Source organism: Hibiscus syriacus, unplaced genomic scaffold (assembly GCF_006381635.1).
Source record: "Hibiscus syriacus cultivar Baekdansim isolate YM2019G1 unplaced genomic scaffold, ASM638163v2 tig00110831_pilon, whole genome shotgun sequence".
Classification (NCBI taxonomy): Eukaryota; Viridiplantae; Streptophyta; class Magnoliopsida; order Malvales; family Malvaceae; genus Hibiscus; species Hibiscus syriacus.
The window spans coordinates 4,725,860-4,788,664 of NW_024062882.1; the positions used below are offsets into that span (position 1 = coordinate 4,725,860).

The 62,805-nt window shown below is 35.5% G+C and overlaps 2 protein-coding genes, 3 non-coding genes and 3 pseudogenes across 5 annotated transcripts; 5 read left to right on the forward strand and 3 right to left on the reverse strand.

Annotated features, from left to right (window-relative positions):
• The first annotated feature begins 2,224 nt into the window (after nt 1-2,224).
• On the forward strand, nt 2,225-3,459 carry LOC120142863 (fatty acid amide hydrolase-like). The gene is made up of 4 exons (XM_039157345.1): nt 2,225-2,288; nt 2,541-2,602; nt 3,198-3,291; nt 3,387-3,459. The coding sequence occupies exons 1-4, from the start codon at nt 2,225-2,227 to the stop codon at nt 3,449-3,451; spliced, it is 285 nt and encodes a 94-aa protein (XP_039013276.1). The 3' UTR covers nt 3,452-3,459.
• A 4,049-nt stretch (nt 3,460-7,508) lies between these two features.
• LOC120142864 lies at nt 7,509-14,137 on the forward strand (annotated as a pseudogene).
• A 4,998-nt stretch (nt 14,138-19,135) lies between these two features.
• Nucleotides 19,136-19,331, reverse strand: LOC120142935. The gene has a single exon (XR_005517898.1). It is a non-coding gene; the product is annotated as a U2 spliceosomal RNA (small nuclear RNA).
• A 4,368-nt stretch (nt 19,332-23,699) lies between these two features.
• Nucleotides 23,700-26,598, forward strand: LOC120142865 (annotated as a pseudogene).
• Nucleotides 26,599-34,839: 8,241 nt separating this feature from the next.
• Nucleotides 34,840-37,700, forward strand: LOC120142866 (annotated as a pseudogene).
• A 5,009-nt stretch (nt 37,701-42,709) lies between these two features.
• Nucleotides 42,710-42,905, reverse strand: LOC120142930. Its single transcript, XR_005517893.1, has one exon. It is a non-coding gene; the product is annotated as a U2 spliceosomal RNA (small nuclear RNA).
• Nucleotides 42,906-43,821: 916 nt separating this feature from the next.
• Nucleotides 43,822-43,894, reverse strand: TRNAE-CUC. The gene has a single exon. It is a non-coding gene; the product is annotated as a tRNA-Glu (tRNA).
• A 4,621-nt stretch (nt 43,895-48,515) lies between these two features.
• On the forward strand, nt 48,516-50,689 carry LOC120142756 (thioredoxin-like protein YLS8). The gene is made up of 2 exons (XM_039157266.1): nt 48,516-48,744; nt 50,189-50,689. The coding sequence occupies exons 1-2, from the start codon at nt 48,625-48,627 to the stop codon at nt 50,495-50,497; spliced, it is 429 nt and encodes a 142-aa protein (XP_039013197.1). The 5' UTR covers nt 48,516-48,624; the 3' UTR covers nt 50,498-50,689.
• Nucleotides 50,690-62,805: the final 12,116 nt, after the last annotated feature.

Sequence of the window (62,805 nt, forward strand, 5' to 3'; positions counted from 1 at the left end):
TATACCTTAATGACAAACGAACGATGACACACGCTAATTTATGACTTGCAAAAAATGTGTCATAAAAAATGTCATGTGTCTTAAAATCTGAATGATTTATGAATTACAATACTGTGTGTCATATTTAGTCATAATCAAAAAATTTACAAAACATAGTACACTTTTTAATTGTGTCGTCTCTTCCACCGCGCCGCCGTCTCTCCCTCCACCTCGTCCTCACAATGATCCACTATCTTATTCACTAATACCGGTACGATTTATTTTCTTTGGTTTTCTGTTTAGTTGCATTTTCAACTTTAAACATACGAATCGACCTTCTTCTTGTTGTTGTTGTTTATTTTGTAAGTTTCCTCTTGTTTGGCTATATATTGTTACTCAGTTTAAAATACGAGTCTATTATCAAGAAAATTTAATGGTGATTTTCATGTTTGGTTTTGCAGATGTTGCAGAAAACTGAGATTCCAAAAAAACCCATGTTTAAACCTGAATTCCCTCCTCAAGGTTTATTCCATTACCTTTTTTCATTGTTTTGGTATCTGTTTCATTGTAATTTTAGAAGAAACTTCTATTCTTTGATGATAAGTGTACCAGGTTTCAATGTCTAAGCTATGGACATTAATTTGACATGATGAGTAATTTGGAAATAGTAATTGGACAGTAACAAAATCTGAACTTGGGAGCTCCAAGATTTCCATTGACATGCTTTAATGGTAACTTGTTGGTTTATTTTGATAACTCTAAGAATGAGAAATGATGAACCAAAAAGAAACATACCAATTGACTTTCATACATATCACTATTTGTGAACTTTCACAGCTAGTTGATTGTTTGTATGATATCAAACAGTTGATTGTTTGTATGATATCAAACAGAAGCAGAACCTTCTGTAGTCATTGTGGATAAAGAAAGAAAACCTATAGACCGAGTTGGATCTGCCTTAAAATGTCTCCCCCATTATGATCCTGCTAGTTGAGTGGGGATTCGCTTACATAATTCCGGTATTGGATGATTCGTGATTATAATTATAGATCGAAACTTGTGACACCTTCTAAGTCACTATTAAATGCTAAAGAATTATTTTTGTTCTAAATCAATTATAATGAAAATTCTCTCTTTTTGGTTTCTTTTATTTTCTCAGTTACCAAACACTAATTTATCATCTAGCTAAGTATTCTTACATTTGGTTTATAGGTAGCGGAACAAATCATCTCAGTAATTGAGGGGTGTAACTATCATAAGCCCCCAACACCATTGTTGATCTCATTTAAGGCCGAGGATATAAGAAAGTAAGTTGTAGCTTCAACATGTTTGAAGAAGGTATTTTGGTTGTAAAGCTTTCTCATCCACATATTACGGTTACCATAAGATTCCCCATCTATAGTAGAATTAGAAAGTCAATAAATTAAAATAAAAAAAATTATGTGAGTCATGCAATAAATCCATTGTCAATTTTGGATGGAATTTTCATGGCAATCAAGGATGATATAGATTGCACTTCTTATCCAACTTAGGGTAAATAAGCTCAGCAATTATTTTCTAAAAGAATGTTTCCTATTGTTTTTCCCTTTTTAGTGTCAGGAAAGACAGACTAGAATATATATATTTTATGACAGGTGAGTTCGGTCTGTTGAGAAGTATGGGGTTAGTGTCTCAAGATTGCGGAGCTGTGGTGTGATTCTTATTGGAAAGGCCAGCATGCATGAATTTGGCTTGGGTACAACCGGAAACAATCCAAATTATGGGTAAATTTGTAGTTCTTCATATGTATAAAAGACACATTGTTCAATATGATACTTCAGTAATGTTTTATGAGTGGTTTGTATGTATCTTTTATGGCTAGTATAATTAAACACCAAATTTCTAAAACTTATCTCATATATACATGTGTGTGTGTGTGTTTAACTTGTAAATGTATTGGGGTATAGAACAACCAGAAACCCTCATGCACACGAAAGATATACATGTGGATCCTCATCTGCTCATGCAACAATTGTAGCTTCTGGACTATGTTCTACCCTAGGAACAGATGGTTGAGGTTGTAAAATTTATTACCTTTTCAAGTATTGTTTATGTCATTTACAATATAATAACATTTATTGCACTAATCTTTGCACTAAGTTCCATTTAATTTCTTCTGTAACCTTTGCACTAAGTTACACTTAATTTCTTTCAGTAATCTTTGCACTAAATTACTATTTCTTCTTTGTTTTGGGGGGCACAAAACATGACAGCACCAAAAATACCACCTAGTGCTCTGGAAAAAGGAGAGTCAGACATGCAGGTTATAGGTTTTTCATGCATGTTGCTTCAACTCTTCATTTTTCTTGAAATAACCATATCCAACTCCCATACATGCATATCCATACAAGGGTATGGGGAGATGATTCTCCAAACACTAAAAATCTTAAAACTTGCTTTGGACACATACTCATACTTGACACTCGCACCCTATTTGGAGTAACATAACTTGACATCATCATACAGAGTGACATATGAGCTTACTCTTTTTATCTTTTATACTGCGGTTCACTTTTTTATAGGTTACCTTATGCGGTTCATTATTGCTGGTAATCTTCTTGGTCTTCTTGCCCTTACTGTCGTTGTAAGTGACATGCATTTCTTTCCTCTTTGATTATATATTAAATTAACAATTGGTAAGAGAAAGGGGTCAAAAAACGAATTTAATAATTTTATTATGGAGCAGACCAATTTGGTATACTTACAGGAACATCTGTTTTTCATATAGCTTTTGCTGCTAAGAATTCGAACTTCTCACTTGAACTACTTATTTTAGTCAATGATCCAAGAAACCTTGGAGTGGTTTCCTTTGCTATCCTTGAGCAAAGGAATGCTTGAGAAAGTCTTGGCCTCTTGGATTTGAAAATTTAGTGTCCGAGCATAGCCTTCTTACTTAAGGTCCCAAATTTAATCGTACATTTTGTTAGATTTGATTATGGCTTGCTACATAGTAGGGAGCAAGACAAGTTGTTGAGTTAAATTCAAACTACCCCTGGTAACTCTATAGCTTGGGTTTCTTTTTCCAAACTAATTAAACTTAATGTTCTCTCTGGACCTGGAAACATAAATCGGCTAAAAGGGTAGAGTTGATCCTGTTCTACCGTAAAGAATACCCAAAACTGTTGTAATGAAACTATCAGAACTTGTGGCTCATTTTCTTCTTCTTATGCTTATTCCAGGTTGGTTATAACAAACAAGGACTTCCCATAGGTTTACAACTAATAGGTCGTCCATGGGGTGAAGCTACAATTCTACGTTTGGCTTCTGCAATCGAGCTATAAACAAGTTTATGTTCCTTGAAAGAGAATGTTCTGAACTCTGTATTCGAGGTTGCATAACTAGTTATAAATCAAATGTCTTATGTTTCCAGGAACTTTGTATCAAATCCAGGAAGACACCTGCTTCATTCTATGACATCTCAAAGGCCAAGTAACAGCCTTCATGGACTATGTATATTGCAGATCCTTATGTTGTCTCTTCAGAATCACCAATAACGATGCGTCTCTAACATCGTTATCTATTTGATGTATGAATAAGCTATGTCTGCTATTCTGGCAAACCATGCCTTTGTTTTTGTTATTTTTATGCAATAACCTGTGATATTGCAGATATATTCACTTTGATTTCCATAATATCAGCGGACATGTTCATTTTGAGCGCCTTTCCTTTCTCTATGATCAAATTGCAAATTTTCTTGATAAAAAATATTGACTTGATAATTGAACTTATTTGCAATGTACAATTTGATGATCGTTCCTAGTGCACTTTTATTTGACAAACTTTATTATGCCATGATATTTTGTATCGACATATGATTACAATATTTTTGATAACTTAATGTGAATATATTGTATGCAAATGGATTGCTTATATATAATATGATGTATATTTAGTATTATGAGGCATTAAATGCGATTTAGTTTGATTATTTGTCAATCTAAAATATATATATATATATAATTTACGAAATACAATCACGACACACGAATGTGTGTCATCTTCATTTATGACGGGGGATTCAATGACATGCAATATAAGTCATAAATATGACACAAATGTGTGTCATCATTTATGACGGGGGCTTCAATGACGCGCAATGATCGTCATAAATGTGCATCATAATGAGCATCATAAATGTGTGTCATAAATGCGTCATAGATTTATGACGCACAATTGCACGTCATCTGAGATTTATGTCGGTGGCTTCAATAACACGAATTTGGGTGACATCTGCACTCATAGATGCGCATTGCGCGTCATTAAAGGGGTTTTTTCTAGTAGTGTATCCATAACGCATCATCATCTTAATATCATAAATCTTGAAACTAAGAATTTTACTAAATTTTCAACATATTCTAATTTCATTTCTAACACTTTATACTTCTTAATCTAACCAATAACAAGTCAAAATTTAATCTCAAAACCCATTTACTAACTCCATTTCACAATTTCACTAAAAAACCTCTTATATTAAATTCTTCATAACTTCATCATCTTTTGGTTTTAAGAAATCTTAAGCTTTCCTTGAGCTTAAGATTTACCTAAAGAATCTAAACCAAGCTTAATTTCAATAAATAATCAACTTATATGAAACTCACCTTGTTAAATGGGGTTTACGACTGAAGGAGGAAGAAAGATGAAGAGTTCTCTGAAAATCTTTTCATCTTCTCCTTGGCTCCACGTGTTTATAAAATATATATGGTAAATTTTTAATTCATTTACTTGCAAAATGACCATTTTGCTTCCATTCACCCTTCTTTACTATTAAGTCCTACACAAATATATTCCACTTAAGTCCCTAAACTTTTTAATTTATCTAATTTAGTCACTAAATTGTAAAATTTTACAATTTGGTCACTGACCCGGTGTTTGGGATGTTACAAATGATGTCTAATGATCCTAAATAACTTACTAAAGCATTTGAATAAGTTTAGAAACCAACCCATGTCATTTAGGGTGATTTTTGAGAGATTCCCAAGCTTAAACAAGTCATTCCCAGAAAAAAGACCGATCCCTCGACCAAAGGGATCGATCCCAAAGTTTCTAACCATAAAGGATCGATCCTTCAAGAGAAAGGATTGATCTGTTTTCAAAAAGATCGATCCCTTAGAGAAAATGATCGACCCATCGATATAAAGGATCGATCCCTTCTCTGTTTGCTCGATGAAGAGGATGGATTTGTATTCAAAGGTCCTAAGTGTTGTTGAATGTTCTTTTGACCCATTTAAGGTTTGTAAGATCGTCAGTGAGGGATATAAATAACCCAATACCTAAAAACACTCGTAGGAGTAGGTTACACCGGGTGTATCCATATTAAGCGTAATACACTAGAGTATTTTCAATCGAGAACTTATACAAATGGTTGGGATTGAGGATCAGTACATGAGATAACCGATGAGCAGTAAGATAAACATGTCAAAGTCAATATCGACGAATAGCGTGGTGGTTAGAGATTATCAATGAACCGAAAATGGATAAGTCGTTCCACTACTTCAAGGGGTATTGGGAGAATTATGATAAGAGCGTTAGGAGTGTTGTTACTTAGTTACGAGCCCGATTCAGGTATCGGGCTAACTAGTGGATCAGTCAGTGTACTGCAAATATCATAATCACCGGGAAAGTGTGAAATGCTTAGATACCTCTCTGGAGGTAGAAATGAGTAAAATACCATAAAATAAATAATACCCCTCCAATAACATCCTAGCGAGAGGATGAGCGGGATAGTCTCAGGTGGAGAGGATATGACCTCAGCTGACTTTGATAAGTTCAGTAGAGAATGATCGAGCTACTTCGCCTGGTGCCGTGTGAAATCAGTTGACGTGTGTTAAGGCTTAGCTCTAGATGAAAGCCTATAATAACAATGAGATATAATAATATTAATTGTGTGATAACCATAAAAGCCTTATGAGGTAAGATTCCATAAGACTTATTCCCTTGTGTGTCGTTCGGGAAACGATGAGGACCTTAGTAACTTTAGCAGTAGGAAGATCGTAATGTGTGCATAGGATATCCGAATATATCCAAGTCAGTGCAAGATGCACTTTAGTCGCTAGTTGAACGTGGTTTTGATGCTATGTGACCCAAACACATTCCGAGTACTCAGAGGAGTAGACTAGCCAGGCAAGGTGTCGATGCTATGTGACCCGGACATAGCCTAAGGTATTAGGAGGTGCAGATGCTATGTGACCCGGACCTCGCCTGAGATACTTGGAAGGTATCGATGCTATGTGACCCGGACCTCGCCTAAGATACTTGGGAGATGTTGATGTTGTGTGACCCAGGTCTACCCAAGGTACATTTATTAAGCAAACAGAGGTGTGAGTTTCGTGATGCTATGTGACCCCGGGCTACACCACGATTCTTACTTATTGTGAGTGATAGTATAGACGTCTCTGCGATATTGGGTATCGTCATTGTGTTTGGCATGTTGATGCATATAGGATGATAATGAGGTTAGACTTAGTACTTGTATACTCATGGCGAGGCCCTTAGCGAAGACTAAGGGAAGTATGAGGCGTAGATTCGAGAGATAGAATGGAAGACCTTACGTAGGTAGCACTAATTGGAATCATGCTTGTACCTACTACTTAGTATCTGTCTTAAGCATGCTTATGTGTATGAAATTCATATGCTTCTCTAGATTAGCGATTATACTGCTTTATAAGCTCAGCCTTCGGATTTTCCGTTGGCAGGTCCGTAGCTTGACTCTCCATGGCTCTCCCTTTGCTTATTCTTTTATCGGTCGTCATCGGAGAGGAATCGGTAATGGTCACCATTCCACCATTTTGGGGTTCTATGAACTATCCATGGACCTCTAGTTTTTACTATTTTTAACTTGTTCCATGCACACAAGACATGATGAGTGTAAGAGTGTTTCGGAGAAGAAATGTGATACAAAAATCAGGATTAAATTACGGTTGTGGTCGTATTTTAGTTTATATGTGTGATTATAACAGATGATATTATAGTTGTTGAGAGTATAGTGATTCGCGATCATACAACAACGATTTAGGTAATACCGTTATCGTTATATAATTGTTGTATATTATGATAGTATATCACAATTTAATATCTTGACGAAAATGATAGATGGTTATTGGCAAAACAGGTTGTTATCTCTTCTATTTGATTTGCTCATTGGCTGATGTACTTTTTGCTATTCAGGGTGTTATCTCTTCTATTCTGATTTGTTCTGATTGAGATTGATATTAAACTTCAAATATTTAATTATGTATTTAATTTAGTCACAACCTTTGGTTTGAATATGAGATTTTTTGGGTTAATTACATATTTAGTACTTGTTATGTTGTTTATATTTTGTAGTCCTTTCATATTTCAAGAACACTTGTCGTAGAATGGGCGTAAAATGTACAATTTGTTGGAAGTAGCACGATTGAAGACGAAATTCGAGCGAAAAGCGAACTTGAGATAAATTGAGTATGTTTTGATAAAAAAACAATAATTAAATCATTATTTTATTAATAACGACAATGCCTATGTTTCTGGTACGTCATTTATTTGACTACATTTATATTCGAGTCAAGTTCAATGTATGGTTCTAAATAAGAAAGGGAACATTCTTGTATAGAGAAGAGAGAGATAGGATAAAGTTTCCATTGGAGGATGTACGATCCCGTTATCTCTTCTCGAAATAGTGAAAGTTCTTTTATAAACAAAAAGCAATTCGAAATAAATTAGTTGTTGTTCAATAAAATGATCATATTTTAAGTTTCGACTCAAATTTAAAAATTCTACCATTACGACAACGAATAAGTGACAAGGTATCAAGTTTGGGCGTGTGGGGTAACTTACCCTTCCTCACGTGTAGCCGACTCCCGAGCCCTTAAAAACGAATCTCTGGTTAACGTAGACTATTTTTTGTCTTGCATGTGACATAATTGCTCATGAAATTTTTATGAGAACTGACTTCGTCTTGCATGAAGCTCCGGTTTCCAAGTGATGATTGTATCAAAGTTCGTAATTATTTTGAAAACCGATAGATTAGAGATGGCTCCCGAGAAGTAATTACATTGATATCTGTAATTGTATTAAATTTTGTAGATTGAAGAGGTTCTTGAGAAATGATTATCAAACATCGACCAATTTCAAACACAAAAATATTGGACAAGCAACCTGAAAATCCCCCAAAAAGACATTATGGTGAAGCATCAACCATACCAATAGAGTGTAATAAATACATCATCGATAAACCAACCAGGCCAGAAAAAAATCCAAAACATTCGTTTCCGAGATGATGACCAAGTTTCCTAACCAACTAGAGTACAACAGAATTTCAAAAATACTTCTTGATCAATATCTTTGTCAGATACATTTGTAGGCAAGAATCATTCCAAACCAAAACACAGGAGCACCTAAAATATATGTTTCGGACTCTCAGACCTGAGACTGCGTATCCTCCGCATCCATGCAAGCATTGTAAAACCAAAACACATCGATATACATGGTACATAAGGAAACAATCCATATTGAATTGGCAGAAGATGGCAATTGAAGTTCACAAGCCAAAATCAAGTTATATTGTGTTAAAATGAACCCATGAATTACATGACCACTCTCATGATGCACCCAAAAGCAAGTGTTAAACTTGGAAAAGAAAAGGGTGCCAATTTGGATCTTCTGTTTCAACATGTAAATGGTAATTGTAGGAAAAATCTACATGGCTGAGCTTGGAAAGAATGAAAATGCTACCTATCCATATATTGTAACCAATAAAGCTCAGGAAAATGAATGAACCCAAACCCTTGATTATTCATAAAGTACTCAAGAATCAAAGAAGCCTGGACCCGCTCTAGAAAGAAGTTCTTCACCGACATCCTTCCCCGTCGAAACCATGTCTTTGAAGATATATGAGCCCTTCCTTGATGTTTCAGGAACTGCAACATACATATTCTTATAAACAAATGATGGTATTCTCAGTAGACAGAAGATAAAAGAGAAATCGGGGAAATATTCCAAGTGTATGGACGTACCAAGTTTTATCAAGAGAAGCTACAAGTCCTTTAAATATGCAACTGTCATCCTCGTCTTTGCAAGCATATCCAGCTATAGGAGTTCAACAGTACCCATCTAATTTCTGTAGAAAGGCTCTATCGCATGCAACTTCCAATTATGTTTCCTCGTGATTTAATGAAGCTAGGTAATTGGCCTATATACAACAACCGACCAAATCAAAGGAAGATGTAAATATTCTAGCATCAGTATTCCTAGCCCTTGAACATTATAAACCTCAAGCTTTTGAGTTTTAGGTTCCTTAGCATTTGTATTCTAATGTACTAGATTTTTTTCCTGTACCATTACAAATAGGGAGGTTGGATATGAATCTGAGGTGTCACATTGACTTTTCAAAACGTTTACTCTTATAAAATTGTTGAAAATTTAAACTTTCATTAAAATAAAAGTGAAATAATTTACATAGATATAATAAAAAATTATTTACAAAATCGATCAGAGCATATGTGATTGAAACTTTCATTACATGTCAACATAATTCATATAACAAAATGACATAATGTTTGAATCACTTCTGATCTGATCTTCTTTAAAAGATATGCTACCTTGATAGCGCCTAACTCTGATCTTCCTGCTTCTTGGTACCTACGTGTGAAACACTTACACGTTAAGTCATAAACTTAGTGAGGCATATAATACAATAAAGCAATACCTAAGTCATGAACATGCAATTCAATAATATTAAAGTAAAATGACAATAATCATCTATCTTTTTAACAAAAACATACATAGACATGCATTTAATAATCATAACCTATCACATTATTCAATATCATTTCATATTATATCTTTTATTAGCCCATGTACATTACTGAGAACATGAGGTATGTGAGTGCATTGAGGTTGTTCACAAATGCTATCACCATAACTCGTATAAATTTGCACTGAGTACCATATAAAATTGTCCCGAAGGACCTCGTAGAATTATCCCGAATGACCACATATATGTCCCGAAGGACCTCGTAGAACCCTCAACTCTTGGCATACCAATTATACCCACAACTCTCATATCATATAACATGGGCTTTACCATTTATATGTTTCACATATTCAACCAAATCATCACATATACAAGTACTCATATAACTCATATCATTTCTCATGTAATCCCATAGGTCCTTTCTCATAACATATATCACATGTGCATATAACTACTTATATCGTATCATGTAACTTATGTTTTGTTCTCTTAATTCATATAGATCATGTAACATATATCATAACATATAAACATATACCACTTATGCATGGACTCATAATAATCATGACATCTATATGCTTATAACTATGGAACCATGAAATCAACATAGGAAATAGACTTATCACAAGTCTTATTTCCATAAAACACTATATAATATAGTATGCACTCACCTTAGCCTCACTTAGTCCAATCAACTCCTATAACTCGGTTTCTTTCTCTCGACCGATCTTAACTTTTCGACTGTTTCAGAACTTGCTTGTGTTCGATATCTACTCAAATGTGCATTTGATACGATTATTAGAATTCTAAACATTATGAATCGATCAATAATAATCTAAGCTAAAAGAGGTACTTAATTCATATTTTTACTTTAAATAGTATCTGTACCCAAGGTATGGTACCGTTACTCCCTTACTGTGGTATCGATACTATGCTGCAGTATCGATACCTTTTTCCGGTTCTGGAATTCCCTTCTAAAAATTGTATCGGTACTTGCCCAGAATTCACTCCTTTAACCCGAAAATTTACCTATACCTACCTAAACCTTTCATTTTGAACTCCTTTCATGCCATTAAACTAAACTACACTTACTCAAAACATCTTATATCACTACAAGAAAATATACCTTTAATGACAAACGAACGATGACACACGCTAATTTATGACTTGCAAAAAATGAGTCATAAAAAAAGTCATGTTTCTTAAAATCTGAATGATTTATGACTTACAATAATGTGTGTCATATTTAATAGTCATAATCCAAAAAATTTACAAAACACAGAGTACACTTTTTAATTGTGTGTCGTCTCTTCCACCGCGCCACCGTCTCTCCCTCCGCCTCGTCCTCACAATGATCCCACTCTCTTATTCGCTAATACCGGTACGATTTATTTTCTTTGGTTTTCTGTTTAGTTGCATTTTCAACTTTAAACATACGAATCGACCTTCTTCTTCTTGTTGTTGTTTATTTTGTAAGTTTCCTCTTTGTTTTGGCTATATATTTGTTACTCAGTTTAAAATACGAGTCTATTATCAAGAAAATTTTAATAGTGATTTTCATGTTTGGTTTTTGCAGATGTTGCAGAAAACTGAGATTCCAAAAAAACCCATGTTTAAACCTGAATTCCCTCCTCAAGGTTTATTCCATTACCATTTTTTTCACTGTTTTGGTATATGTTTCATTGTGATTTTAGAAGAAACTTCTATACTTTGATGATAAGTGTACCATGTTTCAATGTCTAAGCTATGGACATTAATTTGACATGATGAGTAATTTGGAAATAGTAATTTGATAGTAACAAAATCTGAACTTGGGAGCTCCAAGATTGCCATTGACATGCTTTTAATGGTAACTTGTTGGTTTATTTTGATAACTCTAAGAATGAGAAATGAGGAACCAAGCAAGAAACATACCAATTGACTTTCATGCATATCACTATTTTGTGAACTTTCACAGCTACCTGATTGTTTGTGTAATATCAAATAGAAGCAGAACCTTCTGTAGTCATTGTGGATGAAGAAAGAAAACCTATAGACCGAGTTGGATCTTCCTTAAAGTGTCTCCCCCATTATGATCCTGCTAGTTGCTGGGGGGGATTCGCTTACATCATTCCGGTATTGAATGATTCGTGATTATGCTTATAGATCGAAACTTGTGACACCTTCTAAGTCACCATTAAATACTAGAGAATTGTTTTTGTTCTAAATCAATTATAATGAAAATTCTCTCTTTTTGGTTTCTTTTATTTTCTCATTTACCAAACACTGATTTTATCATCTAGCTAAGTATTCTTACATTTGGTTTATAGGTAGCGGAACAAATCATCTCAGTAATTGAGGGGTGTAACTATCATAAGCCCCCAACACCATTGTTGATCTCATTTAAGGCTGAGGATATAAGAAAGTAAGTTGCAGCTTCAACACATGTTTGAAGAAGGTATTTTGGTTGTAAAGCTTTCTCATCCACATATTACGGTTACCATAAGATTCCCCATCTATAGTAGAATTAGAAAGTTAATAAATTAAAATAAAAAAAATTATGTGAGTCATGCAATAAATCCATTGTCAATTTTGGATGGAATTTTCATGGCAATCAAGGATGATATAGATTACACTCCTTATCTAACTTAGGGTAAATAAGCTCAGCAATTATTTTCTAAAAGTATGTTTCCTATTGTTTTTCCCTTTTTAGTGGCAGGAAAGACATACTAGAATATATATATATTTTATGACAGGTGAGTTCGGTCTGTTGAGAAGTATGGGGTTAGTGTCTCATGATTGTGGAGCTGTGGTGTGATTCTTATTGGAAAGGCCAGCATGCATGAATTTGGCTTGGGCACAACCGGAAATAATCCAAATTATCGGTAAATTTGTAGTTCTTCATATGTATAAAAGACACATTGTTCAATATGATACTTCAGTAATGTTTTATGAGTGGTTTGTATGTATCTTTTATGGCTAGAATAATTAAACACCAAATTTCTAAAACTTATCTCATATATACATGTGTGTGTGTGTGTGTTTAACTTATAAATGTATTGGGGTATAGAACAACCAGAAACCCTCACGCACACGAAAGATATACATGTGGATCCTCATCTGGTCATGCAGCAATTATAGCTTCTGGACTATGTTCTGCTGCCCTAGGAACAGATGGTTGAGGTTGTAAAATTTATTACCTTTTCAAGTATTGTTTATGTCATTTACAATATAATAACATTTATTGCACTAATCTTTGCACTAAGTTCCACTTAATTTCTTTCTGTAACCTTTGCACTAAATTACTCTTTTCTTCTTTTTTTTTGGGGGGCACAACAGAATGCAGCACCAAAAATACCACCTAGTGCTCTGGAAAAAGGAGAGTCAGACATGCAGGTTATAGGTTTTTCATGCATGTTGCTTCAACTCTTCATTTTTCTTGAAATAACCATATCCAACTCCCATACATGCATATCCAGACAAGGGTATGGGGAGATGATTCTCCAAACACTGAAAATCTTAAAACTTGCTTTGGACAGATACTTGACACTTGCACCCTAGTTGGAGTAACATAACTTGACATCATCATACAGAGTGACATATGAGGTTACTCTTTTTATCTTTTGTACTGCGGTTCACTTTTTTATAGGTTACCTTATGCGGTTCATTATTGCTGGTAATTTTCTTGGTCTTCTTGCCCTTACTGTCCTTGTAAGTGACATGCATTTCTTTCCTCTTTGATTATATATTAAATTAACAATTAATAAGAGAAAGGGGTCAAAACACGAATTTAATAATTCTATTATGGAGCAGACCAGTTTGGTATACTTACAGGAACATCTGTTTTTCATACAGCTTTTGCTGCTAAGAATTCGAACTTCTCACTTGAACTACTTATTTTTAGTCAAGGATCCAAGAAACCTTGGAGTGGTTTCCTTTGCTATCTTTGAGCAAAGGAATGCTTGAGAAAGTCTTGGCCTCTTGGATTTGAAAATTTAGTGTCCGAGCACAGCCTTCTTACTTGAGGTCCCAAATTCAATCGTACATTTTGTTAGATTTGATTATGGCTTACTGCATAGTAGGGAGCAAGACAAGCTGTTGAGTCAAATTCAAACTACCCCTGGTAACTCTATAGCTTGGGTTTCTTTTTCCAAACTAATTAAACTTTATGTTCTCTCTGGATCTGGAAACATAAATCGGCTAAAAGGGTGGAGTTGATCATGTTCTACCGTAAAGAATACCCAAAACTGTTGTAATGAAACTATCAGAACTTGTGACTCATTTTCTTTCTTCTTATGCTTATTCCAGGTTGGTTATAACAAACAAGGACTTCTCATAGGTTTACAACTAATAGGTCGTCCATGGGGTGAAGCTACAATTCTACGTTTGGCTTCTGCAATCAAGCTATAAACAAGTTTATGTTCCTTGAAAGAGAATGTTCTGAACTCTGTATTCGAGGTTGCATAACTAGTTATAAATCAAACGTCTCATGTCTCCAAATTGATTGACTTAATAATTGAACTTATCTACAATGTACAATTTGATGATCGTTCCTAGTGCACTTTTTATTTGACAAACTTTATTATGCCATGATATTTTGTATCGACATATGATTACAATATTTTTGATAACTTAATGTGAATATATTGTATGCAAATGGATTGCTTATATATAATATGATTTATATTTAGTATTATGAGGCATTAAATGTGATTTAGTTTGATTATTTGTCAATCTACAATATATATATATATATTTACGAAATACAATCACGACACACGAATGTGTGTCATCTTCATTTATGACGGGGGTTTCAATGACACGCAATATAAGTCATAAATGTGTGTCATAAATATATGACACACAAATGTGTATCATCTTCATTTATGACGGGGGCTTCAATGACGCGCAATGATCGTCATAAATGTGCATCATAAATGAGCATCATAAATGCGTGTCATAAATGCGCGTCATAGATTTATGACGCACAATTGCACGTCATCTGAGATTTATGTCGGTGGCTTCAATGACGCGAATTTAGGTGACATCTGCACTCATAGATGACGTGCATTGCTCGTCATTAAAGGGGTCTTTTCTAGTAGTGTATCCATAGAACGCATCATTATCTTTAATATCTCATCATAAATCTTGAAACCAAGAATTTTACTAAATTTTCAACATGTTCTAATTTCATTTCTAACACTTTATACTTCTTAATCTAATCGATGACAAGTCAAATTTAATCTCAAAACCCATTTACTAACTCAATTTCACAATTTCACTAAGAAACCTCTTATATTAAATTCTTCATAACTTCCTCATCTTTTGGTTTTAAGAAATCTTAAGCTTTCCTTGAGCTTAAGTATTACCTAAAGAATCTAAACCAAGCTTAATTTCAATAAATAATCAACTTATATGAAACTTACCTTGTTAAATGGGGTTTACGTCTGAAGGAGGAAGAAAGATGAAGAGTTCTCTGGAAATCGTTTTTATCATCTTCTCCTTGGCTCCACGTGTTTATAAAATATATATGGTAAATTTTTAATTCATTTACTTGTAAAATGACCATTTTGCTCTTCCATTCACCCTTCTTTACTATTAAGTCCTACACAAATATATTCCACTTAAGTCCTTAAACTTTTTAATTTATCTAATTTAGTCACTAAATTATAAAATTTTATAATTTGGTCACTAACTCGGTGTTTGGGATGTTACAAATGATGTCTAATGATCCTAAATAACTTACTAAAGCTTTCGAATAAGTTTAGAAACCAACCCATGTCATTTAGGGTGATTTTTGAGTGATTCCCAAGCTTAAACAAGCCATTCCCAGAAAAAAGACTGATCCCTCGACCAAAGGGATCGATCCCAAAGTTTTTAACCATAAAAGGATCGATCCTTCAAGAGAAAGGATCGATATGTTTTAAAAAGATCGATTCCTTGGAGAAAATGATCGACCCATCGATATAAAGGATCGATCCCTTCTCTGTTTTGCTCAATGAAGAGGATGGATTTGTATTCATTAAAGGTCCTAAGTGTTGTTGAATGTTCTTTTGACCCATTTAAGGTTTGTAAGATCTAAGGACGATATGTATTAATTAATACTTAGTCAGTGAGGGACATAAATAACCCAATATACCTAAAAACACTCGTAGGAGTAGGTTACACCGGTGTAACCATATTAAGCGTAATACACTAGAGTATTTTCAATCGAGGACTTATACAGATGGTTGGGATTGAGGATCAGTACATGAGATAACCGATGAGCAGTAAGATAAACATGTCAAATTCAATATCGACGAAGAGCGTGGTGATTAGAGATTATCAATGAACCGAAAATGGATAAGTCCTTCCACTACTTCAAGGGGTATTGGGAGAATTATGATAAGAGCGTTAGGAGTGTCGTTACTCAGTTACGAGCCCGATTCAGGTATCGGGCTAACCAGTGGATCAGTCAGTGTACTGCAAATATCATAATAACCAGTGGACCAGAGGATGAGCGGGATAGTCTCAGGTGGAGAGGATATGACCTCAGCTGACTTCGATAAGTTCAGTAGCGAATGATCGAGCTACTTCGCCTGGTGCCTTGTGAAATCAGTTGACGTGTGTTAAGGCTTAGCTCTAGATGAAAGCCTTATAATAACAATGAGATAATAACATTAATTGTGTGATAACCATAAAAGCCTTATGAGGTAAGATTCCATAAGACTTATTCCCTTGTGTGTCGTTCGGGAAACGATGAGGACACCTGAGTAACTTTAGCAGTAAGAAGATCGTCTTGAGTGCATAGGATATCCGGATATATCCAAGTCAGTGCAAGATGCACTTTAGTCGCTAGGTGAACGTGGTTTTGATGCTATGTGACCCAAACACATTCCGAGTACTCAAGAGGAGTAGACTAGCCAGGCAAGGTGTCGATGCTATGTGACCTGGACATAGCCTAAGGTATTAGGAGGTGCAGATGCTATGTGACCCAGACCTCGCATGAGATACTTGGAAGGTATCGATGCTATGTGACCCGGACCTCGCCTAAGATACTTGGGAGATGTTGATGCTGTGTGACCCAGGTCTACCCAAGGTACCTTTATTAAGCAAAAAGAGGTGTGAGTTCAGTGATGCTATGTGACCCCGGGCTACACCACGATTCTTACTTATTATTGAGTGATAGTACTGACGTCTCTGCGATACTTGGTATCGTCATTGTGTTTGGCATGTTGATGCATTATAGGATGATAATGAGGTTAGAGACTTAGTACTTGTATACTCATGGTGAGGCCCTTAGCGAAGACTGAGGGAAGCATGAGGCGTAGATTCGAGAGATAGAATTGGAAGACCTTATGTAGGTAGCACTAATTGGAATCATGATTGTACCTACTGCTTAGTATCATGTCTTAAGCATGCTTGTGTGTATGAAATTCATATGCTTCTCTAGATTAGCGATTATACTGCTTTATAAGCTCAGCCTTCGGATATTTTCCGTTGGCAGGTCCGTAGCTTGACTCTCCATGGCTCTCCCTTTGCTTATTCTTTTATCGGTCGTCGTCGGAGAGGAATCGGTAACTGGTCACCATTCCACCATTTTTTGTGGTTCTATGAACTAACCATGGCCCTCTAGTTTTTACTATTTTTAACTTGTTCCACTGCATACAAGACATGATGAGTGTAAGAGTGTTTCGGAGAAGAAATGTGATACAAAAATCAGGATTAAATTACGGTTGTGGTCGTATTTTTAGTTATATGTGTGATTATAACAGATGATATTGTAGTTGTTGCGAGTATCGTGATTCGCGATCATACAACAACGATTTTAGGTAATACCATTATCGTTATATAATTGTTGTTATATATTATGATAGTATATCATAATTTAATATCTTGACGAAAATGATAGATGGTTATTGGCAAAAACAGGTTGTTATCTCTTCTCTTTGATTTGCTCATTGGCTGATGTACGCTGTTTTGCTATTCAGGGTGTTATCTCTTCTATTCTGATTTTGTTGTGATTTGAGATTGATATTAAACTTCAAAATATTTAATTATGTATTTAATTTAGTCACAGCCTTTGGTTTGAATATGAGATTTTATGGGTTAATTACATATTTAGTACTTGTTATGTTGTTTATATATTTTTTAATCCTTTCATATGTATATTTATTTAACATGCTTTGAACCTTATGTATTTATGTATATTTTATTTTATTTTACTTTCTTCTAAATTAATGTTTTTTAAAATTATTATAAAATCTTATTTTATTTGATAATAGTTTCTTGTCCTTGTTCAAATATTTTCAAGAACACTTGTCGTAGAATGGGCGTAAAATGTACAATTTGTTGGAAGTAGCACGATTGAAGACGAAATTCGAGCGAAAAGCGAACTTGAGATAAATTGAGTATGTTTTGATAAAAAAAACAATAATTAAATCATTATTTTATTAATAACGACAATGCCTATGTTTCTGGTACGTCATTTTATTTGACTACATTTATATTCGAGTCAAGTTCAATGTATGGTTCTAAATAAAGAAAGGGATCATTCTTGTATAGAGAAAGAGAGATAGGATAAAGTTTCCATTGGAGGATGTACGAATCCCGTTATCTCTTCTCGAAATAGTGAAAGTTCTTTTATAAACAAAAAAAAGCAATTCGAAATAAATTAGTCGTTGTTCAATAAAAATGATCATATTTTAAGTTTCGACTCAAATTTACAAATTCTACCATTACGACAACGAATAAGTGATAAGGTATCAAGTTTGGGCGTTGTGGGGTAACTTACCCTTCCCCACGTGTAACAGACTCCCGAGCCCTTAAAAACGAATATCTGGTTAACGTAGACTATTTTTTGTCTTTAAAATGATTTTTCTTAATTTCTTTTTTTAAAGTTAAAATTGTTTTAAAATACGTTTTTTGGTAGTCGATCTATATAATCCTGAATTTGTTTTAAAAAAGTAACGACAATGAACATTCTTATAGAACCCTGAACCTAAACACACAAACAAATATGAGACCTTCGCTCTTGTAATTTCATTGTTATTCATGTTAATAATGAACTGTGTTAGTTTCTAGACATATTCTTTATGTTCTCCATATTTTGTGTTGGAAAACAAGATTTTTGTTAAAGTTAATTAACTGTAAAATATAACATTTACGCCAATCAACGGTTACAGTTAATTTAAACACTCCTAATAATTACACTCAAGAAGATTAAATTATAATTGTTACGGTTACCTTCGAATGTATGAGCTGGAAATATTGAATAGGATCTATAACCTAATCGTGCCCACGGTGGAAATATACCTGTAAAAATGTGGGGTATATATCCTTTCGTCAGAAACAATAACAGAGACCACCGAATCAACCATTAAGCACATTTTCTTTGCCATCCGTAACATAATATTTAACTAAAATTGGGTGGGGTGCGCCAGGCCCGAGCTTTATTGCAACGCTTGGGCGACGCTCGAGAGTCCCAGTAGCAAGCTACTGTGATGGACACTCCCCCTCAAAAAATAAATTTAATATCATGTGGGCCGATGGCCCACGTATTAGATATTAAACTGATAAGAACAGATACTACACTTGATCTTAGCCAAAAGGCCGAGAAAGGTATGACTTCTCAACTCCAATCCGGCTCCTTTTATAAGCTCCTTCCTACCCTCGTTTCTTTGTATTCAAACCATGTGGGATTACGCAATATATTCAGAAACTCAGGGATGAACACCTTTGATTTTACAGCCAATTCTTTCTTCCTGTATCCAGAAACTAACACATGAAATTCGAGATTTGATCTTCCAATCCAACTCATAAGCTTCCATATGATGATTGCAACAATTTGCGTAAGCAAATAATGAAGTTATCAACTTCACATAAAATGCAGGCTCATATCATACTAGACTATCATTTTGCAGATTAAACGCTTAAGAATGTTAAGTGAATCCTAAGTGGATGAAAAGCAAGAGTGGTGCTCGTCGGTGAAGGCATCCGCGTGTGGGTGTGAAACTGCTGATAACAGGAGCTTGGAGCATTTCACTTCAACTAGAGCAGTTACGATCCATGGTCATTAATTGATTTCTCAGACCAAACCAATATCCATAATGCTCGATTAAAGATTGACCAATCTGACAATTACCATCTGGATGCCTTCTGAAGCATAGAAATTGAAAGAAAAAAATATATTCCGTTGACGAGACTTGAACCCAGGTCTCTCAGGTGAGAACTGAGTATCCTAACCAACTGGACTACAATCGAGATTGAATAATTTGTGTTGTTTTTAATACTTTCTTATAATAATTTAGTAAGAAGCATTCCAAGTATAATCAAGCTAATCATGAAATAATAATTGTGGTTGAACCAATACGGATGTAAATAATAATTCTCAAGTTTGATAATCCATTGTTTGAGAATTGTTGTATCCTTTGCACGTGACATAATTGCTCATGAAATTTTTACGAGAACTGATTTCGTCTTGCATGAAGCGCCGGTTTCAAGTGATGATTGTATCAAAGTTCGTAATTATTTTGAAAACCGATAGATTAGAGATGGCTCCCGAGAAATAATTACATTGATATCTGTAATTGTATTAAATTTTGTAGATTGAAGATGGTTCTTGAGAAATGATTATGTCAAACATCGACCAATTTCAAACACAAAAATATTGGACAAGCAACCTGAAAATCCCCCAAAAAGACATTATGGTGAAGCATCAACAATACCAATAGAGTGTAATAAATACATCATCGACAAACTAACCAGACCAGGAAAAAAATCCAAAAATCCAAAACTTCCGTTTCCGGGACGACGACCGAGTATCCTAACCAACTAGAGTACAACAGAATTTCGAAAATACTTCTTGATCAATATCTTTGTCAGATACATTTTGTAGGCAAGAATCATTCCAAACCAAAACACAGGAGCACCTAAAATATATGTTTGCGTATCCTCCACATCCATGCAAGCATTGTAAAACCAAAACACATCGATATACATGGTACATAAGGAAACATTCCATATTGAATTGGCAGAAGATGGCAATTGAAGTTCACAAGCCAAAATCAAGTTATATTTTGTTAAAATGAACCCAGGAATTACATGACCACTCTCATGATGCACCCAAAAGCAAGTGTTAAACTTGGAAAAGAAAAGGGTGCCAATTTGGATCTTCTGTTTCAACATGTAAATGGTAATTGTAGGAAAGATCTACATGGCTGAGCTTGGAAAGAATGAAAATGCTACCTATCCATATATTGTAACCAATAAAAGCTAAGGAAAATGAATGAACCCAAACCCTTGATTATTCATAAATTACTCAAGAATCAAAGAAGCCTGGACCCGCTCTAGAAAGAAGTTCTTCACTGGCATCCTTCCCCGTCGAAACCATGTTTTTGAAGATATATATGCCCTTCCTTGATGTTTCAGGAACTGCAACATACATATTCGTATAAACAAATGATGGTATTCTCATTAGACAGAAGATAAAAGAGAAATCGGGGAAATGTTCCAAGTGTATGGACGTACCACGTGTTTCATCAAGAGAAGCTACAAGTCCTTTAAATATGCAACTGCCATCCTCGTCTTTCCAAGCATATCCAGCTATAGGAGTTCAACAGGGCCCATCTAATTTCTGTTGAAAGGCTCTATCGCATGCAACTTCCAATTGCGTTTTCTCGTGATTTAATGAAGCTAGGTAATTGGCCTATATACAACAACCGACCAAATCAAAGGAAGATATAACAGATTCTAGCATCAGTATTCCCAGCCCTTGAACATTATAAACCTCAAGCTTTTGAGTTTTAGGTTCCTTAGCATTTGTATTCTAATGTACTAGATTTTTTTTCGGTACCATTACAAATAGGGGAGGTTGGATACGAATCTGAGGTGTCACATTGACTTTTCAAAACGTTTACTCTTACAAAATTGTTGAAAATTTAAACTTTCATTAAAATAAAAGTGATTACATAGATATAATAAAAAATATTTACAAAATCGATCAGAGCATATGTGATTGAAACTTTCATTACATGCCAGCATAATTCATATAACAAAATGACATACTGTTTGAATCACTTCTGATCTGATCTTCTTTAAAAGATATGCTACCTTGATAGCGCCTAACTCTGATCTTCCTCCTTCTTGGTACCTACGTGTGAAACACTTACACGTTAAGTCACAAACTTAGTGAGGCATATAATACAATAAAGCAATACTTAAGTCATGAACATGCAATTCAATAATATTAAAGTAAAATGACAATAATCATCTATCTTCTTAACAAAAACATACATAGACATGCATTTAATAATCATAACCTATCACATTATTCAATATCATTTCATATTATATCTTTTATTAGCCCATGTACATTACTGAGAACATGAGGTATGTGAGTGCATTGAGGTTGTGCACAAATGCTATCACCACAGCTCGTATAAATTTGCACTGAGTACCATATAAAATTGTCCCGAAGGACCTCGTAGAATTGTCCCGAATGACCACATATATGTCCCGAAGGACCTCGTAGAACCCTCAACTCTTGGCATACCAATTATACCCACAACTCTCATATCATATAACATGGGCTTTACCATTTATATGTTTCACATATTCAACCAAATCATCACATATACAGGTACTCATATAACTCATATCATTTCTCATGTAATCCATAGGTCCTTTCTCATAACATATATCACATGTGCATATAACTACTTATATCGTATCATGTAACTTATGTTATGTTCTCTTAATTCATATAGATCACGTAACATATATCATAACATATAAACATATACCACTTATGCATGGACTCATAATAATCATGACATTTATATGCTTATAACTATAGAACCATGAAATCAACATAGGAAATAGACTTATCACAAGTCTTATTTCCATAAAACACTATATAATATAGTATGCACTCACCTTAGCCTCACTTAGTCCAATCAACTCCTATAACTCTGTTTCTTTCTCTCGATCGATCTTAACTCTTCGACTGTTTCAGAACTTGCTTATGTTCGATATCTACACAAATGTGCATTTGATACGATTATTAGAATTCTAAACATTATGAATCGATCAATAATAATCTAAGCTAAAAGAGGTACTTAATTCATATTTTTACTTTAAATAGTATATGTACCCAAGGTATGGTACCGTTACTCCCTTATTGTGGTATCGATACTATGCTGCAGTATCGATACCATGCTGCAGTATCGATACCTTTTTCCAGTTCTGGAATTCCCTTCTAAAAAATCTTATCGGTACTTGCATAATGGTATCGATATTATTGGTATCGATACTACTTCAGTATCAATACCCCTTGAATAAATTATCAACTTTTAGCTTATAACATCGATATTGTCCATCCAGTATCGATACTCTTACCCAAATATCATCCGTTTTTCTCTTTGAAGTATCGGTATTGGATGAACAATTCTGATACTCCTTGTCCAGAATTCACTTCCCGAAAATTTACCAATACCTACCTAAACCTTTCATTTTGAACTCCTTTCATGCCATTCAACTAAACTACACTTACTCAAAACATCTTATATCACTACAAGAAAATATACCTTTAATGACAAACGAACGATGACACACGCTAATTTATGACTTGCAAAAAATGTGTCATAAAAAATGTCATGTGTCTTAAAATCTGAATGATTTATGAATTACAATACTGTGTGTCATATTTAATAGTCATAATCCAAAAAATTTACAAAAACACATAGTACACTTTTTAATTGTGTGTCGTCTCTTCCACCGCGCCGCCGTCTCTCCCTCCACCTCGTCCTCACAATGATCCCACTATCTTATTCACTAATACCGGTACGATTTATTTTCTTTGGTTTTCTGTTTAGTTGCATTTTCAACTTTAAACATACGAATCGACCTTCTTCTTGTTGTTGTTGTTTATTTTGTAAGTTTCCTCTTTGTTTTGGCTATATATTTGTTACTCAGTTTAAAATACGAGTCTATTATCAAGAAAATTTTAATGGTGATTTTCATGTTTGGTTTTTGCAGATGTTGCAGAAAACTGAGATTCCAAAAAAACCCATGTTTAAACCTGAATTCCCTCCTCAAGGTTTATTCCATTACCCTTTTTTCATTGTTTTGGTATCTGTTTCATTGTAATTTTAGAAGAAACTTCTATTCTTTGATGATAAGTGTACCAGGTTTCAATGTCTAAGCTATGGACATTAATTTGACATGATGAGTAATTTGGAAATAGTAATTGGACAGTAACAAAATCTGAACTTGGGAGCTCCAAGATTTCCATTGACATGCTTTTAATGGTAACTTGTTGGTTTATTTTGATAACTCTAAGAATGAGAAATGATGAACCAAAAAAGAAACATACCAATTGACTTTCATACATATCACTATTTTGTGAACTTTCACAGCTAGTTGATTGTTTGTATGATATCAAACAGAAGCAGAACCTTCTGTAGTCATTGTGGATAAAGAAAGAAAACCTATAGACCGAGTTGGATCTGCCTTAAAATGTCTCCCCCATTATGATCCTGCTAGTTGCTGGAGTGGGGATTCGCTTACATAATTCCGGTATTGGATGATTCGTGATTATAATTATAGATCGAAACTTGTGACACCTTCTAAGTCACTATTAAATGCTAAAGAATTATTTTTGTTCTAAATCAATTATAATGAAAATTCTCTCTTTTTGGTTTCTTTTATTTTCTCAGTTACCAAACACTAATTTTATCATCTAGCTAAGTATTCTTACATTTGGTTTATAGGTAGCGGAACAAATCATCTCAGTAATTGAGGGGTGTAACTATCATAAGCCCCCAACACCATTGTTGATCTCATTTAAGGCCGAGGATATAAGAAAGTAAGTTGTAGCTTCAACACATGTTTGAAGAAGGTATTTTGGTTGTAAAGCTTTCTCATCCACATATTACGGTTACCATAAGATTCCCCATCTATAGTAGAATTAGAAAGTCAATAAATTAAAATAAAAAAAATTATGTGAGTCATGCAATAAATCCATTGTCAATTTTGGATGGAATTTTCATGGCAATCAAGGATGATATAGATTGCACTTCTTATCCAACTTAGGGTAAATAAGCTCAGCAATTATTTTCTAAAAGAATGTTTCCTATTGTTTTTCCCTTTTTAGTGTCAGGAAAGACAGACTAGAATATATATATTTTATGACAGGTGAGTTCGGTCTGTTGAGAAGTATGGGGTTAGTGTCTCAAGATTGCGGAGCTGTGGTGTGATTCTTATTGGAAAGGCCAGCATGCATGAATTTGGCTTGGGTACAACCGGAAACAATCCAAATTATGGGTAAATTTGTAGTTCTTCATATGTATAAAAGACACATTGTTCAATATGATACTTCAGTAATGTTTTATGAGTGGTTTGTATGTATCTTTTATGGCTAGTATAATTAAACACCAAATTTCTAAAACTTATCTCATATATACATGTGTGTGTGTGTGTGTTTAACTTGTAAATGTATTGGGGTATAGAACAACCAGAAACCCTCATGCACACGAAAGATATACATGTGGATCCTCATCTGCTCATGCAACAATTGTAGCTTCTGGACTATGTTCTGCTACCCTAGGAACAGATGGTTGAGGTTGTAAAATTTATTACCTTTTCAAGTATTGTTTATGTCATTTACAATATAATAACATTTTATTGCACTAATCTTTGCACTAAGTTCCATTTAATTTCTTTCTGTAACCTTTGCACTAAGTTACACTTAATTTCTTTCAGTAATCTTTGCACTAAATTACTATTTTCTTCTTTGTTTTGGGGGGCACAACAACATGACAGCACCAAAAATACCACCTAGTGCTCTGGAAAAAGGAGAGTCAGACATGCAGGTTATAGGTTTTTCATGCATGTTGCTTCAACTCTTCATTTTTCTTGAAATAACCATATCCAACTCCCATACATGCATATCCATACAAGGGTATGGGGAGATGATTCTCCAAACACTAAAAATCTTAAAACTTGCTTTGGACACATACTCATACTTGACACTCGCACCCTATTTGGAGTAACATAACTTGACATCATCATACAGAGTGACATATGAGCTTACTCTTTTTATCTTTTATACTGCGGTTCACTTTTTTATAGGTTACCTTATGCGGTTCATTATTGCTGGTAATCTTCTTGGTCTTCTTGCCCTTACTGTCGTTGTAAGTGACATGCATTTCTTTCCTCTTTGATTATATATTAAATTAACAATTGGTAAGAGAAAGGGGTCAAAAAACGAATTTAATAATTTTATTATGGAGCAGACCAATTTGGTATACTTACAGGAACATCTGTTTTTCATATAGCTTTTGCTGCTAAGAATTCGAACTTCTCACTTGAACTACTTATTTTTAGTCAATGATCCAAGAAACCTTGGAGTGGTTTCCTTTGCTATCCTTGAGCAAAGGAATGCTTGAGAAAGTCTTGGCCTCTTGGATTTGAAAATTTAGTGTCCGAGCATAGCCTTCTTACTTAAGGTCCCAAATTTAATCGTACATTTTGTTAGATTTGATTATGGCTTGCTACATAGTAGGGAGCAAGACAAGTTGTTGAGTTAAATTCAAACTACCCCTGGTAACTCTATAGCTTGGGTTTCTTTTTCCAAACTAATTAAACTTAATGTTCTCTCTGGACCTGGAAACATAAATCGGCTAAAAGGGTAGAGTTGATCCTGTTCTACCGTAAAGAATACCCAAAACTGTTGTAATGAAACTATCAGAACTTGTGGCTCATTTTCTTTCTTCTTATGCTTATTCCAGGTTGGTTATAACAAACAAGGACTTCCCATAGGTTTACAACTAATAGGTCGTCCATGGGGTGAAGCTACAATTCTACGTTTGGCTTCTGCAATCGAGCTATAAACAAGTTTATGTTCCTTGAAAGAGAATGTTCTGAACTCTGTATTCGAGGTTGCATAACTAGTTATAAATCAAATGTCTTATGTTTCCAGGAACTTTGTATCAAATCCAGGAAGACACCTGCTTCATTCTATGACATCTCAAAGGCCAAGTAACAGCCTTCATGGACTATGTTATATTGCAGATCCTTATGTTGTCTCTTCAGAATCACCAATAACGATGCGTCTCTAAACATCGTTATCTTATTTGATGTATGAATAAGCTATGTCTGCTATAATTCTGGCAAACCATGCCTTTGTTTTTGTTATTTTTATGCAATAACCTGTGATATTGCAGATATATTCACTTTGATTTCCATAATATCAGCGGACATGTTCATTTTGAGCGCCTTTCCTTTCTCTATGATCAAATTGCAAATTTTCTTGATAAAAATATATTGACTTGATAATTGAACTTATTTGCAATGTACAATTTGATGATCGTTCCTAGTGCACTTTTTATTTGACAAACTTTATTATGCCATGATATTTTGTATCGACATATGATTACAATATTTTTGATAACTTAATGTGAATATATTGTATGCAAATGGATTGCTTATATATAATATGATGTATATTTAGTATTATGAGGCATTAAATGCGATTTAGTTTGATTATTTGTCAATCTAAAATATATATATATATATAATTTACGAAATACAATCACGACACACGAATGTGTGTCATCTTCATTTATGACGGGGGATTCAATGACATGCAATATAAGTCATAAATATATGACACACAAATGTGTGTCATCTTCATTTATGACGGGGGCTTCAATGACGCGCAATGATCGTCATAAATGTGCATCATAAATGAGCATCATAAATGTGTGTCATAAATGCGCGTCATAGATTTATGACGCACAATTGCACGTCATCTGAGATTTATGTCGGTGGCTTCAATAACACGAATTTGGGTGACATCTGCACTCATAGATGACGCGCATTGCGCGTCATTAAAGGGGTTTTTTCTAGTAGTGTATCCATATAACGCATCATCATCTTTAATATCTCATCATAAATCTTGAAACTAAGAATTTTACTAAATTTTCAACATATTCTAATTTCATTTCTAACACTTTATACTTCTTAATCTAACCAATAACAAGTCAAATTTAATCTCAAAACCCATTTACTAACTCCATTTCACAATTTCACTAAAAAACCTCTTATATTAAATTCTTCATAACTTCATCATCTTTTGGTTTTAAGAAATCTTAAGCTTTCCTTGAGCTTAAGATTTACCTAAAGAATCTAAACCAAGCTTAATTTCAATAAATAATCAACTTATATGAAACTCACCTTGTTAAATGGGGTTTACGACTGAAGGAGGAAGAAAGATGAAGAGTTCTCTGAAAATCTTTTTCTCATCTTCTCCTTGGCTCCACGTGTTTATAAAATATATATGGTAAATTTTTAATTCATTTACTTGCAAAATGACCATTTTGCTCTTCCATTCACCCTTCTTTACTATTAAGTCCTACACAAATATATTCCACTTAAGTCCCTAAACTTTTTAATTTATCTAATTTAGTCACTAAATTGTAAAATTTTACAATTTGGTCACTGACCCGGTGTTTGGGATGTTACAAATGATGTCTAATGATCCTAAATAACTTACTAAAGCATTTGAATAAGTTTAGAAACCAACCCATGTCATTTAGGGTGATTTTTGAGAGATTCCCAAGCTTAAACAAGTCATTCCCAGAAAAAAGACCGATCCCTCGACCAAAGGGATCGATCCCAAAGTTTCTAACCATAAAAGGATCGATCCTTCAAGAGAAAGGATTGATCTGTTTTCAAAAAGATCGATCCCTTAGAGAAAATGATCGACCCATCGATATAAAGGATCGATCCCTTCTCTGTTTTGCTCGATGAAGAGGATGGATTTGTATTCATAAAAGGTCCTAAGTGTTGTTGAATGTTCTTTTGACCCATTTAAGGTTTGTAAGATCTAAGGACGATATGTATTAAGTAATACATAGTCAGTGAGGGATATAAATAACCCAATATACCTAAAAACACTCGTAGGAGTAGGTTACACCGGGTGTATCCATATTAAGCGTAATACACTAGAGTATTTTCAATCGAGAACTTATACAAATGGTTGGGATTGAGGATCAGTACATGAGATAACCGATGAGCAGTAAGATAAACATGTCAAAGTCAATATCGACGAATAGCGTGGTGGTTAGAGATTATCAATGAACCGAAAATGGATAAGTCGTTCCACTACTTCAAGGGGTATTGGGAGAATTATGATAAGAGCGTTAGGAGTGTTGTTACTTAGTTACGAGCCCGATTCAGGTATCGGGCTAACTAGTGGATCAGTCAGTGTACTGCAAATATCATAATCACCGGGAAAGTGTGAAATGCTTAGATACCTCTCTGGAGGTAGAAATGAGTAAAATACCATAAAATAAATAATACCCCTCCAATAACATCCTAGGCGAGAGGATGAGCGGGATAGTCTCAGGTGGAGAGGATATGACCTCAGCTGACTTTGATAAGTTCAGTAGAGAATGATCGAGCTACTTCGCCTGGTGCCGTGTGAAATCAGTTGACGTGTGTTAAGGCTTAGCTCTAGATGAAAGCCTTATAATAACAATGAGATAATAATATTAATTGTGTGATAACCATAAAAGCCTTATGAGGTAAGATTCCATAAGACTTATTCCCTTGTGTGTCGTTCGGGAAACGATGAGGACACCTTAGTAACTTTAGCAGTAGGAAGATCGTAATGTGTGCATAGGATATCCGAATATATCCAAGTCAGTGCAAGATGCACTTTAGTCGCTAGTTGAACGTGGTTTTGATGCTATGTGACCCAAACACATTCCGAGTACTCAAGAGGAGTAGACTAGCCAGGCAAGGTGTCGATGCTATGTGACCCGGACATAGCCTAAGGTATTAGGAGGTGCAGATGCTATGTGACCCGGACCTCGCCTGAGATACTTGGAAGGTATCGATGCTATGTGACCCGGACCTCGCCTAAGATACTTGGGAGATGTTGATGTTGTGTGACCCAGGTCTACCCAAGGTACATTTATTAAGCAAACAGAGGTGTGAGTTTCGTGATGCTATGTGACCCCGGGCTACACCACGATTCTTACTTATTGTTGAGTGATAGTATAGACGTCTCTGCGATATTGGGTATCGTCATTGTGTTTGGCATGTTGATGCATTATAGGATGATAATGAGGTTAGAGACTTAGTACTTGTATACTCATGGCGAGGCCCTTAGCGAAGACTAAGGGAAGTATGAGGCGTAGATTCGAGAGATAGAACTGGAAGACCTTACGTAGGTAGCACTAATTGGAATCATGCTTGTACCTACTACTTAGTATCCTGTCTTAAGCATGCTTATGTGTATGAAATTCATATGCTTCTCTAGATTAGCGATTATACTGCTTTATAAGCTCAGCCTTCGGATATTTTCCGTTGGCAGGTCCGTAGCTTGACTCTCCATGGCTCTCCCTTTGCTTATTCTTTTATCGGTCGTCATCGGAGAGGAATCGGTAACTGGTCACCATTCCACCATTTTTGGTGGTTCTATGAACTATCCATGGACCTCTAGTTTTTACTATTTTTAACTTGTTCCACTGCACACAAGACATGATGAGTGTAAGAGTGTTTCGGAGAAGAAATGTGATACAAAAATCAGGATTAAATTACGGTTGTGGTCGTATTTTTAGTTATATGTGTGATTATAACAGATGATATTATAGTTGTTGAGAGTATAGTGATTCGCGATCATACAACAACGATTTTAGGTAATACCGTTATCGTTATATAATTGTTGTTATATATTATGATAGTATATCACAATTTAATATCTTGACGAAAATGATAGATGGTTATTGGCAAAAACAGGTTGTTATCTCTTCTATTTGATTTGCTCATTGGCTGATGTACGCTGTTTTGCTATTCAGGGTGTTATCTCTTCTATTCTGATTTTGTTCTGATTTGAGATTGATATTAAACTTCAAAATATTTAATTATGTATTTAATTTAGTCACAACCTTTGGTTTGAATATGAGATTTTTTGGGTTAATTACATATTTAGTACTTGTTATGTTGTTTATATATTTTGTAGTCCTTTCATATGTATATTTATTTAACATGCTTTGAACCTTATGTATTTATGTATATATTTTATTTTATTTTACTTTCTTCTAAATTAATGTTTTTTAAAATTATTATAAAAATCTTATTTTATTTGATAATAGTTTCTTGTCCTTGTTCAAATATTTTCAAGAACACTTATCGTAGAATGGGCGTAAAAAGTACAATTTGTTGGAAGTAGCAAGATTGAAGACGAAATTCGAGTGAAAAGCGAACTTGAGATAAATTGAGTATGTTTTGATAAAAAGAACAATAATTAAATCATTATTTTATTAATAACGACAATGCCTATGTTTCTGGTACGTCGTTTTATTTGACTATATTTATATTCGAGTCAAGTTCAATGTATGGTTCTAAATAAAGAAAGGGAACATTCTTGTATAGAGAAAGAGAGAGATAGGATAAAGTTTCCATTGGAGGATGTACGAATCCCGTTATCTCTTCTCGAAATAGTGAAAGTTCTTTTATAAACAAAAAAAGCAATTCGAAATAAATTAGTTGTTGTTCAATAAAAATGATCATATTTTAAGTTTCGACTCAAATTTAAAAATTCTACCATTACGACAACGAATAAGTGACAAGGTATCAAGTTTGGGCGTTGTGGGGTAACTTACCCTTCCTCACGTGTAGCCGACTCCCGAGCCCTTAAAAACGAATCTCTGGTTAACGTAGACTATTTTTTGTCTTGCATGTGACATAATTGCTCATGAAATTTTTATGAGAACTGACTTCGACTTGCATGAAGCTCCGGTTTCCAAGTGATGATTGTATCAAAGTTCGTAATTATTTTGAAAACCGATAGATTAGAGATGGCTCCCGAGAAGTAATTACATTGATATCTGTAATTGTATTAAATTTTGTAGATTGAAGAGGTTCTTGAGAAATGATTATGTCAAACATCGACCAATTTCAAACACAAAAATATTGGACAAGCAACCTGAAAATCCCCCAAAAAGACATTATGGTGAAGCATCAACCATACCAATAGAGTGTAATAAATACATCATCGATAAACCAACCAGGCCAGAAAAAAATCCAAAACATTCGTTTCCGAGATGATGACCAAGTTTCCTAACCAACTAGAGTACAACAGAATTTCAAAAATACTTCTTGATCAATATCTTTGTCAGATACATTTTGTAGGCAAGAATCATTCCAAACCAAAACACAGGAGCACCTAAAATATATGTTTCGGACTCTCAGACCTGAGACTGCGTATCCTCCGCATCCATGCAAGCATTGTAAAACCAAAACACATCGATATACATGGTACATAAGGAAACAATCCATATTGAATTGGCAGAAGATGGCAATTGAAGTTCACAAGCCAAAATCAAGTTATATTGTGTTAAAATGAACCCATGAATTACATGACCACTCTCATGATGCACCCAAAAGCAAGTGTTAAACTTGGAAAAGAAAAGGGTGCCAATTTGGATCTTCTGTTTCAACATGTAAATGGTAATTGTAGGAAAAATCTACATGGCTGAGCTTGGAAAGAATGAAAATGCTACCTATCCATATATTGTAACCAATAAAAGCTCAGGAAAATGAATGAACCCAAACCCTTGATTATTCATAAAGTACTCAAGAATCAAAGAAGCCTGGACCCGCTCTAGAAAGAAGTTCTTCACCGACATCCTTCCCCGTCGAAACCATGTCTTTGAAGATATATGAGCCCTTCCTTGATGTTTCAGGAACTGCAACATACATATTCTTATAAACAAATGATGGTATTCTCAGTAGACAGAAGATAAAAGAGAAATCGGGGAAATATTCCAAGTGTATGGACGTACCAAGTGTTTTATCAAGAGAAGCTACAAGTCCTTTAAATATGCAACTGTCATCCTCGTCTTTGCAAGCATATCCAGCTATAGGAGTTCAACAGTACCCATCTAATTTCTGTAGAAAGGCTCTATCGCATGCAACTTCCAATTATGTTTCCTCGTGATTTAATGAAGCTAGGTAATTGGCCTATATACAACAACCGACCAAATCAAAGGAAGATGTAAATATTCTAGCATCAGTATTCCTAGCCCTTGAACATTATAAACCTCAAGCTTTTGAGTTTTAGGTTCCTTAGCATTTGTATTCTAATGTACTAGATTTTTTTCCTGTACCATTACAAATAGGGGAGGTTGGATATGAATCTGAGGTGTCACATTGACTTTTCAAAACGTTTACTCTTATAAAATTGTTGAAAATTTAAACTTTCATTAAAATAAAAGTGAAATAATTTACATAGATATAATAAAAAATTATTTACAAAATCGATCAGAGCATATGTGATTGAAACTTTCATTACATGTCAACATAATTCATATAACAAAATGACATAATGTTTGAATCACTTCTGATCTGATCTTCTTTAAAAGATATGCTACCTTGATAGCGCCTAACTCTGATCTTCCTGCTTCTTGGTACCTACGTGTGAAACACTTACACGTTAAGTCATAAACTTAGTGAGGCATATAATACAATAAAGCAATACCTAAGTCATGAACATGCAATTCAATAATATTAAAGTAAAATGACAATAATCATCTATCTTTTTAACAAAAACATACATAGACATGCATTTAATAATCATAACCTATCACATTATTCAATATCATTTCATATTATATCTTTTATTAGCCCATGTACATTACTGAGAACATGAGGTATGTGAGTGCATTGAGGTTGTTCACAAATGCTATCACCATAACTCGTATAAATTTGCACTGAGTACCATATAAAATTGTCCCGAAGGACCTCGTAGAATTATCCCGAATGACCACATATATGTCCCGAAGGACCTCGTAGAACCCTCAACTCTTGGCATACCAATTATACCCACAACTCTCATATCATATAACATGGGCTTTACCATTTATATGTTTCACATATTCAACCAAATCATCACATATACAAGTACTCATATAACTCATATCATTTCTCATGTAATCCCATAGGTCCTTTCTCATAACATATATCACATGTGCATATAACTACTTATATCGTATCATGTAACTTATGTTTTGTTCTCTTAATTCATATAGATCATGTAACATATATCATAACATATAAACATATACCACTTATGCATGGACTCATAATAATCATGACATCTATATGCTTATAACTATGGAACCATGAAATCAACATAGGAAATAGACTTATCACAAGTCTTATTTCCATAAAACACTATATAATATAGTATGCACTCACCTTAGCCTCACTTAGTCCAATCAACTCCTATAACTCGGTTTCTTTCTCTCGACCGATCTTAACTTTTCGACTGTTTCAGAACTTGCTTGTGTTCGATATCTACTCAAATGTGCATTTGATACGATTATTAGAATTCTAAACATTATGAATCGATCAATAATAATCTAAGCTAAAAGAGGTACTTAATTCATATTTTTACTTTAAATAGTATCTGTACCCAAGGTATGGTACCGTTACTCCCTTACTGTGGTATCGATACTATGCTGCAGTATCGATACCTTTTTCCGGTTCTGGAATTCCCTTCTAAAAAATTGTATCGGTACTTGCCCAGAATTCACTCCTTTAACCCGAAAATTTACCTATACCTACCTAAACCTTTCATTTTGAACTCCTTTCATGCCATTAAACTAAACTACACTTACTCAAAACATCTTATATCACTACAAGAAAATATACCTTTAATGACAAACGAACGATGACACACGCTAATTTATGACTTGCAAAAAATGAGTCATAAAAAAAGTCATGTTTCTTAAAATCTGAATGATTTATGACTTACAATAATGTGTGTCATATTTAATAGTCATAATCCAAAAAATTTACAAAAACACAGAGTACACTTTTTAATTGTGTGTCGTCTCTTCCACCGCGCCACCGTCTCTCCCTCCGCCTCGTCCTCACAATGATCCCACTCTCTTATTCGCTAATACCGGTACGATTTATTTTCTTTGGTTTTCTGTTTAGTTGCATTTTTAACTTTAAACATACGAATCGACCTTCTTCTTCTTGTTGTTGTTTATTTTGTAAGTTTCCTCTTTGTTTTGGCTATATATTTGTTACTCAGTTTAAAATACGAGTCTATTATCAAGAAAATTTTAATAGTGATTTTCATGTTTGGTTTTTGCAGATGTTGCAGAAAACTGAGATTCCAAAAAAACCCATGTTTAAACCTGAATTCCCTCCTCAAGGTTTATTCCATTACCATTTTTTTCACTGTTTTGGTATATGTTTCATTGTGATTTTAGAAGAAACTTCTATACTTTGATGATAAGTGTACCATGTTTCAATGTCTAAGCTATGGACATTAATTTGACATGATGAGTAATTTGGAAATAGTAATTTGATAGTAACAAAATCTGAACTTGGGAGCTCCAAGATTGCCATTGACATGCTTTTAATGGTAACTTGTTGGTTTATTTTGATAACTCTAAGAATGAGAAATGAGGAACCAAGCAAGAAACATACCAATTGACTTTCATGCATATCACTATTTTGTGAACTTTCACAGCTACCTGATTGTTTGTGTAATATCAAATAGAAGCAGAACCTTCTGTAGTCATTGTGGATGAAGAAAGAAAACCTATAGACCGAGTTGGATCTTCCTTAAAGTGTCTCCCCCATTATGATCCTGCTAGTTGCTGGGGGGGATTCGCTTACATCATTCCGGTATTGAATGATTCGTGATTATGCTTATAGATCGAAACTTGTGACACCTTCTAAGTCACCATTAAATACTAGAGAATTGTTTTTGTTCTAAATCAATTATAATGAAAATTCTCTCTTTTTGGTTTCTTTTATTTTCTCATTTACCAAACACTGATTTTATCATCTAGCTAAGTATTCTTACATTTGGTTTATAGGTAGCGGAACAAATCATCTCAGTAATTGAGGGGTGTAACTATCATAAGCCCCCAACACCATTGTTGATCTCATTTAAGGCTGAGGATATAAGAAAGTAAGTTGCAGCTTCAACACATGTTTGAAGAAGGTATTTTGGTTGTAAAGCTTTCTCATCCACATATTACGGTTACCATAAGATTCCCCATCTATAGTAGAATTAGAAAGTTAATAAATTAAAATAAAAAAATTTATGTGAGTCATGCAATAAATCCATTGTCAATTTTGGATGGAATTTTCATGGCAATCAAGGATGATATAGATTACACTCCTTATCTAACTTAGGGTAAATAAGCTCAGCAATTATTTTCTAAAAGTATGTTTCCTATTGTTTTTCCCTTTTTAGTGGCAGGAAAGACATACTAGAATATATATATATATTTTATGACAGGTGAGTTCGGTCTGTTGAGAAGTATGGGGTTAGTGTCTCATGATTGTGGAGCTGTGGTGTGATTCTTATTGGAAAGGCCAGCATGCATGAATTTGGCTTGGGCACAACCGGAAATAATCCAAATTATCGGTAAATTTGTAGTTCTTCATATGTATAAAAGACACATTGTTCAATATGATACTTCAGTAATGTTTTATGAGTGGTTTGTATGTATCTTTTATGGCTAGAATAATTAAACACCAAATTTCTAAAACTTATCTCATATATACATGTGTGTGTGTGTGTGTGTTTAACTTATAAATGTATTGGGGTATAGAACAACCAGAAACCCTCACGCACACGAAAGATATACATGTGGATCCTCATCTGGTCATGCAGCAATTATAGCTTCTGGACTATGTTCTGCTGCCCTAGGAACAGATGGTTGAGGTTGTAAAATTTATTACCTTTTCAAGTATTGTTTATGTCATTTACAATATAATAACATTTTATTGCACTGATCTTTGCACTAAGTTCCACTTAATTTCTTTCTGTAACATTTGCACTAAATTACTCTTTTCTTCTTTGTTTTGGGGGGCACAACAGAATGCAGCACCAAAAATACCACCTAGTGCTCTGGAAAAAGGAGAGTCAGACATACAGGTTATAGGTTTTTCATGCATGTTGCTTCAACTCTTCATTTTTCTTGAAATAACCATATCCAACTCCCATACATGCATATCCAGACAAGGGTATGGGGAGATGATTCTCCAAACACTGAAAATCTTAAAACTTGCTTTGGACAGATACTTGACACTTGCACCCTAGTTGGAGTAACATAACTTGACATCATCATACAGAGTGACATATGAGGTTACTCTTTTTATCTTTTGTACTGCGGTTCACTTTTTTATAGGTTACCTTATGCGGTTCATTATTGCTGGTAATTTTCTTGGTCTTCTTGCCCTTACTGTCCTTGTAAGTGACATGCATTTCTTTCCTCTTTGATTATATATTAAATTAACAATTAATAAGAGAAAGGGGTCAAAACACGAATTTAATAATTCTATTATGGAGCAGACCAGTTTGGTATACTTACAGGAACATCTGTTTTTCATACAGCTTTTGCTGCTAAGAATTCGAACTTCTCACTTGAACTACTTATTTTTAGTCAAGGATCCAAGAAACCTTGGAGTGGTTTCCTTTGCTATCTTTGAGCAAAGGAATGCTTGAGAAAGTCTTGGCCTCTTGGATTTGAAAATTTAGTGTCCGAGCACAGCCTTCTTACTTGAGGTCCCAAATTCAATCGTACATTTTGTTAGATTTGATTATGGCTTACTGCATAGTAGGGAGCAAGACAAGCTGTTGAGTCAAATTCAAACTACCCCTGGTAACTCTATAGCTTGGGTTTCTTTTTCCAAACTAATTAAACTTTATGTTCTCTCTGGATCTGGAAACATAAATCGGCTAAAAGGGTGGAGTTGATCATGTTCTACCGTAAAGAATACCCAAAACTGTTGTAATGAAACTATCAGAACTTGTGACTCATTTTCTTTCTTCTTATGCTTATTCCAGGTTGGTTATAACAAACAAGGACTTCTCATAGGTTTACAACTAATAGGTCGTCCATGGGGTGAAGCTACAATTCTACGTTTGGCTTCTGCAATCAAGCTATAAACAAGTTTATGTTCCTTGAAAGAGAATGTTCTGAACTCTGTATTCGAGGTTGCATAACTAGTTATAAATCAAACGTCTCATGTCTCCAAATTGATTGACTTAATAATTGAACTTATCTACAATGTACAATTTGATGATCGTTCCTAGTGCACTTTTTATTTGACAAACTTTATTATGCCATGATATTTTGTATCGACATATGATTACAATATTTTTGATAACTTAATGTGAATATATTGTATGCAAATGGATTGCTTATATATAATATGATTTATATTTAGTATTATGAGGCATTAAATGTGATTTAGTTTGATTATTTGTCAATCTACAATATATATATATATATATTTTACGAAATACAATCACGACACACGAATGTGTGTCATCTTCATTTATGACGGGGGTTTCAATGACACGCAATATAAGTCATAAATGTGTGTCATAAATATATGACACACAAATGTGTATCATCTTCATTTATGACGGGGGCTTCAATGACGCGCAATGATCGTCATAAATGTGCATCATAAATGAGCATCATAAATGCGTGTCATAAATGCGCGTCATAGATTTATGACGCACAATTGCACGTCATCTGAGATTTATGTCGGTGGCTTCAATGACGCGAATTTAGGTGACATCTGCACTCATAGATGACGTGCATTGCTCGTCATTAAAGGGGTCTTTTCTAGTAGTGTATCCATAGAACGCATCATTATCTTTAATATCTCATCATAAATCTTGAAACCAAGAATTTTACTAAATTTTCAACATGTTCTAATTTCATTTCTAACACTTTATACTTCTTAATCTAATCGATGACAAGTCAAATTTAATCTCAAAACCCATTTACTAACTCAATTTCACAATTTCACTAAGAAACCTCTTATATTAAATTCTTCATAACTTCCTCATCTTTTGGTTTTAAGAAATCTTAAGCTTTCCTTGAGCTTAAGTATTACCTAAAGAATCTAAACCAAGCTTAATTTCAATAAATAATCAACTTATATGAAACTTACCTTGTTAAATGGGGTTTACGTCTGAAGGAGGAAGAAAGATGAAGAGTTCTCTGGAAATCGTTTTTATCATCTTCTCCTTGGCTCCACGTGTTTATAAAATATATATGGTAAATTTTTAATTCATTTACTTGTAAAATGACCATTTTGCTCTTCCATTCACCCTTCTTTACTATTAAGTCCTACACAAATATATTCCACTTAAGTCCTTAAACTTTTTAATTTATCTAATTTAGTCACTAAATTATAAAATTTTATAATTTGGTCACTAACTCGGTGTTTGGGATGTTACAAATGATGTCTAATGATCCTAAATAACTTACTAAAGCTTTCGAATAAGTTTAGAAACCAACCCATGTCATTTAGGGTGATTTTTGAGTGATTCCCAAGCTTAAACAAGCCATTCCCAGAAAAAAGACTGATCCCTCGACCAAAGGGATCGATCCCAAAGTTTTTAACCATAAAAGGATCGATCCTTCAAGAGAAAGGATCGATATGTTTTTAAAAAGATCGATTCCTTGGAGAAAATGATCGACCCATCGATATAAAGGATCGATCCCTTCTCTGTTTTGCTCAATGAAGAGGATGGATTTGTATTCATTAAAGGTCCTAAGTGTTGTTGAATGTTCTTTTGACCCATTTAAGGTTTGTAAGATCTAAGGACGATATGTATTAATTAATACTTAGTCAGTGAGGGACATAAATAACCCAATATACCTAAAAACACTCGTAGGAGTAGGTTACACCGGTGTAACCATATTAAGCGTAATACACTAGAGTATTTTCAATCGAGGACTTATACAGATGGTTGGGATTGAGGATCAGTACATGAGATAACCGATGAGCAGTAAGATAAACATGTCAAATTCAATATCGACGAAGAGCGTGGTGATTAGAGATTATCAATGAACCGAAAATGGATAAGTCCTTCCACTACTTCAAGGGGTATTGGGAGAATTATGATAAGAGCGTTAGGAGTGTCGTTACTCAGTTACGAGCCCGATTCAGGTATCGGGCTAACCAGTGGATCAGTCAGTGTACTGCAAATATCATAATAACCAGTGGACCAGAGGATGAGCGGGATAGTCTCAGGTGGAGAGGATATGACCTCAGCTGACTTCGATAAGTTCAGTAGCGAATGATCGAGCTACTTCGCCTGGTGCCTTGTGAAATCAGTTGACGTGTGTTAAGGCTTAGCTCTAGATGAAAGCCTTATAATAACAATGAGATAATAACATTAATTGTGTGATAACCATAAAAGCCTTATGAGGTAAGATTCCATAAGACTTATTCCCTTGTGTGTCGTTCGGGAAACGATGAGGACACCTGAGTAACTTTAGCAGTAAGAAGATCGTCTTGAGTGCATAGGATATCCGGATATATCCAAGTCAGTGCAAGATGCACTTTAGTCGCTAGGTGAACGTGGTTTTGATGCTATGTGACCCAAACACATTCCGAGTACTCAAGAGGAGTAGACTAGCCAGGCAAGGTGTCGATGCTATGTGACCTGGACATAGCCTAAGGTATTAGGAGGTGCAGATGCTATGTGACCCAGACCTCGCATGAGATACTTGGAAGGTATCGATGCTATGTGACCCGGACCTCGCCTAAGATACTTGGGAGATGTTGATGCTGTGTGACCCAGGTCTACCCAAGGTACCTTTATTAAGCAAAAGAGGTGTGAGTTCAGTGATGCTATGTGACCCCGGGCTACACCACGATTCTTACTTATTATTGAGTGATAGTACTGACGTCTCTGCGATACTTGGTATCGTCATTGTGTTTGGCATGTTGATGCATTATAGGATGATAATGAGGTTAGAGACTTAGTACTTGTATACTCATGGTGAGGCCCTTAGCGAAGACTGAGGGAAGCATGAGGCGTAGATTCGAGAGATAGAATTGGAAGACCTTACGTAGGTAGCACTAATTGGAATCATGATTGTACCTACTGCTTAGTATCATGTCTTAAGCATGCTTGTGTGTATGAAATTCATATGCTTCTCTAGATTAGCGATTATACTGCTTTATAAGCTCAGCCTTCGGATATTTTCCGTTGGCAGGTCCGTAGCTTGACTCTCCATGGCTCTCCCTTTGCTTATTCTTTTATCGGTCGTCGTCGGAGAGGAATCGGTAACTGGTCACCATTCCACCATTTTTTGTGGTTCTATGAACTAACCATGGCCCTCTAGTTTTTACTATTTTTAACTTGTTCCACTGCATACAAGACATGATGAGTGTAAGAGTGTTTCGGAGAAGAAATGTGATACAAAAATCAGGATTAAATTACGGTTGTGGTCGTATTTTTAGTTATATGTGTGATTATAACAGATGATATTGTAGTTGTTGCGAGTATCGTGATTCGCGATCATACAACAACGATTTTAGGTAATACCATTATCGTTATATAATTGTTGTTATATATTATGATAGTATATCATAATTTAATATCTTGACGAAAATGATAGATGGTTATTGGCAAAAACAGGTTGTTATCTCTTCTCTTTGATTTGCTCATTGGCTGATGTACGCTGTTTTGCTATTCAGGGTGTTATCTCTTCTATTCTGATTTTGTTGTGATTTGAGATTGATATTAAACTTCAAAATATTTAATTATGTATTTAATTTAGTCACAGCCTTTGGTTTGAATATGAGATTTTATGGGTTAATTACATATTTAGTACTTGTTATGTTGTTTATATATTTTTTAATCCTTTCATATGTATATTTATTTAACATGCTTTGAACCTTATGTATTTATGTATATATTTTATTTTATTTTACTTTCTTCTAAATTAATGTTTTTTAAAATTATTATAAAAATCTTATTTTATTTGATAATAGTTTCTTGTCCTTGTTCAAATATTTTCAAGAACACTTGTCGTAGAATGGGCGTAAAATGTACAATTTGTTGGAAGTAGCACGATTGAAGACGAAATTCGAGCGAAAAGCGAACTTGAGATAAATTGAGTATGTTTTGATAAAAAAAAACAATAATTAAATCATTATTTTATTAATAACGACAATACCTATGTTTCTGGTACGTCATTTTATTTGACTACATTTATATTCGAGTCAAGTTCAATGTATGGTTCTAAATAAAGAAAGGGATCATTCTTGTATAGAGAAAGAGAGAGATAGGATAAAGTTTCCATTGGAGGATGTACGAATCCCGTTATCTCTTCTCGAAATAGTGAAAGTTCTTTTATAAACAAAAAAAAGCAATTCGAAATAAATTAGTCGTTGTTCAATAAAAATGATCATATTTTAAGTTTCGACTCAAATTTACAAATTCTACCATTACGACAACGAATAAGTGATAAGGTATCAAGTTTGGGCGTTGTGGGGTAACTTACCCTTCCCCACGTGTAACAGACTCCCGAGCCCTTAAAAACGAATATCTGGTTAACGTAGACTATTTTTTTGTCTTTAAAATGATTTTTCTTAATTTCTTTTTTTAAAGTTAAAATTGTTTTAAAATACGTTTTTTGGTAGTCGATCTATATAATCCTGAATTTGTTTTAAAAAAGTAACGACAATGAACATTCTTATAGAACCCTGAACCTAAACACACAAACAAATATGAGACCTTCGCTCTTGTAATTTCATTGTTATTCATGTTAATAATGAACTGTGTTAGTTTCTAGACATATTCTTTATGTTCTCCATATTTTTGTGTTGGAAAACAAGATTTTTGTTAAAGTTAATTAACTGTAAAATATAACATTTACGCCAATCAACGGTTACAGTTAATTTAAACACTCCTAATAATTACACTCAAGAAGATTAAATTATAATTGTTACGGTTACCTTCGAATGTATGAGCTGGAAATATTGAATAGGATCTATAACCTAATCGTGCCCACGGTGGAAATATACCTGTAAAAATGTGGGGTATATATCCTTTCGTCAGAAACAATAACAGAGACCACCGAATCAACCATTAAGCACATTTTCTTTGCCATCCCTAACATAATATTTAACTAAAATTGGGTGGGGTGCGCCAGGCCCGAGCTTTATTGCAACGCTTGGGCGACGCTCGAGAGTCCCAGTAGCAAGCTACTGTGATGGACACTCCCCCTCAAAAAATAAATTTAATATCATGTGGGCCGATGGCCCACGTATCAGATATTAAACTGATAAGAACAGATACTACACTTGATCTTAGCCAAAAGGCCGAGAAAGGTATGACTTCTCAACTCCAATCCGGCTCCTTTTATAAGCTCCTTCCTACCCTCGTTTCTTTGTATTCAAACCATGTGGGATTACGCAATATATTCAGAAACTCAGGGATGAACACCTTTGATTTTACAGCCAATTCTTTCTTCCTGTATCCAGAAACTAACACATGAAATTCGAGATTTGATCTTCCAATCCAACTCATAAGCTTCCATATGATGATTGCAACAATTTGCGTAAGCAAATAATGAAGTTATCAACTTCACATAAAATGCAGGCTCATATCATACTAGACTATCATTTTGCAGATTAAACGCTTAAGAATGTTAAGTGAATCCTAAGTGGATGAAAAGCAAGAGTGGTGATGTTTTCTCAAAGCTCGTCGGTGAAGGCATCCGCGTGTGGGTGTGAAACTGCTGATAACAGGAGCTTGGAGCATTTCACTTCAACTAGAGCAGTTACGATCCATGGTCATTAATTGATTTCTCAGACCAAACCAATATCCATAATGCTCGATTAAAGATTGACCAATCTGACAATTACCATCTGGATGCCTTCTGAAGCAAAGTATGAGCAATATATCACTTGTTCATCTACTAACAATGTGATTGACCTACAATATTAGTGTGATGGGTTTAATATCGTTTCTCTGTGCATTTTCCTGATTTAATCTGGTCGTGTAACTCCCGATGATCTTCGATTGTCACCGGAGCGGATTCTGCTAAACTTTTGTTTGGATGCATTATCAATTTTTTGTAATTCAGGGAGTGACTTTAATGCTGAAGGAAGCCTTAGGCCAAGCGAGGAAAAGTAACAACCTTTTGTTGGAGCAGTTAAGGACATTTCCATTCCCGATAATGAATGTATGAAACAAGATAAATTGTATTAATCAACAAAAGGCATAGAAATTGAAAGAAAAAAATATATTCCGTTGCTGGGACTTGAACCCGAATCTCTCGGGTGAGAGCCGAGTATCCTAACCAACTAGACTACAACAGAATTTCGAAAATACTTCTTGATCAATATCTTTGTCAGATACATTTTGTAGGCAAGAATCATTCCAAACCAAACACACAGGAGCACCTAAAATATATGTTTCGGACTCTCAGACCTGAGACTGCGTATCCTCCGCATCCATGCAAGCATTGTAAAACCAAAACACATCGATATACATGGTACATAAGGAAACAGTCTATATTGAATTGGCAGAAGATGGCAATTGAAGTTCACAAGCCAAAATCAAGTGATATTGTGTTAAAATGAACCCAGGAATTACATGACCACTCTCATGATGCACCCAAAAGCAAGTGTTAAACTTGGAAAAGAAAAGAGTGCCAATTTGGATCTTCTGTTTCAACATGTAATGGAAAGAATGAAAATGCTACCTATCCATATACTGTAACCAATAAAAGCTCAGGAAAATGAATGAACCCAAACCCTTGATTATTCATAAATTACTCAAGAATCAAAGAAGCCTGGACCCGCTCTAGAAAGAAGTTCTTCACCGGCATCCTTCCCCGTCGAAACCATGTCTTTGAAGATATATGAGCCCTTCCTTGATGTTTCAGGAACTGCAACATACATATTCGTAAAGAACATAAATAGCTAGAAGACATTCAAGATAGCTTCAACGTAACATAAACAACAACAACAATAAAAAGTCCCCTCGAATTTTACCAAGAAATGAATCTTAAAATGATACTTTTTTCCAGCCAAATGAAATGAGACTGTCAATTGAAGCTTATAAAAATTCAATAACAAAATAATTAACAACGGATAGAACGATTTGAATTGACTTTAAGATGTATGTATGCATACAAAAAAAAAACTACAAAAACTACAGAAATTAGATTAGTAATTCACGAAATTAAGCCAAAACCAAAACTGGGTTCTTGAAAACAAGTTAAACCAAGAGTAACAATCCAAGTATTTTAACAAAAATCGAAACAAAAAATAACACTTTCGAGAATTATAATTCAACAACCACGAGGCATCGACGATCCACATTACTAAGGTCAAAGAATGTACCTTCCTCTAGTACCAATTCTGAGAAGTGCAACTTCAGTCTTGGCAAGAGAAGCTTTTATGACCCCAAAGCTCTGTTTTCTCTTTGAACCAGGAAGAGCTTGGATTTTGAGCTGTTGCGAGGGGAAACCGAGAACAGAGACGGCGCTAACACCGCAAAATTTGACTGCGCCGCCGCTGTGGGTTGTTTTACATAGAGAAGAAGCTAGCGTCTCCGTTGAGGGCTAGAGAAGCCAATAGCGAAGAAGAAGGAGAAGAAAGTGGGATTAAAAGCCTGAATTGGAGTTGAAGGGATTGTTATTTGAGTGTCAAGAAAGAGCCTAGTTGAGCTATGATCCCATACGTTTTGCTACTCTACGGTTCTTCACGAATCACGGGTCTTTTGACCTTTTGTTATTGATTTGATTTATTTAATTGGACTCAAAATTTTTAATTTTTTGACATTTAATCTTTTATTTCTTCATTTTAAATTTAGTTTTTATTAAATCTGAACGTAATTTTCCTCGATCAACGTAAAATATATTTTAACAATATATTTTAATTTAATCTTTTAATTTCTATTTTATTATTTAATATTGTATCAATGAGTCTTTACAAATTGTATCTTTTTATCAATTATTTAACTTTGTTATATTCTTATCAATATTTTATGCTACAAAATTATTCTTTTATAATATCATTAATATATTATATATTAATTTATTAAATAATATTTTATTTATTAGATAATTTGAAACTTTATTACTCAAGAAAAGCAGTAAAAGCTGCTACAAAATACAACGTAAGAATATCTAAAAAAAATCAAATACTCTAAGCGATCTTCCATGTAATACACAAAGAATGGTCAATCATCCGCAGTCTATCTATACATTTAAGCCTAACCAGCTCCTTAATAGAATCCAGTATCTCCTTAATATTTCAAATTTTATTTACATATGTGAAAAAAAGAATATATATATATCGTATATGATTACTGAGTCGTTTTTATTGAAATTAATATGTAACATACTATTAAAAATAATTATATTCAAATTTAAATATAAAAGCGAATAAATATATTTGATTTGACTCGATATAATAAAATTTAATGTAAACGGTATATTTAGTATCTAAATTATTAGTTTTGGTTCATTTTAGTACATAAACTTTTAATTTTTTCAAAATCATACCTAACGTTTGGTATCTAAACTATTAGTTTTGGTCCATTTTAGTACCCATAACTTTCAGTTTTTTCAAAATTATACCTTAACCATCAGTTTTGATCCGTTTTAGTAACTAAACTTTTAATTTTTCCAAAAACTTGACAATAAATATTTAACGGTGGGGTGCAAAAATGAAACAAAAGTTAAACTTTATGTATGATTTTGAAAATTTTGAAAGTTTATATACTGAAACTGACCGAAAGTGATAGTTTAGGTACTAAACATATCATTTACCCTAAAATTTAAAATAAATAATCAGTCTAATAAATTTATCCTATTTTGATTATTAAATTTTAAAGTTTTATAATTTAATCATTAAAGTTTTCGATCTGCTTCAATTTTGTTCAATCAAATGTTAAAACAAATGAAAGAGTGACATAGCGATCACGTCTTCTTATGTGAAATATTTTTATTGACATTAAATTCATGCGTCATTCACTTCATTTTCCTATTTTTCTTTCTTTTTTATTGATTCAATCTTATTCCTTCAAAGAATTTTACTTTACAATTTAATCTTTATGCCATGTCAACGTTATAATTATAATTCTTCGACGTCTTTTTTGTTCACTCGAGATATCGACAACTCATCATATTATCTCATATCACTCTATCAATTTAGATTTTACTCAAATCACTTTAAAATTTAATCATAAATTCAAAACTCATGAAACTTCAAATCACTATAATCTATAATATTCAACATCTGATCAGCGTGAAATCAAGATGTACAGTTTGGTTTGTCTTCCTTAAACTCTTTATCATTAGGGTTTGAGAGAAGATATTATATAATTGAGAAATCAAAGAGAATCCAAAACTAATTTTTAATAAAATAAAATTTCATTTCATTTTATAATTTTTAAAAATATATATGTAGTTATAACGCCATTAAGTATTCGAAGGAATAGTGACTAAATAAGAATAAATCAAAAAATTAATGAATGAATTAAACAAAAGATAAACTTTAGTGGTTGAAATAAAAATAGAAGAAAGTTGAGTGATAAAATATAGGTAAAAAGGCACTCGAGGTCACTTAACTTACAAATAAAACTAACATGACTTTCATCTTATTTTTGGGATCAATGTGATCTTCCAACTCGATAAAAGAACTTAACGTGGTTATTTGACCAACGTTTTTCATCATTAACCAAACGGTTCCATTAATTCTTGGTGTTATAAATTGGGTAAATTACATTTTTAATCACTCAACTATTTTCTTCTCTTATATTTTGGTCACTACTGTTGTTATAAATTGGGAAAATTATAGCATTTATCACTCAACTATTTTATTCTCTTCTATTTTAGTCACTCAACTCTAAAAGTATTTATTTAAAAATAAAGTCCCCCCCCCCCCGGTTCTTCTTCTTCCTACAATCTCCCCCTCCCCGCGGACTTCTTCTTCTTCTTCTTTCCCTCCTATAATTTTTAATAATTGTTCATTTCCTTAAAGCTTATGATTTGACAGAGAAATGGAACTCAAAATCCATCACTTTCTTCTTCCCTTGGTGTGAAACAACAATCTAAAAATGACTGTTCTCTTGCATGGAAATGGAAATGCCGATTAGAGATTTGGGTTTGGCTTTTGGGGAAAACACTTTGTCCTTCCATGACTGCAAGAAATGCTTCGCGGGATTCGACTCGTCCATCGACAGCATGGGTGATCCGTGTGATATATAGAATGTATCCTATATCGTCAACGCCATTTCTTTAAGCGATTAAATTGATTTGCAAATTCCAACTCTGAATTTCAGATTGATTTTATATTTTTCTATGGCTCATAGATTTTCAGTTTATACCCAACCCCCTATGGCCTGGTGGAGTTGGTAAAAAAATGGCAGGGCAGCTACCCTGTTTTAATTCTTCACCGTCGCCGTTTAAGCTATCTCCGTCTTTCTTTTGCCCTATTTCTGATTCGTTTTTTGCCTTATCATCCCATTTTCTTTAAAAAAAAATATTCTGTTAATCTTTATCAACCATCAACCCTCAGAGAATGGTGATTGCTTGGTCTAAGAAACCTGCTTCAATGGTGACGGTGCCGGTGCCGGTGCCGGCCGGATGGGGTTGTGATTTAGGAGAGGTGGGATTTATGTTTAAAATAAAATGGTTAAATACAACATTAGTCCCTGAAATTTTAGAGTTTTTAAAATTGAAAACTTGTAGAGTTTACTGACTAAAATAAAAGAAAAGAAAATAGTTAAATGATTAATGGTGTAATTTATCAATTTATAACACTAAGAATTAACATAACCTTTGATCAAAGAATCACATTATTTTTTCAGAGTTAAAGGACCACATTGATCCAAAAAAATAGGAGCAGGGCCACACTAATTTTATTTTAAAAGTTCAGGGACTTCGGGTGCCTTTTTTGCTATATATACTGCTCGACAATTCAAAGCGCTGTGGTTTAGAAATTAGGGTTTGATATCCAATTTTTTTAGAGCAAAATAGATTACATCATCAGCGAAGAAGGAAATTTAGTCTTCAAGTGGGTTTAACGATTCAACGATGTCGTATCTACTACCACATCTGCACTCAGGATGGGCCGTAGATCAGGCCATCCTCGCCGAGGAAGAGCGTCTCGTCGTCATCCGATTCGGACACGACTGGGACGAAACTTGCATGCAGGTTCCCTTCATCGTTCTCCCCTTTCTCTTTATTATCTCAATCGCTTTATTAATTTTAGTTCGACCATGGGAATTATCTCATGCCCTTCCTGGATTATGTTGTTCATAGAATTTATTTTAGATATTTTCATAGAATAGGTAAAGTAACAATAAGTCCTATGTTCATTGTAGATTTGAAGTTTTTTTTGTCAAATTTGAAGAAGAGTGTGATTGAAATTCGAGAACAACGTCAAGTTGGAAAGAAAAACTGATTATTTTTATCGAATAATTAAGCAACTAGAAACTGAGATATTCACAGGGGTGATGGGTCTCTCCAGTATACTAGTAATAGTGTTCTTTTTTCTTCAAATTGGTTTGATATTTATTTTTTGATATGCCCTTGGCTTGGTCTTCAATCCTTTGAGCTGCTGGCAATCAGGGATGGCGTAGGATTTTATTTCAGGCGGTGCAAACCTTTAGTAAGTATATTAGAAGTTTAGGGTTGCGAAATTATAAAATTTCAGGGATGCGATCGCCCCCCTGCACCCCCTCAGTCCATTCCTGCTGGCAAGCATGCTTCTTTGCGTTATTTGAATGATCACAAATAAGATTTGGTTCAGGAAAGGTGCTTGATCTAGGTTCTTGACATCTGCTGCTTCTGTAATGTTCATTAAGTTGAAAGAATTTCTAAAGAAAGGTGCCTGGTTTTGTTTTATAAGTTTAATGAACTTGTGCGGGTGTGGCTGGTTGGCTAATTTGTTTTAAGAATTCTATTTAGTAGAATGCAAGAGGTCAAATAGGTTGCTAATTGCTATGTGATATTCTTGCCCGATTTTGATTCCTTACGGAATTACAAGCAATTCATAAAATTTCAATGCTACACGAACCATTTTTTGAACATGGCTTGTGAAATTCCAACTGCCATCTTGTCCCTGAGCCAACGCTTAGGCTGAGTTGGGAGTTAGAAATCTTCTCCAAGTAAGTGAAAAGGACATGCAGAGTGTTTCCGATGATGAGTTACTGTTTTGATATTCTGGGGTTTTGTTCCGATTAACAAACTGAAACAAAAGTTGAATTATGACAATGAAGTAGTCAGTCTACTTTCTCTTTTAGTAACATAATAGCTTCCTCATTTCATTTATTAGCCCTCTGGTCCATTCCTCGAAGACTGAACTTGGTACCTGATAGGAATAGTGGAAGAAAAATTACATGGATCGTAGTTATATTTGGCGGCTGGGTTTGAATGGATTTTTAGTTTGTTTCTGTTTCTCTAAGTGCATAGGCTTCAATAACTTTTTATCGCATTCCATGTCTTGTTTTTCTTTGTGCTGCATATCTGGAAACATCATTTTTCTGAAAGTATTTATTGAATTTACGATTGGCTTGCCTTTTTGCTTCCTCTGGAATGAAAATAGTGTTATTGTTCTACTTACGCTTAACTCGTGGTCAATTATTTTCATTTTCAGATGGATGAGGTGCTTGCTTCGGTTGCTGAGACAATAAAGAACTTTGCTGTGATTTATCTTGTAGACATAACAGAAGTTCCTGATTTTAACACAATGTATGAGCTGTATGATCCATCAACGGTTATGTTCTTTTTCAGAAACAAGCACATTATGATTGATCTTGGCACTGGTAATAACAACAAGATCAACTGGGCTCTCAAGGACAAACAGGAGTTCATAGACATCATCGAGACTGTATACCGTGGGGCAAGGAAAGGTCGTGGTCTGGTGATTGCTCCAAAAGATTACTCTACGAAGTACCGCTACTGAATACTCTCTCAACTTGTAGCTGACCATGAAGATTTACGGTCATCGTTTGCAAATTTGATGCTGACTATTTCGTTATCAACTATGTATTTAGATGTGTTTCGGTTTACAATGCTTGCATGGATTGAATAAACATTGGAACAATGTTTTAAACAATGGAACATATATTTTATGTCCTCTTATGATGCTTGTTTATTTTTAGCACCTTGTACTTGAATAAACATTTTTTCTACTTACAATGGCATGTTGTCAATTGTTTAGAAAGAGGGAATGAAGATTGCTCCAAAAGTTTGAAACATCTATTTTGGATTGGTTCTTGTCTACATTATGTATTTACAACTATATTAATTAAGAAACAATTTCAGCATTCCGTTGTAGTCTAGTTGATTGGATACTAGGCTTTCACCCGAGAGACCCTGGTCCAAGTCTCGGCAACGGAAAATATTTTTTAAAGAAATATCGATGATACTGCAGCACTGGATTCAGCCATGCTTGTATGGATGAGGAGAGGACCGCATTGTTTTGTTGGTCAATGCCCTGAAGAACTCGACGATTACTACGGCCTGTCCGATATCTTTGACAATCATTTTGATGGCCGTCTGCCATTTGAGACTGATGAAATCCTCCCTCAGCTGGATGGATTCAGTGCCTCCAATCAGTTTTCGGGTAATATTCGGATTCCTCTTTACGAACTGCACCATTTAGAAAGGCTAGAGTTGTCTAACAATCGTTTCACCGGAGTTGTACTAGTCCCCGTTAATATAACCCGAAATTCGCCATTGTGGTACTTGAAATCTTGAATCTGTCGACCAATAGCTTGTACCGCGAGCTGCTTCCGAGGAATTGGAGTATACCGGAACTGGCATGGTCGCTGTTCCACCACTAGACTTGTCTTTGAAACTGGTCATTCTTCGACACAATCATCTATCCGGAACCATTTCTATCGTTTTGATGCAATCAGGACCGTTTCATATTTATAAAATACGATCATCACATAAGCATTAAAAAAATCTTTGTATCATATTTTATTAATCATTAATATTTATGATAATATCACATTCATATTGCATAATATTCGTAACATCCGTAACCACGTTGTCGCAACCGTCTTTCGATTGGGCCCGAAATTGGGCTTCGACTTAGGAAAATGAATTAGGAGTCGCCACCGATCATTTATTTAAAAATAAATGGGTTGATCGGATACCCTATTTCTTACCTGATCTGCGTCTTACCGGAAATATGTCGGGCTCGGGAGTCGATTACAGCCAAGGAAGGATTAGCACCCTTGAACCGCCCTTTCGGTACTATGTAATTTCCAGTTGTCTTTAATTAAGAGAATTGAAAGTTAAATTGAAAGGTAAAACATCGATCTGAACTACTTACCCTTGATTGATTGAAATTCCCTTAACAATACAGACGTTAAAGAACGAAAACAAAAAAAATGAAAAATAAAGGAAACAAGAATGAAGATAAAAATAGAGAAAAAAAAGGGGTTAATAAGCAGAGTAAAATAAATAAATGAAATATTAATAATCTACATACAACCAACGAATAAATAAATACAATGAATAAAAAGATGATCATCAAAGAAATAAAAACAAAGTAAAGAAAAAGGTAATCGAATAAAACGTTTGAAATGTACACATAATAATAATAGATATATAAATAAACTATTATAAGTATATACATATATATATATATATACATATATATTAAAATATAACATTAAGCAAAAATAATCAAAAGAAAAAAAAAGTATACGTATAATAATAATAACGTAAATATATATATATATTAGTAAAAAGAAGATAATAGTAATAGTTAAATTAAAAAATAATATACATATATATAATTTGTAAAACAGTATATACATATATATTAAAATATAACATTAAGCAAAAATAATCAAATAAAAAAAGTATACGCATATAATAATAATAACGTAAATATATATATATATATATAAATTAGTAAAAAGAAGATAATAGTAATAGTTAAATTAAAATAATATATACATATATAATAATTTGTAAAACAGTATATACATATATATTAAAATATAACATTAAGCAAAAATAATCAATAAAAAAAAGGTATACGTATATAATAATAATAACGTAAATATATATATATATATATATAAATTAGTAAAAAGAAGATAATAGTAATAGTTAAATTAAAATAATATATACATATATAGCAAATTGTAAAACACAACAAAAAGTATTAATATAAAAATAAAATATGAAATACGTATATATATATATATAAAGTAATAATATTAAAAATAATAATAATTATTATTATAAAATAAAAAAACGAAGCAACATGACTAAATTGAAAGAAAACCCTGATTGAAGGTCGAATTCAAAAGAGGATGGGGTCTAAAAAAATCGGATTCGGGGGGTAAAATGGAAGTTTTAGGAATCAGAGGGTCACAAGGCATAGTTTACCCTTAATATAACAGAAACACGCAGATCCCCTCATTTTTAACTCAACCAAACGTTTGAAATTCATTTCATCCTCATCTCTCGCCGAAATATCTCTTATGTTCTCCCTTTTCTCGAATGTTCTTCACCAACGAAGAACGGGGTCTTGCTTTCCAGAAAAACAATGGCTTTTTTTTTAAAGAAAATGGCCTCGGGAGGGTGGATCTGGCAAGATCCTCTCAAAAAGCCCCTCCCCGGGTCCTCGGCCTTCCATTTTTGACTGTTTTCAAGCCAAACCTTAAGCACAAAACGACATGCAAAGGAAGAGATGAACGAACAAAGGTAAAACGAATCACTACCTCTTTATTTCTATGCGAATCGTTTACAAATGCTTTGAGTTTGCTTCGGTTTTCTGGGATGTTTTCGTGACCTCTCTCTCGTAATGTTTCGTGTGTAATTTGTGTGATAATTTTCTGGTTGTCTTTCGTATCCACCGTGTGAAAAAAAAAATCTCTCCCTAATACTGTTGATTACATGCCTATTTATACAAAAATGCATGCCTATTTTTTTGGTCTAGCTTGAGTCCTAATCAAACCCAACTACTCTTATTTGTTTGACATCCACCATCGTTGCTTGTGGCCGAGAGAACCGGGCTATGTTGAGCAGTTGGTGTCCTACACATTCACGTAAGTTGGAGGCCGAGAAAAGTGGGTTCGTTGCGTGACAAGCGGCGTGCCAAGTGGGGACTGTGGCGCTTGTGGAGAGACGAGTGAGGGAGAGCTGGGTGCACCATGCGGCGCTGATGGAGTGAAGGCTTGCTAGGGTTTCCATTGCAGTTGGGTCAGCGTGTGGATTTGGGCCATTACTGTTGGGCCTGTAAAAGGAGAGAAGAAAAGAAGGGAAAAAAATGTAAATAAACATAATATAATATTATATATATGTATGTATTATAAGGGACGAATTTAAGTGTAAATAAACTATATATATATTATAACTTATAACATAATGAATATATTATGAGCGACGAATTTAAGTGTCTTCAGTTGCCCCTCTTTGTTCATTATCGTGTAACGAAAATAGAGCAAAGATTAAAAGACACAAATTTCATCCACATCCACTATCCTTTGTCATAGAGTTGAAATTCGATCATGAAATGACTCCCTTGTCGTGAGGTTGAGTCAAAACTGGAAGATTCTGAGTATGAGTCCTTTGTTGTGAAGTTTGGCTTCGAGTTAGATATCCTCCGTCGTGGAGTTGAAATCTACTCTTGAGCAAATTGTGTTGTTTCGAGTCCGATGTCCTTCGTTGTGGAGTTGAAATTGAATCTGAATGAAATTTTGTTGACAAGCAGCGGTCCCTTCGTCGTGAAGTTGAACTTGCATTGTCTGGAGTCCAATATCCTTCGTTGTGAAGTTGAAATTGGCTCTGAGATTGGGAAGTTGTTGTTGACAAGCAGCGGTCCCTTCGTCGTGAAGTTGAACTTGCGTTGTCTGAAGTCCAATATCCTTCGTTGTGAAGTTGAAATTGGCTCTGAAATTTGAGAAATGTTCGTTGACAACCAGCGGTCCCTTCGTCGTGAAGTTGAACTTACGTTGTCTGGAGTCTAATATCCTTCGTTGTGAAGTTAAAATTGGCTCTGAATTTGAGAAATGTTTGTTGACAACCAGCGGTCCCTTCGTCGTGAAGTTGAACTTGCGTTGTCTGGAGTCCAATATCCTTCGTTGTGAAGTTGAAATTGGCTCTGAATTTGAGAAATGTTTGTTGACAACCAGCGGTCCCTTCGTCGTGAAGTTGAACTTGCGTTGTCTGGAGTCCAATATCCTTCGTTGTGAAGTTGAAATTGGCTCTGGGTAAAACCTGCAAAGATATGCATATATGCGATGGTATGGATGTCGTGCTCTTAGGTATGCCTAAAATGTATGGGCAACATATGTTATTACGGGCTCTAGAGAGTAATCTCGATCTCCGGTGGCCTGTCGTTGTTGACTCTTGAGCTTGAAGTTCCGATCTCTGATCTTGAATTCTTCAAATGTTTGATGATTTTTTTTTTTTTGAAGATGCTCCTCAACCATCTCAAGCATGTGCATGAGCCTTGATCGGCTTCTGGGTACCTGTACTTTTCAATGAATCTTTGTACAGTAATATGCGATTATCTTTCATAAAAATAAATAAACCATTAGGTTTAAATCTAATTCAAGATGCTCAGAAGGAATTGGAGGAAAGATGGTCTTTATTCATAAGGGAGGAGAAGAACAAATAATACATGGCAAACATTCTAGAAAACGAATACACAATGATGTGTAAATGAATGTCTTAAATCTCGATAACGTGGACACTTCTGAGTTGAAAAGCCGTTTGGTGACTTTGAATGCAGCCTTTGCCAAAGGATCTTTGAAAATGCGACAACGTTTGGGAGGGTGCAACATTTCTCCGATTTGTTGAGTTCGTGGAAGATTCATGTGCCGGGATGTTTCCACTGTTGATATCCAAATCGCCCTTTCTGGGTTTTCAATTTGGACCCATCCTTAGTTGCAAGACGCCCTTTTCGGGTTTTTATCTTGAACCAACCTTATTTTCTCTTCTTTTTTTCTCTTTTTTCTTTTTCAATTTAGGGTGCCCTTTCGGGTTTTCACCCTAAACACTTTTTTTTTTTTCAACTTAGGACTCCCTCTCGGGTTTTCATCCTAAGCGAAGTATTTCTTGACGGCGTCCGAGTTAATGGGATGTGGCAGCTCAGGTCCGTCCATTTCAGCCAGGATAAGGGCTCCTCCGGAGAAAGCCTTCTTCACGACATAAGGTCCTTCCCAATTTGGCGTCCATTTTCCGCGGAAATCTTTCTGGACTGGCCAAATTCTTTTTAGCACTAGATCCCCTTCACGGAATATTCTCGGGCGCACCTTTTTGTCATGTGCTCGGATCATTCGTTTCTGATAGATTTGACCATGATGAATGGCTTTCAGTCTTTTTTCATCTATCAGATTAAGCTGATCATATCTGGATTGTGTCCACTCTGGATCATCTAGTTTGACTTCTGACAAGACCCTGAGAGACGAAATCTCGACTTCAATGGGTAGCACTGCTTCCATTCCATAGGCTAGTGAAAATGGAGTTGCCCCAGTCGATGTACGTACCGAGGTTCGATAAGCGAACAAAGCAAAAGGCAACTTCTCATGCCAGTCCTTGTAAGTTTCAGTTGTTTTTTCCACTATCTTCTTAATATTTTTGTTTGCTGCTTCTACTGCTCCGTTCATTTTTGGTCTGTAAGCAGTGGAATTGTGATGTTTTATGTTGAACTGTTCGCAAGCAGCACTCATCATCTTGTTGTTCAAGTTTGTTGCGTTATCGGTGATAATCCTTTCGGGTAGACCATACCGACATATAATTTCTTTCTTCAGAAACTTGCAAATCGTGGATTGAGTGACACTGGCGTATGATGCAGCCTCTACCCATTTCGTGAAATAATCAATTGCTACGAGAATGAAACGGTGACCATTCGAAGCCTTCGGATAGATTTGCCCGATAACGTCCATGCCCCACACAGAGAAAGGCCATGGTGACGTCATTACATGAAGCGGATGGGGTGGAACATTTATCTTGTCTCCATAAATCTGACATTTATGACATCTCCTAGCATAGTTGATGAATCGCTTTCCAGCGAGGACCAAAAATATCCGCATCTCATTATTTGTCTTGACATCATATGCCCATTTGCATGTGCTCCACAAACTCCATCATGTACTTCTTCCACTATCATTTTTGCCTCTTTGGCATCGACGCACCTTAACAGAACTTGGTTATGGCTTTTCTTGTATAAAACCTCTCCGTCAAGGACGTATCCAGCTGCCATCCTTCTAAGGGTTCTCTTCTCGATTTCAGTGGTTTTTTCTGGATAACTCTGATGCTTGATATACTGCAGAATGTCGTAATACCAAGGCTTAGTATCTTTTACTTCTTCAATTTGGTAACAATGAGCTGGGTACTCATACGACTGCATGTTAATTGGCATCATTTCAGACTCCCCACCAGCCCTGAATGCGGCTGCCAAGGTAGCTAAAGCGTCAGCCATCTGATTTTCTTCTCTAGGCACGTAGTGGAAGGTAACTTCGTCGAACTCTTCGAGCAAATCTAACACTAGCTTTCGGTATTCTAACAGCTTTATATCCTTGGTTTCCCACTCTCCTCGGAGCTGATAGATTACTAAGGCTGAGTCTCCATACACCCGTAAAGTCTTTATATTTTGCCCTAGTGCAGCCCGAATTCTCAAGACACATGCTTCATATTCTGCCATGTTATTGGTGCAATCAAAGTTCAGTCTGCTGGTAAATGGGTAGTGACTCTCTTCTGGGGAGATTAAAATTGCTCCGATGCCATGTCCTAGTGCGTTTGATGCCCCATCGAAGTGCATTCTCCAGGAACCGTCCGTTGAAATGCTTGCTTCCTCTAAAGATATGGCCATTAAGTCCTCATCTGGGAAATCAAAGTCCAGCGGCTCATAGCTCTCATCAGTTCTGCTTGCCAAAAAATCGGATATGGCGCTGCCTTTTACCGCTTTTTGGCTCACGTATTCGATGTCAAATTCAGACAAAAGCATCTGCCATCGGGCTAACCTTCCGGATAGAGCAGGTACACCCATCATGTATTTTAGTGGGTCTAACTTGGAAATCAGCCAAGTGGTGTGATACAACATGTATTGTCGAAGTCTTTTTGTAGCCCATATCAGGGCACAACAAACCTTCTCAATAGGAGGATATCGGACCTCGCCATCGGTGAACTTCTTGCTTAAGTAGTAGATGGCTCTTTCCTTCTTCCCAGACTCATCGTGTTGGCCCAGAACACACCCCATGGAGTTCTCGAATATGGAGAGATACAAAAACAGAGGTTTTCCTGGGATAGGGGACATCAGGACAGGAGTGTGAGACAAGTACTCTTTTACCTTCTCAAATGCAATCTGACAGTTTTTATCCCATGCTCCAGGGCTATTCTTTCGGAGGAGACGAAAGATGGGGTCACATTTGTCGGTTAACTGAGAGATGAACCGAGCTATGTAGTTTAGTCTGCCCAGAAAACCTCGGACTTCTTTTTGGGTTCGTGGTGGAGGTAGATTCTGGATAGCCTTAACCTTATCAGGATCGACCTGTATACCTCTCCTGCTGACTATAAAGCCTAGTAGTTTTCCAGATGTTACCCCGAAGGTACACTTGCTAGGGTTTAGTCTCAGCTGGAACTTTCTCAATCTCTGGAAGAGCTTCCTCAGATTCTTGACATGTTCACTCTCGGTCTCTGCCTTGACAATCATGTCGTCGACATAAACCTCGATTTCTTTGTGCATCATGTCATGGAACAGGGTCACCATAGCTCTCTGATATGTTGCCCCAGCATTCTTTAATCCGAAAGGCATCACTTTGTAACAGAAAGTTCCCCACATTGTGACGAAAGTGGTCTTCTCCATGTCTTCGGGATGCATCTTTATCTGATTGTACCCCGAAAATCCATCCATGAATGAAAAGTAGGCGTTCCCGGCCGTATTGTCCACCAGAGTGTCTATGTGTGGCAGAGGAAAGTTGTCCTTGGGACTGGCCTTATTAAGGTCCCGGTAATCGACACACATGCGTACTTTCCCGTCCTTTTTCGGCACAGGCACTATGTTGGCCACCCACTCAGGGTATTTGGCCACTTGGAGAAAACCGGCATCAAATTGCTTCTTGACTTCTTCCTTGATCTTAAGAAGCATTTCTGGTCGCATTCTTCTCAGTTTTTGCTGCACTGGTTTGAATTCTGGTTTGATTGGTAGTTTGTGAACTACCATATCTGTGTCTAGTCCCGGCATGTCTTGATACGACCAAGCAAACACATCTTCGTACTCCTGAAGTAAGGCTATCAGGTTTTTTCTTGCTTCAGTCGAAAGAGTTGTACCGATTTTAACCTCCTTTCGATCTTCCTCAGTGCCCAAATTTAAGATTTCGATCGCCTCCTCATGTGGCAGTATTTGCTTTTCTTCTTTTTCTATCATTCTCAACAATTCGGTAGGCAAGTTGTACTCTTCTTCATTATCGCATTCTTCAAATTCCCCAAGACAAATGGTTGATTCAAAATCCACCTCCGGATCAGGGTCATTAGTGCCCACATTATCGTTATCTGGGAACCTGAAAGGAGGAAGATATGTATGTGTGAGAGGATAATATCCCACACGGAATGGTCAAGAACTAACTTTGAGAGTAACTGGAAATGAAGTACTGGAATGAGGGAGATAGATAATAAATAAAAGAAAATTTTGTTTGCCGTGGAAAAGAAAAAATGCATCCTTTATTAAACTTAAACAAAATATTTATTCACCCTTACAAAAGATCACCTATTGCCCCGGGTATAGGCAAATAGGGATAGTTCGAATATTACTCTGAAAGATTCTTGTAAACCACAGGTAGTTCTTCCACCGACCAACTGCTAGGCACAAACCCATGTGGCAGAAGGCATATCCCATATCTATCTCCGTTGTCAACATCTTCTGTGGTCACGGCATTAACGTTCAGATCTTCCAGAGCCGTTTCTAACTCGGATGTGGTGGTCTCAAACACATAACCACCTGACTTGAATGTTCTGAAAAGCGGCGGGAATGTCATAGGCTTCCATTGGAGTTCGTTTCCAGTCAATCTAGCTAACCTTCTCTCCCGGTTCTTTTGGATTTCCTTTCTCTTTTCATGATAACCGGGCTGAAAACCGAGCCCAAATTGGTCTGATTTTGGGATAGGAATGACAGGATTGATCATCCCTTGCAAATATTTCCCAAAACCTCTCCCGGTTCTGGCGCCTCGACCTAGGGTTTGCTTGATCTCCATCCTTGTGCATTTGGAGAGTCGAGGTCTTGGGATTCTCTTTCCTTCTGCCACAAATGTGGCATTCACAAACTCCAAGGAGCGGAACGAACATTCTACCTCTTCCTCGTCTACTTCGATGTATGGAGCCTCCGTGGTCACGCTTGCCACGATATCTTCCTCAACGTTGATAATTACCAAGGCCCCGTCAATGACAAATTTAACTTTCTGGTGCAACGTGGAGGGTACTGCACCTGCCTGATGAATCCACGGCCTTCCCAAAAGACAGCTATAGGACGGCATGATATCCATCACAAGGAACTCGACATTATAGGTGGCTGGTCCGATGGTCAATGGTACCTCAATCTTTCCGATTACCTCTCTTTTGGTCCCATCAAATGCTCGGACCACATTCTGACAAGCTCTCATATGAGAGGTATCTATTGGTAGCCTCTTCAATGTAATCAAAGGCATCACGTTCAAGGCTGAACCATTATCGATTAAGACACTTGGTAAAGCGTGCCCCTTACAGTAGGTAGTAATGTGTAACGCCTTCGTTCGGCCTCTTCCTCCTGATGGAATCTCATCATCTGAAAACGAGATGAGATTATCAGCTTGAATATTGTTCACCAGTCGATCCATCTTGCTGACTGGTATGTCTTGTGGCACGAACGTTTGATTAAGGACATTCAACAACGCTTCTCGGTGTGCTTCCGAGCTTAAAAATAGTGCTAGCATTGAAGTACGTGTAGGTAAGTTGTGGAGCTGTTCTACAATGTTGTACTCGATGTGCTTCAAGATCTTGAGGAACTCCTTAGCTTCTTCCTCCTTTATAGGTTCATTGACGACTAGCACATCTTCTTTGAATGGCTCCAGTGGTCTTTGCCCCACTTTACTATTACATTCTCCGGAAGTGCTCACCTGACACTCGTACTTCCATGGCACTTGCCGATTGTCCTTATATTGAAAAGGCCGCGGCGCGGAGATTACCACCTTGGTTGGTGTCGTTACTGTCATGCTTGCCTTAGGGGTAATTATCAAAGGACTACCCCTACCAAATTTTCTATCTGATGATTCTCCGGTGGCACAAACATCTGCTTCCAAAGAATCTAAAATTTCTTCATAAAACTCCAGCTCCTTTCGATCCATCATGAGCTGGACTAACAATCTGAACTCCGGGCAATCTTGCACTTTATGCCCTTCTTTATTGTGGTAACAACAATGGTTACCATCTTCATTTTCTATCGTATCTAAATATGGTGCAAGGAATCCTGCCTTTACCATTTGGCTCCATACCCAAGCCAAAGGAGATTTGATTTCCGAAACACTCGATTTAATTCTCCTTCCCCTTTCAGTAGTAATGGCATTGATTCCTGTCTCCTTATGATTGGGCAAGGGATTCTGAGCGACGTTTGGTGCTCCGGAGTTGAAAGTGATCCAATTCTTGTTTCTCATTCTTTGCACAAGTCTCTTGAATGCGAGACAACTTTCAATCGAATGCCCCTGCACACCGCCATGGTATTCGCAATGAGCGCTCTCGTCATACCATTTCGGGTAAGGGGGATTTATTGGATTCATAGGATAAGGCGACACTGCATGAGTGTCGAAGAGCTGTTGGTATAATTCTTTATACGTCATGGGAATCGGGTCAAACTGCTCCCTTTCCCTTTCTCTTCTCGGTTCTCTCTGGTTCTGTCTAGAAGTACCGGATGGTACAGCTGCTGTGGAATTTGAGCTTGAGATCGTAACCCCCTTGTTGACGTTGTAGGTGTTCACATTGTTGATCTCTCGCTCCTTGTTTTTCATAGGAGGTTTTTTACTGGAGTCTCCTCCCTCAATCTTTCCTTGTTTAATGGCCAACTCGATCATTTCACCGGCCATGACCAAATCTGAGAAACTTCCCGACGTGATTGCTACCAAGTGCCCGAAGTAAGGTGCCTTCAAGGTCTGTACAAACAGCTTTCTTGTTTCCTTTTCATCCAAGGGTGGGTGAACTTGCACAGATAAATCCCTCCATCTCTGTGCGTACTGTCGGAAACTCTCATTGTGTTTCTTCTCTAGGCTTTGTAGCATGACCCGGTCTGGTCTCATATCGTTGATATGCTTATACTGCTCCAGAAAGACTTGGCTAAGTCTTTCCACGTTTTGATATGAGTTCGGCTAAGCTGGTTGTACCACCGAATAGCTGAACCGGACAGGCTCTCTTGAAAACAATGGATCAGGAGTTGGTCATTCCCGCCATATCCTGTCATCTTTCGACAGAACATAGTGATATGGGCTGAGGGGCAACTGTTCCCGTCGAACTTCTCAAACTCAGGAATTTTAAACTTTGGTGGAAGCACCAAGTCTGGAACTAGGCTTAGCTCCATTGCGTCCACTCCATAATAATCATGGTCTCCCTGGACCATCTTTATTTGATCTTCTAATATTTTTATCTTTTCTTCCATCTTTTTGGCTTTATCTTCCTCGTCAAAGTCTGGGACATGATAATCATCCGGATGATCATCAGGGACGATTGTAGAAGTTTGCATCTTCGCAGCAGGTGCAACTTTCGCTTTGGTAACGAGTGAGTCCCCGGGTAGTGCTACTTTCCCTTTAGTAGCAGATGCGTCCCCGGGTAATATTCCAGGTGAGATAACCACTTGCGGGGTTGGTGGTATGGCCACCCCCTCAGAAGAGATGCCCCCTGATGCACTAGCTTGTTGTAGACCCGACAACTTGGCTACGATTTGGTCGACCAAAGACTCCTGATTTTTCTTGATGGACTCAAGAGTACTTTCGCTGTTCTGAGCCATCTTATCTTCTAGTTCCTTTTGAAGTCTTGCCATGTGTTCTTCGATCTTCTCTATTCTGGCTTCCATTTGTCTCTTTTTTGCTCGAGTATTGTGCGGGTGATGTGTATCTGATGCTTGCGGTGGTAAGCTCGGTGTCTGAGACATGTTCTGTTAGTTAATACGAATGTAAAAACATGGAGATATAAAATAAACAAACATGAAATAAAATGCAATGAATGCAATGTATGATGTATGCAATTGGAGGCATTGATCCAGAAAAGTGTTCATTATTATAAATA

What these genes read in the sequence shown, in the direction of transcription:
- LOC120142863 (XM_039157345.1), top strand. Translation starts at nt 2,225, where the DNA reads ATGACAGCACCAAAAATACCACCTAGTGCTCTGGAAAAAGGAGAGTCA. An exon ending in GTCAGACATGCAGGTTATAG is followed by an intron (nt 2,289 to 2,540) that starts GTTTTTCATGCA and finishes ACTTTTTTATAG; the next exon opens with GTTACCTTATGCGGTTCATT. An exon ending in ACGTTTGGCTTCTGCAATCG is followed by an intron (nt 3,292 to 3,386) that starts AGCTATAAACAA and finishes TCTTATGTTTCC; the next exon opens with AGGAACTTTGTATCAAATCC.
- LOC120142756 (XM_039157266.1), top strand. Translation starts at nt 48,625, where the DNA reads ATGTCGTATCTACTACCACATCTGCACTCAGGATGGGCCGTAGATCAG. An exon ending in GGGACGAAACTTGCATGCAG is followed by an intron (nt 48,745 to 50,188) that starts GTTCCCTTCATC and finishes TTTCATTTTCAG; the next exon opens with ATGGATGAGGTGCTTGCTTC.